Raw genomic sequence first — 58,272 nt, 5'->3', positions numbered from 1 at the left:
AGAATCTCATCTGCCATTATCAGGCTTCTGTATTGTGTTCGTCTGTGAGTCAGACTTTTACAGTTGTTTCAGTTTTAAATTTGGTGCTAGCCTACTGCTGTGCCAGAATGGTTTTTTCTTCATCCTGATTGGTTGGGAGTCTTGGTCTGTGTTTATTGGTCTTGGAGTTTGCTGTGTTCTGCTTGATTGGTGTTTCTAATATCTTCTGTCTGTTTTGTGGTTTTGTCTTGATTGGCTGGCAACATTGTGTTCCTGTATTGGAGGCTTTTAGTGCAGCTTGGCTCCGAGTAAATGGACGGCTATCCTTTATTAGGAAGCTAGGTTTCATCTGGGTGGCTGGTTGGGGTGTGTTTGAGCTGGAGGTATCAGGGGGGATGTTTGTGCCCAGGTGTTTGCCTGGCTTGTGGTGTGGAGAATTTTTTGTTTGTGAGAGCAGGCTTCCAAATGATTGACAGTCTGGTGGAATCATCTCTTCTATTGATGCTTTCAGGTCTTTTTTCAATCTTTTAGTTCTGCATTTAACAAAATTCTTCCACATAGACCTAGTGTCTAAACATATGGATCTTGGACTTTCTTATTCAATCTGCCTTTGGATTATGGATTTGCCTGAAGTTGTGCTTTGTCTCTGCATGCTTGATCAGCTGTACAAAATCCTGTAATTCATTCCTCCAGCTGCTGGCATTTGAAAACCCCCAGTAAATTATAGATTCATGAACTATGTAAAATCTGCCTCTTGTGTGCACATTTCAGCTATTGCACATTACTTCCTAAAATGATTACAACTCAATTAAGCTAGTATTTATACAATGGTAGGAAAGTTAATGTCAACTTTCTCTCCCTCCTTGCAGCTAGATTAAAAGCAGTTACTCCAAAGAAACAAGTCTAAAAACTCTTGATTAATATTTACTAAAAGATTCCAGTGAGTATTCTACTTTTAAATGGCTGTGGTTGTTTTGGGTTTTGGAAATAGTTTGAAATTTCATTTTCTCAGGACTAGTAAGTGGTGACTCTCAAGAAACCAACCTTCACATTAGATTCCCTTCAAATGTATTAGTGTTTTAAGGGATATATTTTGTCCTGGAAGAATGTTTTATTGTCCATTAATGATCATGTTCTGCTTTGATTTGCTTGATAGATGTGATATTTTTGCTGTCACATCCACTCTGAAGTTCCCAAGTGTATTATGTAAAGCACCCAATATCAGGTGAAGTGATTCTCACAGTGAACATAGCATTGATTATTCTCTGCAGTTCTTGAAAGGGAATCCACTTTCTCATCATAGTAACTTTTTGATTTGGAAGTAGTAATATTTCGAGTTGTCATCTATAAACATCAAAGAATCAATATACCAGGGAACTGATGAACCATGGTCTATACATTATGTCATTTTTCCTTCCATTCAATTGTATCAGATTCTTGAAGATTGCCTGGACAAGTTCCTGCAGTTTTTTCATCAAGATTTTTCAGGTTTGCCACTGCCTTTTTCCTAGGGCTCAAAGAATGACTAGTCCAGTCACCCAGTTGGCTTTGTACCTAAGGTAGGACTAGAACTCAAGAGTCTCTTCTCTCTAGCCCAATTGCTTAACCACTGCACTAACTCTTACCCTGGTCCTAAGCAAAAAATCACAAAGCACCTGCAATTTGTGCCAAAATTATGAAAGTTGTTCATTTATAGAGAGCTAGATTGAATCTTATCTCTACAGGTAAGCAATTTTCAAATTCTAACGCTAAGGTTTTTTTTCAATTTTCTAGGAGTTTTTATATTGTATAGATTTCTAGCACTGCATCTAAATATATGCATGCATGAGTCAAAGAAAGGTAGTTTTTCTTCCAATTGTGTAGAAAACCATATATATAAAGACAGAACAAGGAGTGTGATGTTTGCCATGGAAAAAAGTGGGTGGATAGAGAAGTAGATAATCAGAATTCTGATAAACATGAATGTCTTACAATGTGCTACATTCTTAATCCATTAGTTTTAAAAAAGCCCGGGAGCTAAGGATAGTCCAAGAAAACAAAGCAGTCAGATAAGGCACAAAAGAAATAGTTAAGAGAAACAAAATGTTATCTAGGATGAAAGAAAGGAAATTACTGGAAGGAATGAGGAACCAGATAGTTATATATTCTCTCCTTTTGGGGGCAAGAGAAGAAAAATCAACCCATTATGATGGGAATTATTCACATTTCTCAGTGGATACAGATCAAAGCCTGCAAAATTTCTATTGAAACGAATCATAGGTACCTTTAATAGTATAAAGCCATGATTGTCTTATATAGACAATGGGAAATCCTTCAAATATTTACACTACTGTTCCCACAATGTTTTACTACTGGCTATACTGGCTTGTGCTTACGGAGCTGAGTTGGGGGCTACTAATTGGGTCAATGGTAAAAGAGGATGGAGATGTGTGAATCAGACAGGGCTCTTTATAGAATAAATTCTCCTTTTTGGATCATGTTAACTTTTTGTTAATGAGATCAGTAAAACATTACACAAAACAATCTGTGACAGAACAGGTAGTTGTAATGCAAGCCCTTGCATGGCAATCCAAATTTATTGAACTACTGATGCTAAGTCATACAAAATTGCACCACTTTTAATTAAGGCTTTTAGTTTACATTTGGCCACCTCAAAGCAGTTGTAACATTAGGTTGTCAATTTAAATACTGTGGCTCCCTGTTGGATTTTACACGCAATCTTTACACCCAAACAATGCATACAAAGCAACAAGGCATTGTTAAATAAATCTGCAAAAAGGTAATTACTGCAACTTAGGCCTTGGGACCAATTACACATGATTAAAATTACTTCCCACATTCACATCCACAGTACTCGTCCACCATTTAACATCTCAACCAAAACGTTACACATGTAAAACAATCACTAACAGGCAAAAGTACTAAACCTGTATATTTGGTATTGCAAATACACTTATGCATGAGCAAGCAAGGGAATTCACAGTGAGAATCTACAGCTGCAGAAGCCCAAAAATGATTTACAAAAAATTGTTAAATCATTAAAAAATTGTTTTAAAATATACACTTCTTGTTGTAGACCCCCACTGTACACACAACTATAAACATTGTTCCCTATGTAAACAAGGAAAAGGAAACATACAATAAAAGGTTGAAAAATCTGGACATTTCCTTCCCAACAGATATTAAAGGCAATGTCTTTAGACAGACATTATACTGAAAGGACTTATTTTAAAGACACTAGTTCACTGTCTCCACAGGTTTTTTTTTATCCTAAAATTAAAAAACTATATAGCTGTTGTGTTAATCAAAGCGCTTTTGTACAATACAATGATGATCCTGGGTTTTTTTTAAAAAAGTTACAATAAGCTACAAATACCAATGAAGCAAAGTTATCTGGAGTAGTCTATATAGGAGCTCTTTGGACTTTCTTTAATTATGCTAAAATAGTGGTGCTTTTACGATTTACATTATTGTACTCTCCAATAGGAAGTATGGGTTTGTTGCAGTATACAGTACAGGTTTCATACATGTACAACATTGGTAGATGAACATTGTCTCTCACTGGTAATACTGGATGTAGGCTCTGGTTTTACCAGTTGCATACACTTAGATTATGTATATGTAAAAATCTCTTGTGACTCTGGAAAGTGATTAGAATGTGCAAACTGATGTCGCTGTCATCCATTTTATAAGGGTACCACCACAGGAAAGTCCATTTAAGATGTTGGTAGTTTTAATAAAGTTGGAATGCTGGCACTGTTGTAGTCGGCAACAGTTCTTCAGACCTGTGGCAAAGACAAACAGGGAATCAGCTGCTACATTTACCTCAATAGTTAAAGAGACCTCCTCTTAAATTTTCAAAAGCGTTAGTTTTATTTGTGTAACTTGGATTACATACTACTTTCAATTAAACTTAATTCAATCACTCAAGCATGTGATCCACAATAAACATGAATTTGAAGGAGCTCCTTGCAGGCAACAGATTTTATGAAAAAGTGCACTTAAATTTCTTTTTAATTTACATTATTCTTTTTATTTAAATTAAGCAGATGGATATTTTACCAGGTCAAAATTGAAGAACTACATCTAATATCACATTCAACCTTTATAGGATTCTCTTTAGTTCTTCCCCCCTTTTTTGGTAACCCCCAAATCTTCTAACATATATCTATATATTCAGGAAATGAGGATTCCATTCTTCCACTGGCTGGTGGACACCAACAAATAAAAGTTCAAACACCACATCAAATACCAACCTAGGCAAATGAACAGAAACGTAGTAATGAAGCTTATTTAACCAACAGAAAGAATAAACACGCACAGAACGTAAGCACTTCCAGGGTTAATAGACTTGGATAAAGAACTGAACACCAAATGAGAATATTGTTTTGGGTTGTGCTGTAACTATAAGAGCAAACAACTACTGGTTAAAATAGAACATATTATTCAAGGTAACATAGCAAGCACGGTACAATAATATTTATTCAATTGTGAAAACTTCAGGAGATAATTATAAAACCTAGGAATTGTGAGATGCTTTGAAATATTTAACTACTAGGTAAAATATGATTTAAAATAAAATGCTTCAATCAACAAAAATAATTTGCCAAATGAAGCAGGAGGGGGGTATTCTCCACATTACATTATTAAGATCTGTTCTAGAGTGTGGGGTTTTTTTTTGGGGGGGGGGGGCAGAAAGAAAGAGAGGAAAGTACAATTCCAGTGAAGTCCACTAGTCTGATACTAGATATTACCCAGGTGAGTGTTTTAAATCTTTTACAGCTGTTAAATCTTCCAGTAACAAGAAACTAATCTCATTTTCTAAGCAGTAGTCTCTGCTCATCTTACTGAAGCCTAATTTCAAAATGGGTATTACTCTCATACAAGCAGTCCTCACAAGGGTAAGCAAGTTATTTTAGTGAAAATGCTTATGCTTCATTGAGTATCAAATAGATGGATTTTTTTTTTAAAGGATGAACTAAAAGAAACAGGCCTAGGAAAAATTTCAGAATATTTCAATCCAAGTGGTTTTACCATTAGAGATGTGTATAAAATGCAAATAACGTCAACATGAGATTCAGTTCAAATTACACCTTTTAGTACTCTAGCAATATCAATAAATTATATGTTTCGGTTTTCGACAACTGTGATATCTGGTGTGCTGTGTTCCAAATGACGATCCATCTGAATTTGAAAGTTCCACAAGATCTTCACCTTCTCATTTTTGATAACTTTTCCCACTTTATGTTCCCATGACTTTTTAGATACGGGTAACTTGTATTTTTTACACAATGACCAGTGGATTAATTTAGGAACTTGATTGTGTCTAGCTTTGTAGGTAATTTGTGCAGTTTTGCTGTACTCACATATTAAATGTGAAACAGTTTCGACTTTGTCATTGCAAAGTCGGCAATTTGGATTGTTAGTGGATTTTTGTATCTTCGCTTTCATGGCATCAGTTTGTAGTGCTTGTTCTTGAGCAGCAAGTATTAAACCTTCAGTTTCTTACTTGATGGTTCCCATCTTAAGCCATGCCCATGTCAAGTTGTCATCATATTTTCCTTCTATGTTTTCCAAGTGCTGTCCATGCAAAGCTTTGGTTTTTCATCCATTTAATCAGTCATCCAACTGGTTTTCCTTATATTCTGCCTTTGTTTCTGTTGTTTTTATAATGTTCTCCATTCTCACAGCCTGCAGCAATTTTCTGTACTTTAGTTCACATAATTTAGTTTATTGTCATTGCATCTTGTACAATGAAATCAAACACCATCTTCAGTGCACATCATGACCATGACCATGAAAATAAACACAAACAAACATCTTCACACTCCACACATTGAATTGAAAACCATGACACCCCACCAACACTGCACTATACAGTAGAATTCAACAGAGCTACTGCCCTGGGATAGAAGCTGTTTTTCAGCCTGTCTGTCCTTGTTTTTATTATCCTGTACCGTCTGTCAAATGGTAACAGTTCAAAAAAAAAAAGGGTGCCCAGGATGAGATGGATCTTTGAGAATGTTTTGAATTTTCTTAAGGCAGCGGGAGCTATAAGGCTCTCTTCCAAAGAGGGAAGAGGGCAGGGGTGGGATTCAACTGGTGTTACTACCAGTTCGGTGGTTATGTTTTGTGTAATCGTTTTGAGGTTGAAAAAGCAGGAAATAAAGGACAGGTAAGAGCCCAGGCGGGTGGGAGGGCCAAACAGCAGCAGGCACAGAACCGGTTCGGTGTCTGCTGCTCTTCAGAGCTACCAGTTCTATAGGGCTGGGCAGAACCGGTAGCATCCCACCCCTGGAAGAGGGCAACCAATGATCTTCTGGGCAATGATGTTAACCCTCTGGAGTGCTGTCCTATCTGCCACTGTGCAATTGGCAAACCATACAGAGGTGCAGGAAGTTAAGATACTCTTTATGGTGCGGCGGTAGACGGTCATAGCAATTTTTCATTCAGTTGTTTTCTGAAAAGTCTCAGGTAGTATAATCTCTGCTGGGCCCTTTTGACCAGTGCTGCAATGTGTGTGCCACAGGTCAGGTCCTCTTTTATGGTAACACCCAGAAACTTAAAACTGGCCACTTGCTCCACTCGGTCTCCATTGATAAGCAAGGGCTGGATGTCTGATCTATTCCTTCTATAATCCCCTATAAGCTCCTTGGTCTTATTGGTGTTGAGGACCAATTTATTGTCAACACACCATGAAAGCAACCAGTACACCTCATCTTGGTAGGCAGACTCATCCCTCCCGGAGATGAGTCCCACCACTGTTGTATCATCTGCAAATTTAGTAATAGTATTACTAGCGTGAATGGGAATGCAGTAATGCACATAAAGAGTATAGAGTATGCAAACCTGTGGTGTACCACTGTTAAGAATAAGGGCTGAAGAAGTATAATTACCTAATCTGTGAGCGGCCAGATAGGAAATCCATAATTCAAAGGCAAATTGAATAAGAGGGTCCAAAGTCCAGAAGTTTAGACACTAGTCTATGTGGAAGAAACGCAGAACTAAAATCTACAAAAATCATCCTCACATAGCCCCCCCCTCCGCTGTTCTAGATGAGTCAGAGCAGTGTGAAGAGTGATGGCTATAGCATCCTCTGTAGATCTATTTCTTCTATATGCAAACTGGTGCTTATCAAACATATGTGGAAGACCAGAAATGATATGCCGGCAGACCAATTTCTCAAAGCACTTCATGATGATAGGAGTGAGTGCCACTGATCTTTAATCGTTGAGGTTATTGATAGGGAACTTCTTTGGCAGCGGAACAATGGTGGAAGCCTTCAAACAAGATGGAATGGTGGACTGAGATAAAGATCAATTGAAGATCCTGGTAAAGACTCTAGCTGACTGATCAGTGCAATCTTTAAGCACTCGGATATATGTTGGTGCTAAAAGCAGTGACATATGATCTGATTGCCCCAAATGTGGTAATTGTATAACCTTATAGCCATGTTTGATATTGGTATATACTTTGTCCAATATGTTTGCTCCTCTAGTAGCACACTTAACATGCTGATAGAATTTAGGGAGCACTTCTTTTAAATCAGCTTGATTAAAGTCCCCCGCTATGATATGCACAGCATCAGGATAAGTATTCTGCTGAATACTAACAATGTTATACAAGAATCCCAAAGCTATGGTTGGATTAGCATCAGGTGGGATATAGACTGCAGTAATCAAAACCACGCTGAATTCCCATGGGATATATACGGGTCAACATTTAAGAGTCATATACGCCAGATCCATGGAGCAGTGGCTGTCTACAGTCTTTGTATTGATACACCAGCTTTTGTTCACATAAAGGTTTCAACCTTCCCCTTTGCTCTTGCCAGAATCTCTATTCCTGTCCTGCTGGTGTAGCCTTCTAGCTCAACTGGAATGAGTGAATGAAGCCAAGTTTCTGTGATTAGCAAAACACAGCAGTTCTTGATGAATTTAGTCTTTGCAATCTGTAGCGTTAATTCATCCATCTTGTTAGTCAGAGATCTTGCATTAGTAAGAAATATACTTGGAATTGAAGGCTTGTGTGGAAATTTACTCAACCTAAAGAGAACCCCAGCACAGCATCCTCTCTTCCTCTTTCTCTGCCTCTTCCTCCTTCCTGCAGGGATAATGATCCATGGCTCCCCCAAGGTCCTAGCTGCTTCCTTCCTTCGTTATGTTATGATAATGTATAAAATCGTCCGTAATAGCCTTTTCACATTTCAGTCCAATTTGTAACAAGGTGTGCCAACTATAGATGCCCCTTGCCCCACAGGATTCAATCAAGGAAAGGATCCAAAACAAACACAGAATCATATACACCATACACTGAAAGGAGCAGCCAGCTGCAGCATCCATGTGCACAGCCATCTTGAAAAGCGTTTCATCTTGAATGAAAATAATCATTCAAACTTCATTTTTCTTCTTCTACAGTTTGATGGATTTACAATATCCCTCTGCCCCCTATTTTTCTTGGCAGGTACAACCTGTCGATGTCATTTTGTGGATGTAAAGCATAGTACACATTCAAAAGTTTGCACATTTTTCGGTCCAAGTTTTCCAGTTCAGCTAAAGTCCAGTTGATGATTCCAGCTGAGTAGCGTATCACTGGAACTGCCCATGTATTAATGGATTTAATTATGTTTCCAGCATTCAGCTTTGATTTTAATATTTTGCAGACCCTCCTGATGTACTCCTTTTGTGTTGACTCTTTGACTTTTCCATTCAAGATGTTATCTGCTTCCAATATGCCTAGGTATTTGTAACCGTCATCCTTTGCTAATGCCTTCACTATGCTTCCATTTCCCAGTTCTATTCCTTCCTTCTATTTTTTGCATTTTTCCTTGCTGCATGGATAATATAGCACATTTTTTCAAGTCCAAGTTCATTTTGATATCACTGCTGAACAGTTGAACTGGTGTGAGTATTGATTTAAGTCCAGTGGGGCTTTTCGCATACAGTTTTAAGTCAGCCATGTATAATAGATGGTTTATCTTGCCATGTTGGCTTGAGATTTAGTATTCCAGTTTTGTGTTTCGTAGGATTATTGTCAGTGGAATTAATGTGATGTTGAACAGTAGTGGTGAAAGTGAGTGCCCCTGGAAGACTTCTTGTCTGATGTTGACTTCACCAATGTTCTCCCTATTTGCTGTTAGAACTGTTTTCCATTTTTGCATATTTGTTTTCAAAAATGTACAAATAGTTTTGCTGATTCCAAAGTTTTCCAGACAGGTGTTAAGCCAGCTGTGGGGTAATGAGTCAAATGCCTCATTACCCCACAGTCAAATCAATCCATTCCATATTTATATTCATGTTTCTTCATTTTGCATTTTTAGTACCATTTTGTTCAATGAGCTGATCTTTTGATCCTCTTGATTTTTTTATAATTTCCTTTTTGTTCTACCAGATACAAACTGTTTTCCATCAGATGATTGAACACTGAATTTGCCAGTATTCTTGTAAAAGGTTTGAACGTTGTTGGCAGACAAGTAATTGGGCGATAGTTGCTTGGTTCTGTGCCCTTTTCTGGATCTTTCCATGCAGTTCGCCCAGGTCAGGTGCACTCCAGTTCTTGACCTTTTTGCTTGTTTTGCAACCATGTCAGTTGTTATTACAGTATTTTCCATTTTGTTTTGTGATGTTTGTCGTTGAATATCTTTGATCCAGGAGGCAGTTTTGTTTTATTCCACTAGGTTTTCCTAGTTTTTTTTCCAAAAGTTTAAAGTTTTTTTCTGTATATGGGTGTACATTAATTTGGACTCGATTTTCATTAAGGGACCAGTAGAAGAGGTGTTGGTTTCTTTTGAATTGGACATTTTAAGGATATTATTTTATTCGTCCTAATGGAACAGCATAGAACTCTACCAAGGTTCTATGGAAGGACATACTAATTAGAGCTTTTCTTTTGTATTTGAATGGCAGGGCATTTGGCTCCAAGATATTCTATAAACAGTGTACAATTTCCATTATATGTAAGGGATTCATATTATTATTTAAATGATCACAAATACTTCAATAAGGATTTAAAGAGATTAATAGAATACTTCATAATTTTCCACTAGAAGTAACTTTTATAGTAGGCTATGCTCCACTTGCAATCTTACCTGGCTCAGTGCTACAGTACATACATGTATTAAAGTAACTGACATGATGACTTTTTGCGTGCTTTTCCAGGCACAGGAGTTTTTCTGTTAATTTGTCGCACAAGGTCATAAAAGATCTGCAAAGAAAAAATTGTTTCATTTCATTTAATATAGAAGTTAAATCCTGATATACATATCTTGTAATGCAGGGGTCCCCAGTCTGTGGGCCGCAGTCCCCTACCGGGCTGTGACCTATTCACAACCAGGCCACATTAGTGGTAGGTCGATGTGTGCACACAGCCTGACTCATGAAAATAGTGGGCACCAGCCCTTGCAGCCCTACTTGCATGAGCAGCGGGTGCTGGTGCTCACAGCCTCAGTAAAGTAAAGAACTCCAAGACCAAATATGAATGCTCTCCAAGAAATATGATGGTAAAATAATACAAGTGATCATTTTTCTTAGAGAGTGTTTAAATTGAATCCCCAAACTGAAACAGCATTTTCCAAGTGTGTTTGTATGACTAACTACTAAGGAAAAAAATCATCATCATCATCAACAACAACAAGAATAACAATAACAATAATTCATGGTCAGATATTAGATTGTATGTGTCTCTTGACTGTTTTGGAAGATTACTGTTTTACTTATGAAATAAAACCACTAACTTCACTAAAAAAATATTATACTATAATCCTTCAAAGAAAAATAGTAGCTATTTTAACATTAGCAGAGATATTTCTAGAGTGAGAGAAATCAAACAGTGAATTTTACACAAGACTATCTCCTATGGAAACATGATATTGCTAGGCTTTCATAAATGCAATTTGCCTGAGAAAATCATCCCATTTTTTGTTGTACATTCTTGGACTAAAATTACAGAATACTCTGTAATTGCAGAAACTTATATAAATTGAATGATGACCTCTTCCTCAATTTCTGTTGGACTTTTGCTTCTCTAAGGCTAAAGTGCCTTTAATATTCCTCCCAGCCAAAACAGACTAGGCAAAAGTGACTTATCTCTCGTTCATTCATTTATAAACACAGATTAATTCATAATCCAAAATCCTAATTTAAAACTTCTAAAAAGGGCATGCACCAAAAGCATAGCATTAAATAATACATACTCCTTCGTGCTCCCAGCCTTTACTTAAGGACCAATACTACTAAAATTAATGATTACCATAGTTCACTGAATTAACCCTCATTTTGAAACAAAAATGTCTTACATTTTAAATCAGAAAGAAATATACGGCCATTAAAATTCCAAATACTGTTAATGATGAAGAGGTGGGCCTTGGACAAATAAAAACTTTATACTTTATTCTCTTTACCTCATTAACATTTATCTTTGATTTTGCAGAAGATTCTAAAAATGCACAATTATTCCATTGCCTTGCTAAATTTTGTCCTTGTTCCTTTCCCACAACTCGTTCATCTTCCAAGTCACACTTATTGCCAACCAGAATCATTGGAACCTAAAATGGCAAAACATTGTATATGCATTAAAATACTATATGATTTAGTGAATGGCTATTAGAAATTGGGCTTTATAAGAAAAGTAATTAAATGCATTTTAAATATAAATTATTTGAGAATTAAACAGTAAAAGATAGTAGATGTTAGGTTCTTGAACTGTCACAGTGATGCTCACTGTAAAAAAATGATAAAGATTATCTTATCTCTTATTTTTCTTTCAATGAAGTTGAAAAGTTTTCATAAGAAAATTGTGTTTTCAATTTTCTTGATTTAATGTATGTCATTGGACATATTTATTAACTGTAGCAATGGGAAGAATATGAATGAATATATCCTTTTGTGAGCTCAATTTGATAGTTGTTATTTAATACCTCCTGGCAAATTTGTGCCTTTAGTACAATAGGAATCTTTTGACATTTCAAGCAATTTAAGGCAGTTTGACATGTTTGGATCTTCACGGGGAAAGAAATTAAAGTTTGATTATCCAAATCATGAGAAGTTTGGAACAATTTCTTATTTAAAAATGGTGGGAAATCATGGTTTGAAAACAAGAGTCAAGAATCAATGAATCTGAGTTAATGGGGCCTGAACACAAAAATGAGCAACTAGTACAAAAGGAGGAGGTTGAATGGACCTATTCAGACAGAATGGGTAACAACCAAATCCCAAAACAAAAACAAAAAACATACGTTATGCAAGTTAGTTTATGTAAACCCAAATTTATCAGGCAACCATTTTGTGCATGCAATCAGAGATGCAGAAAAATAAGCATACATACAAGGTCTTGGAACTACTTGTACAACCCAGGATAATTATGAAGGGATTACAAGGAAAGAAATACCAAGAAACACGGATAGAGTGGATGAGATTCTCAAAATAGATTGAAGTATAAAGAACAAAAGAAAAAAAATATGAAGTGCTGGAAGCAAGGATAGAAAATAGTAATGAAATATTTGAGATATAAAATACAATATTTCCTTTTCTTACTTGATGCTTTTAATTTCTTGATATTTCTTACTTACTTTCTGTGCTTTGCATATGGATATATATTTATGCATGCATTTAAGGTACTCACTTCACCAAATTACAAGCCAAATATATTGTAGAACTTTCCATTGTGGTTTTCAAGTTTTAGATTTTGTGTTTTGTTCTTATGGTAATTAATGTTTCCAGATAAGCAGATCCATTTGTTCAATGAATGGTATTGCAGGAAAATGGAATTTGCTACAATTATTCCATTTTTATGCATATTCTAGGCTATAGACATTTTAAGATTCATTTGAACCTTCTGATGCAATGTAATTTAAAAAAACATTTGTAATTTCTTTCTGCAAAGAATGTTAATTGTTGTATGGAGAAAGTTTTAATAACCCAGCATATAATTTTTGGTAACCTGCTGACACAAGAGTTGAAGACTACCTGCAAACTAAAAGAGATAGTGAGCAGTTTTGAGTGTCCCACTGTTTATCTATGTTACACCATTTCTGGGCATGCTGTACTGATTTCTAGTTGCTTTCTGTGTACAATTCAAGGTGCATCTTTAAAGTATCGCATGGCACAAGATCACTTTATTTGAAGAACTGCCTCTTTCTGGGATGCCCACTCCAACAAGTTAGATAGGGTGAGAATGTTCAGGTCTTTTCCCTAATATGCTGCTCTTTGGTGGGATCTCTAGGTGTGTATTTCCTATAGCTGGCCCTACTTTCAAACAGCCTCCAAGAACTGGAGTGGGGTAGTACACTTTTAAATTTCTTGTATGCCTTGAAGACCTTGTTCTTCTCCAAGCATTAGGCTAGATGGGAATGAGCCAGTGAGTAGGAAGTCTGGGTTATCATGAAAAAGGAAAAAAAAATGTTACTTACATCATCAGTGTCTTTGACTCGAAGGATTTGTTCTCGTAGATCCTGCAAATCATTAAATGTGGATTGTGCTGTGATGGAATAAACTAAAGCAAATCCTTGACCATTTTTCATGTAGAGGTCTCTCATTGCTGTAAACTGTTCCTGTAATACAAAGAGAAATGGAGAATTCAAAGCTGGCCTCTTTAGAAAGTCAAACTGACTTCTTATGAGTATTTCCCTTTTATATCAATATTATAAACATAAGCAACTATTGTTCAAATACATATAACTATTTACAGGTAATCCTTGACATAACCTCATTTAGTGACTGTTCAAAGTTACAACTGAAAAGATAAACGTATAACCATTTTTCATACAAACATTGCACCCGCCCACGATAAAAAATGGTATGTTTGGCAACTGGTTCATATTTATGATGACTGCAGTGTCCCTGGGTCATGTGTCTCAACACTGCAACATAAAGCATAAACATTCCTAGGCTTGCAGGATGAAAAGCAGTCACTCCAGGAGCATGGTGGAAACCTGCAGTCACCTTAGGAAGCCCCAGCCCTGCAGGAGGAAGCATTTGTCACCCCAGGAGTGTGGTGCAAAACTGCAGCTGCCCTAGAAAGTCCCTGCCCAGGTCCTTAGAATGAAGTGCAGCTGTCCCAGGAAAATTTGGTATTGTTTCTACCTAGTTGGACAACTGGAGTTCATTTAATGTCATTTCATGATTTTATAATACATTTTTAAGAAATTACGTTTGAAGAAAAAGCACTAAAAGTTGAATGATTTGAAAGGAAGGCCATGTGCAGTTTAAACAAGGTGTAGGTGTAGCTGCAATTGCTTCCGGAATTCCCAGCCCAGCACTGTAGTGCAAAGTCGCAGGTATCCCAGACAGATGACCTTCACTTTTCTTCCTTCTCCTGCTGCTGACTATATGCGATCGGCCTGGCTCTTAGTGAGTTACCTGCTGGCTGCACCAGGCTTTCTTCCTGAGGATGCCACCTACTCCTCGTTCAAACTGCACATAGCTTTTCTTTCAAATCATTCAACTTTTAGTGCTTTTTCTTCAAAGGTAATTTCTTAAAATGTATTATAAAATGATGAAATGACATTAAATGAACTCCAGTTGCCCAACTAGGTAGGAACAATACCAAATTTTACATCATTGCTATAAAGTACAAAGATAACACTTATGTGTACCCAGGAATATAAGAATAATATATTAAGCTGTTACCAGTGCACCAAGTATTTCTCAATCCCTTGGACCGGTTCTGGGAAACTTGACTAATGGAAAGGGGGAAATGATACTAGTCAAAAGCTAACGTTCTATGTAATATCTGAACCCTTTTAATGGGTACCAAATATCAAAATACTAGTGCAACTGAAATTTTAAATGCCAATTCAATCACCTTCCTAAACTGAAAATGTAATTTGGTACAGGTTATACCTCTTATTTTCTCTTTCCTCTTGAAATTAGTCTTATTTTCCAGGAATGTTGTTTGATGCTTCTAATTAAATAACAGGGATAAAAAATAATTTGTGTTTTCTTAAGCTACATGTTATCTGAAATCAGAAATACTGGCAAAACCTTATTATGAAAGTCTCCCATTTTATTTCATAAAGTTGTACAGTAGCTTTATTTTACATACCGTTCCTGCTGTGTCTAGGATTTCAAGCATACATTGTTGTGCGTCTACTTCAACTTGCTGTCAAAAGAACAGAAGCAAATTTTTATTGAAGCATAAATAGTTGCTTGCCTTTGTTAAACATATCTACAATGCATGGAGGTTTACTCTTGTCATGTCCAAAGAAGTTGGCAAGCTATTAAAGTGTAAAGGTTTATGTAGTAAACCTTTACACTTTATATAATAAAGTGTACACTTTACACATATTATATTATATATAATAGCAAAATGATTGCTACTGTAATCACATGCATTCATCTTGTTGCAGGTTGTCTTATTCTTCTCTTTTCTTCTACTTTTTCCAGCATTATGAATTTCTAATGGCAATTTTGTATTTTTTCTTGAACTAAAAAGATACTCCTTTGGTCTTTTTAGCTGCCACTCATTTCTTTACACCCGATTCTTTCAATCAATAGCTTTGAACTCCACATGCCTTTTTATTACTGTATCATGCATTTAAGTGCTAAGACTATTTTTCTAAATATTAAGACTAAGTACATTTATAATTTAGAAACCGCACATACCTTTCTATAGGAATCTTCTATCGTTGGATCATATTTTTCAACAAATATTCCTTGAACGAACTGTACAGTCTACAATAAAAGGCAGTGTGTACAGAGATACACAGAGTTTATTTGAAATTTATTTAACAATACCTCGAAGACTGGAATGTTCATAAAAATTTCAGGACAAATAAAGCCCTAAGTTACTGTCAATTGTTTTAAGCAGTTGATTTAGAACACCGGGTCACTAATTTAAACTCATACTGAATTATAAACAATGTTTCAAAGGGCTCCTTAGCTTTAAATAATTTGTCCTGCTAAAATCACCTTTATTATAATCATATTTCTATTTAAAATTCAGGCAATGCCAAAGTTCACATACCTACAAATTATAAAATTAACATATTCAAAAAGATACTGAAACCGAAGCCATATTCTTTACACAAGCATTGTAAAAAAGGAAAGGAAGAAAATCTAAGCAAATGTTAATATTTAAGTGAGTGAATTCAGAATTTTAGTTATTCCATTTATGCTTTTACCCATACACATCTAAGTCAATGAATTTCCAGTGTTGCAGTTGTTTGTACATAGTTTTACCATTGTTCACTATGATTATAGTATTTTTGACATATGGTGGATATAAAAAGTCTACACCTCCTGTTAAAGCCAATACTGTCACAACTTCAGTCAATGAATGGTCATTAAGCAAGGAGTACCTATACAGTGGTCACAGAAGATCTATATATCCCTGTAAAAATGCCAGGATTTTAGATGTGAAAATAAATCAGACCAAGATAAATAACTTCAGATTTTTTTCCACCTTTAATATAACATATACAGTAGAACTTCTGGTCACGACCATAACTTTGTAGATTTCGTCTTCTAATGTTTCGTCTTCAGGAATTTCTGGATCGGGTCGTGACTGATCGCCACTCGATTATGTGTTCGTGACCAGATTCAAAAATTTTGTGAATTTTTTTGGTCGGAACTTGATGTGGTCATGGTCAGAAGCATTTGTGACCAGAGATTCTAATTGTATGCTGTACAATTCAATTGAAAAATAAACTGAATTCTTTTAGGGGTTAAAATAAGAATCAAAAACATACAATACTGTGGTTGCATAGGTGTGCACACCCTTGTGTAAAAATATGTTCAGAATTAACCAATCACATTCAAACTGATGTTAAATAGCAGTCAGTACACATTTGCCATCCTTTAAAGTGACTCTAATCAAGCCCATATAAAGCTCAGCTGTTGTAGTATAATTTTTCTAACAGTTACAGAAAAAGCCATGGTCTGCAAAGAACTTACAAAACATCAAAGGGACCTCATTGTTGGAAGGCATCAGTCAGAAGAAGAAAACAATTTTTTTCCCAAGGCATTAGATATATCATGGAACACAATGAAGACAGTCATCAACAAGTAGAAAAAATATGGCACACAATGACATTATCAAGAGCTGGATGTCCCTCTAAAAACAAGAAGAAAACTGGTCTGAGAAGTTGCCAAGAGGCATACATCAACATTAAAGGAGTTATAGGGATTTCTGGCAGGTACTGGTTATATACTGCACGTGACAACTATCTCCTGTATTCTTCATATGTCTGAGTTGTGGGATAGAGTGCAAGATGGATGCCCTTTTCTTACAAAGAAAAACATCCAAGCCTGGCTACATTTTACAAAGCCTACATCAAGTCTGACAAAACAATGTGAGGAAGTGTGTTATGTTTTGACGATACTAATGTTGAACTTTTTGGTCATTTAATGGCAAAAAATATGTTTGTTGCAAAAACAAGATTATATACATAACTAAAAGTATACGACAGGGAAGTATGGTAGTGGCAACATTATGCTCTGGGTCTTCTTTTCTTCTGCTGGAATTGAGGCTTTAGTCAAGGTGAAGGGAATTATGAACACTGTCAAATATCAGTAAATTTTGACATAAAACCTTCAGACTTCTGCTAAAATGCTGAATAAAATTTCACTTTTCAACACTTTTCATTAGTTTATGGATGGGCACTCTTGGACAACCACATTGTTTTTTTTATTATTTCCCCCCAAATTATGTTATATTAAAAATTGAAAAAAAAAATCTGAAGCAATTTAACTTGGTCTGACATTTTTTATATCTCACAAACCTGGCATTTTAAAAGAGACATATAGATGTTCTATAAACAGTGTATAGGTACTCTTTTCTTAATGACCATTCATTGATTGAAGTAACGACAGCATTGAACAAATGGTACTTATGACAAGTCCTCAAAGTCATGGCTACTGCAGTGCCCCCACTCATGATATCAAAATTTGGGCATTTGGTAGCCTGCCTTCATCTACAACTGCAGGAATATGCTTCAACTCCCCCACCCACCTGTCTCCTCCCATCTTTACTTTTTGTTCCCCCTGTCCACCTCCTCCTCTGCCACCTTGCCTTCCACCAGCTTTCACTATCGCCTTCTTCCCACTGCTGATAAAGCAAGCCTAGCTTGGTCTTTCATGAGGAAGCTGCTGGCCATACCAGGTCTTCTGCATAGGAAAGGAGAAGCACGAGGTCCTTGCCTAAAAATAATGTGGGTATAGTTCCACAATCAAGACTACCCAAGCTGCCATCACTAAGTGTGCTGTTATATTTTGCCTGTCAACTTATCAGTGGAAATTCTGATCCGAATTAGTGTCATTAAGGAAGGACTACCTGCAGGGGTGGGCTTCAAAAAATTTAGCAACTAGTACTCTGCCCAGTTGCTGGGTGGGCGTGGCCATGATGGGTATGATCTTGTCGGTCGGCCTGCACCATACTGGCCTAGGAGTGAAAACAGGCCGCGGGGGGGCATTTTCGCCCTCCCAGGGCTCTGGAGGCCCTCTGGAGGCAGGAAATAGGCCCATTTCTGGCCTTCCGGAACTTCCAGGAAGCCCATTTTTCACCCTCTCTGAGCCTCCGCACAGGCCCTGCATTTACCTACAATCCAAAGCAGGGTGCACAGGGACTCCTGGGAGGGGTGGGGTGGGCAGGACCAGCCAGGGGGGGATATGCTGGTTCACTGAACTGGTAATAAAATTAACAATTGGTTCACCCGAACCTGTGCAAACTGGTAGCAGCCCACCCCTGACTACCTGTATATCTCTTGCTGCATTCTAATAGACAATGTAACTCACATTTCTTTTGGTCTAGGACATTTTAAATTTCTGCATACAGACACTCCTCTACTTATGACCACAACAGAGCCCAAAAGTTACATTGCCAAGCAAGATAGTTTTTATTTTCTGCAATACCAAAATGGCATTATCACCAACAGTGTACATTGTAAAATATTAAAACCCCATTTTGTAACACCACTGAATTCCTCAGTACCTTGCAATCTAAGGTGACTTTCCAAACTAATTTTAAACAATGCAACAGGTGACTTTATACTCCTAAGAGAATCCATCATCAACAACCAAAGTTCTTTGTGTTGTTTGTTTGCTTTTTAAACAAAGTAATCTGTAACTTTACAAAGCTAATGTTGGTCTATGGTAAGTTCTTTCATCATCCTCAGACACTACGTTTTCTTTATGGAATATATTTTTAAAAAGTTCCCTGAATTAAATGCTATAATTTTATTCTTTGTGTGCATGCCTCCAAATTTTTTTTTGACTTAACTGCCTGGAGAGTCCTGTACTTTTCTTGGCATGATTTTGGAAGCGGTTTGTCACTGCCTGCTTCCTAGGGCTGAGTGTATGTTGGCTTTGTGCCTAATATGGGACTAAAATTCATGATCTCCCAGTTTCTTGACTGATGCATTAACTATTAACAAAACAGAGCCTCTATTCTGTCTTTAGATCAATCTAAATTCTTCCAAAGATCTGATTTTAGGAAGTATTATTACTAAATACTACATGCTTGCAGTAGCTCAGATGACTGGATTTTTAAAATGCAAAATAGTTATTTCCAATCAATATAGGGTTTTATAGACAAAGAATACGTGCACCAACAGGGGTCCCAGCATTCCTTTCACTTGATTCTGCTATGTGTACGCGCATAGGAATAAAGTACTTATAGCCATTTATTTATAGTATCATTCTAGGGTTGTCAAAGATCTAAATCATTTGAACAAAAACCCTTTTAATTGTTTGAGATCTAAACAAGAGGCAAGCTTCTGAAGCCTTCCAATTTTCCATTTGCTTGAAAGGAACTTAAGAATTCCTATACTCCCTTGCTGACAATACTTGAATTGTTTCAGCTCTAAATGTAAGAATAAAAGTGTTTTAGATCATTTTGCTATCAGACTTACAAGATAATCCAAACAAGAAGCGCACCCAAAAATACTAACTTTAACTTTACTGTAAGGCCACTTTAACAGAATCTTGCAAGTCTGAAAGTACATCTCTTCTTCCTGCCTCTACAGTCTAAAACACCCTTTTGAGACAACTTCCATGCCCCCACGGCTTCTCTGGATTAAGTTGCCTTTTAATTGTTATCCAGCTCTTTCTCCTGTCTGCCAAGGTCATTCCCACATATCTTTACATCATTTTGTTGTGTTATTTTTCTCCTAGAAATCAATTCAATTCTAGAAATTGAATTTCACAATAGAATACAATATTCTTCTGCACAAAAGTCATCTAAAGTGATGAGCCGTGGATGCAACTTATTAATTTCCTATCTTATAAATCAATAAAATGGTGGTGAATACTACTTACCAATGCAGACTTTCCAACACCTCCCGAACCAAGAACTACTAGTTTATATTCACGCATGATGTAAATCTTAAATCACTTTAAATCCTGCAATACAAAGAAATACGTTGCAAATATACATGTGTCAAGTCAAAGGCAAGTCAAATCTGGGAGGAAAACTATTTTACTGTACAAGTTGAACATTGGAGATAATTCTTAGGAACACAATTGGAAAATACATTGGCTGCACTCATGCAATATACTGTATTTTTAAGATTTGCTGTGAAGATGCATGATATACATGTATCATCTGCTAACTGCTACCCTCTCAGAGATAGCAGTTCTTGTGTGAGATACACTGAAGAGCAAGGAGATGCAAAATCAACCTCTAACAGAAATACTGGTCAAATACTAGTGTTTAGTAAACTATTAAACAGTTTTGTAATAATTAAAATGTATCTTAAACTACCACTTAAGCAATGCAAGGTATAAAAGATATACGTTCCCTTAGCCATATTAAAAAAGCTAAATATCTTAGTACTAGTGTATTTATATGTGCATTTACACACCACTGTAATGCTATGGGTTGTTTAAAATAATTCCTGAAAATAGACGAATTTTTCAAAATGTTAATACAGTAAATAAGAACTCTGAGCTCAAGTCACCTGTTATGTATTAAGGGAAGGAAGAATGAATTAGACTTTTCACATTTACACACACACACACACACACACACACACACACACACACACACACACACACACAATCCAGGAAAGTTTCTTGTTAATATTTTGTTTCAGCTTCATATAGTTACTAGCAACTGGATTCATAGTAATCATTTTATTCTCTTAGGATACTGAGCTGTCAACCGAAAAATCAGTTATGATGAAATGCTATGATGAAATATCTTTTTATTCCCTGCGCACTATATTAATGGGCAAAACCAATGACCATATATGGTAAGGTTTTTTTTAACCTCAGCTTGAATGACCTGAACAAAATTCAAGTACTCATATTGAAATTAATGTCTGCCTTTTAGCTTATTGTTTATTCAAACATTTGAAAAATATCACTATAATATTTCATAATTTGACTGACTTTTAAAGCTCAAATATCAAAAGCTTAAACTGCCATTCTAGTAGATGGCAGGAAAATTGTAACAACTGCTCAAGTGAGCAACAGAACAGCATTGTATAAAAAGCTTTGTGATAAGGAAAATAAAAGGTGACAAGTTGAAAGAGGACTCAGATAAACTTCACAAAAATCAACTAAATGCTCACTTGTGATTCCACTATACCTGTGAGGGTGAACCTATGGCACGCATGCCATAGGTGGCATGCAGAGCCATTTGTGCCGGCACGCGAGCTGCAGGCAAACTTAGCTCACTGAGCATGTGCGTGCCTCACAGCTGATTTTGGGCCAGTTTAAGGCCTTTTTCAGCCTCCCAAGGGCTTGAGGAAAGCTTCTTCAGGCTTCTACAAGCTTTACAGGCTGAAATCGAGCCCTGTTTTGTCACTTCTGGTATTTTTGGAAACACAGGAAGTGATGAAATGGGGCTAGATTTCGGCCTACAAAGCTTGTAGAAGCCTGAAGAAGCCTTCCTCAAGCCTTTGGGAGGCTAAAAAACCCTCAAACTGGCTGGAATTCAGCTGTGAGGCGTAGTGCAGGTAATGGGGTGGGATTACACATGCATGTGTAGGGGGCATGGGGGCGTGTTGCCTTCTGGGCGCTGGCATGCGAGCACGAGCATCCAAGCATGCACACGATTTTTGGCACAGGTGCCCAGAAAGGTTAGCCACCACTGCACTATACGTTTGCTTTACATAAATATTTTAAAAATATGTATATCATGAAGTATAGGTTATATGTTAATTACCTTGCTTATTTACATACACGGAAGTTTTACTGCTTCCAACCCAATAGAATATTGGAAAAAATATGTAAAGGAACTCTGGACTCTATTCATCCCACAGTAGCTCTCAAAAAATAATAGTTTGGTGGTAGTAGCGGGGAGCCAACAAAATGAAGAGATGAGTTAAAAATGAACTATCTCCAGTTGGGGGCTAGAGAATACAAATTCAAAAAGCTTCCCACCATCTTTTCACCAGAAAGAGTTGGCCAGTGGCTGAGAATGTTGCTACATTCATTCTAAGGTCCCTTTTGCCTCCTTCCAATCACATAAGCCTGAAAGAGTGGGAAGTGCTTATCACTCTTTATAATGCTATTTTTCTCCTGCAAATAACCATTGGAGAAAAAGTGCAACTAGATTTAGATATCTAGAATGCAAATTTCTTAGAAGCACAGTAGTGGCCAAAGTTGTGGAAACCTTTTGGGAAAACTGTCTTCTTACGTATTTTATGCCAGCACTACCAAATAGGATGATCTTGGTCTCATCACTCCAAATAACAATGTCCTATTGTTCCTCTGTCCAGGTAACATGGGTTTTAGCCCAGTTTCGTCTTTTCAACCTTTGTTGAGAGATAAAAGTGGCTTTTTTGGTGAAATTCTAGATTTTAGGCCAAATTCCTGCAGTGTGCGCCGAACGGTCTTTTCACTCAACTTCACATTGCATGGTGCCATTTCATCTTGTATACAGCCAGATGATTTTCTTCTGTCATGTAGGCACAGTCACTTAATTCTTCTATCATAACTTGCTGTTGTGCACCTTTTCCTGCCTTTACCAGTGTGGTTTTTTAGTGACTGAGTCTCCTTATACCTCTTCAGAAACTTAGAAATGCCACCTTTGGTTAAGTTTCCACCAATTTTTCTTCTAATTTCTTTATAACTGTAGCCTTGTTCACTTAATACTATTTTACATCACTTTCTGGGAGACCGGTTACTCTTTGCACCATTACTTTAACTTTATTATGTTTTACAAGCTCACTAAATGAAAGAACACAAAAAACCCCAACCAACTTGATAGCGATCACATAACACACTTGACAAATGTCCTCCTCTCAGCTGCAATACATGACATCAATAACTGAATCCTACTGTCATCTGACTGGCTCATTGCCAAAACAAGATGATACCTGATTGGCTCGCTAAACACTCATGATCATTGGCTACAATCAGATGAAGGAAAGCTACCTGATATCAACTTAAGCAAGTTGGGCTTCCTTTTTCTGGTTATTTGGGTATAACTTTTCATAGAATACAGATAATTGAACAAACTTTGTTGCATTAGGTTCTTGATTAAATTATCTTGCCATTGACATATAATTTTATGGTACTACTTCAAAAAAAATGGTGTTATTAGCCATCAAACCTCAAAAAAACACTTTTCCCAAAAGGTTTCCACAATTTTGGCCACTACTGTGGGGGTGTGCAGATTATCCCAAAGTTAAAATCTTCCACCTTTATTGCAGAGTAATAATACCAACTTATTCTATATTTTTAAAACATTTTGATATCCTGTAATCATATTTTAATTTTTTTATACCATGGAAACTTGGAAAGTGCTTTTTTTTAAAACAAAAACCTTGGGTAGATCCATCATACTTGTCTTTGGCTAGAGGTACTTAAAGACAGGCAGAAAATCAATAAAACACATGTTCAGAGATTAAGAAGCACTACTGGTTTCCAATGAGGATTCATGATGAACTAAACACCCTTGAAGCAAATTCTGGCTGGCAGTCTCTCTGAAAAAGCAGAGATAGTGTGTTGGTCTTATCGGACATGCTTCTTCTCCGTTGTGCTGATTGGATAATCCAATCCATGGGACCAGTGGTGGGATTCAATTATTTTTACTATCGGTTCTGTGGGTATGGCTTGGTGGGCATGGTGTGACTGGTAGGCATGGCTTGGTAGGCGTGACAGGAGAAGGATACTCTAAAATCTCCATTCCCTCTCCACTATTGGGGGAAGGTTACTGCAAAATCCCATTCTCTCCCCACCCCACTAACCTGCTTTCCAGCTCCATTCTCCTGTGCAGGGCAACAAAAGAAGACCCAGCTGATCAGCTGGAACTTGGGAGGCAGAGAATAGATGGGGGTGGGACCAGTCAGAGATGGTATTTGCCGGTTCTCCAAACTATTCAAAATTTCTGCTTACCGGTTCTCCAGAACTGATCAGAACCTGCTGAATACTTCTGCTGCATGGGACCTACAAAAGCTGACTGTACTAAGGGTGGGTAGTAGTCTGGTCTTGAGTCCCCACCTCAGTATCCACTCTTTGAAGTACTTATCTGCTGAAGGCTGTCTCCTCTGATGCAAAGATATCTAACTTGTAATGTCTGATGAACGGGGATGAAGACGACCACATCTCCGCCGTACAGATGTCCTCAATAAGGATCCATGTCTTCCATGCCTCCGTTATGGCTGTGCTTCTAGTTGAATGTGCTGTGACTTTCCCAGGCAGTGGTATTGTAAGACTTTGCGATGCATGCCTGAATCCACCGACCTATGGTCAGTGGTGAGATTTTGCAGCCCAACGAGTTAGGGCTCACTGACACAAACATTGATTCAGTTTTTCTAATAGAAGCTGTTCTCTTTAGATAAATACAAGTCTTCCTTCTAACATTCAAGGAGTGCCACTTTTTCTCTAACTCATGGACTGGTTGTGGGAAGAAGTCCAACAGCACTATTTCTTGTGTCCTATGGAAGGCGGATTTACCTTGGGAGGAAGGTTGGGTCTAGCCTTAGTACCACCCTATTTGGGTGAAGTATGCAAAGATAGAGAGGGCTGCCACTTCGGATATCTGTCTGGCTGAGGTAATAGCCACTAGGGACACCACCTTAAAGGTAAGGAAACGTAAACTGGTAGAGTACAGTGGCTCGAACAGTTCTGTCATGAGTGTCCTCAGGATTTTGGTTAAGTCCCAGGTGGGGTACCTGTGAATTGCTGGAGCTTTAGGTTAGTAGCTCCTCTGATGAATCTATGTACCAGTAGGTATAGGGCGAGGGATTTTGGGTTTCCACAACCCAAGATTGATGCAATTGCCACTAGTTGTCTACTTAATGTATTGGGGGACAGGCCTCTATCCAGTCCCTCCCGGAGGAATTCTAGAATTTGTGTTACTGATGTGGTTTGATCTGTTTTTCGGAAAACCAAGCACAGAAGGACCTCCACATGGCGTCATAGATTCTGTTGGTTAAAGGCCTCCTAGATGCCTGTACTGTCTGTATTACCTTGTTGGAGCATTTGAGCTGACCCAACATACTCCGCTCAATGCCAGACAGTTGGAGCCAGTGTAGCTCTGGATGCAGTAAGGTCCCTTAGTTGAGGGAGATCTTGGTGGCCGCATTGTCCATCAGGATGAGTATGTGTGACCCACTGTAATCATTTGGAATCTTCTTAGGGCCAGATGAGTTGCTCTGAGTTCCAGCCAATTGATGTTTTTGAATTCTGCTCGGGAGTATTGGTCTTGTGCGATCTGGGACTGGAAGTGGGAGCTCCACCCAATAGGCTGGCATCTGCTCCTACCTGATCTTTGATATGGAACCATTGCAATGTTCTTGAGTGAAGGCATGCACAAGGGACGAGAGATATGCAGGACACTATTTTGCCCAGGAGTTGCGTGAGCAGATCCAGGGTCACTGTTCTGGCTGTCAGAATCTGACCTGCCAGCACTCTTATGCTGGCCAGGCACTCCTGTGACAGGTACACCTCGCCTGAATTGGTATCTATGACTGCTCCCAAGTGCCGCAGCCGATTGGTCGGAGTCAGATGCCTCGTGTCCAAATTCACGGAAAAGCCGTGCTCCTGTAGCATTTGAATTGCTATCCCTAAGTCCTCCCTTGCCCTGACGAGGGAAGTTGACTGTATCAAGATGTTGTTCAGGTAGCAAAGAACCCGCACTGAGATTGTTCTGAGATATGCTGCTATCACTGACCAGTACTCTGGTGAATGTTCTGGGTGCTGAGAATAGTCCGAACGGCAGGGCCCTGTATTGGCAATGCTGGCCGGCATAGCAGAATCTCAGGAACCCTCTATGAATTTGAAGGCTGGGGATGTGTAAGTATGCCTCTGTGAGGTCTACTGATGTTAATATATTGCCTTCTCGGATGTTCCCCAGTAATGACTAGAGGGACTGCATTTTGAATCTTTTGTACATTATGTGTTTGTTTAACCTTTTGAAGTCCAGAATTGCTCTCCACCCTCTCGATGCCTTTGGAACTACGAACAAGATCAAGTAGAACCCGCATTTTTGTTCGTCCTGTGAAACTGGTTGGATAGCTTGGATGCCCAGGAGATGTTGAACTGCTGCCTCCATGATGCTTTTTGTTTTGTCCCTTGAAATCAGGCACCTCCTGAAGGAGTTTGGGGGTGTGGAGAGGAATTCTAGTGTGTTTGAATATTCCTTCTTAAGCACCTCTCTGTGCATTCTCCTTGCTCAAAGACTGAGTCAAAACTGGGCAAACAGAGGCAGGACTAAAGAAATGACTGACTCAGTCTCCAAGCAAGGAAGCAGAGCCAATCCCCTCATTGGATTCTCTGACCAGCACAACGGAGAATGTGAGATTAAGGACTATGTTGAACATAGGAAAATGAACTGATAATCCCAGAGGCTCATATACTTTTACCACAAACAATTATGCAATTTTGGATCATTTTCCTCAGTGAATAAATACAATGTTTTTGACTCATTTAACTGGGTTCTCTTTATCTAGTTTTAAAGGTTTATGTGGAGAACAGATGTTTTAGGCCATTTTTATGCACAAATATTGAAAATGCAGAAGAATTTATAAACTTTTAAACACCACTGTATATATTTTGTACACTGCATTGAAACATCTCCTTAAATTCCTATTGCTCTTTTGCTGGATTCAGAATTTTGTGGCGGGTTATACAAATAGTGAGGCATTTACTTCTTACATTGCTTTGTTTTCAATCATTTTAGTGGTCAATTTTATGTGTGCTGCGTTGTAGATAGCACTTATAGTGAAATACTATTTCTTTGACAAGAAATGAGGAAGCAAAGATCTCATGGTGGAACATTTTAGAAGTTTCAAGTTCCGTTTTAATACAAAACACCAATATTCCATTGGAATATCCCAGATATGGATCATTTTGTACTGAGTGCCAAAACAAGCCACATGTATTCTAGTAAAAAGCCATTAGATTCAGTAAGTAAAGTTTCTGTGAAAAGAATTCTGTTCAGTTACATTGTTAGATAGTTTAGGTGAATTTCAAAAAGACATAACCAGAAAAAAACCCCACCCACCCAATCAAAACTCTTCCAGGTATGTAGAAATAAACAAAAGATACCAACTGAGTATACATATCATAAAGGTGGAACAGGAATGACACAACCGAACTATGTCACTTTGATTATAGTAAGGGGGGAAATAATAACATATTTGTTTCTCATCAAGAACATATCCCAGGTGTCCACCTATATGCTCCAGTTGAAGCATGTTATATTTTATATATAGTATTGTTACTGCAGGACCCAGGCATTGGTGAATAACCTTATGCACCTTTATACAAAAGTGTGGACTAATTCACACACACACACACACACACACACATATATTTGTTTTCTGAGGTTTTTGTGGGTATTTGTATGTGGATCTTTGGTTATTCGGGTTTTCTCCCGTGTAAAATTGGAAGTATCTTGGTGACGTTTCGATGAAATCTCATTCGTCATCTTCAGGCTTGTGTCTTCGGCTTTGTTCTTCTTGGAGTAACTCAAGCCGAAGACACAAGCCTGAAGATGACGAATGAGATTTCGTCAAAATGTCACCAAGATACTTCCAATTTTATGCGGGAGGAAACCCAAATAACCAAAAATCCACATATATATACATATATATGTTTTCTTAAAATATGTGGGAAAATACCCGAATAAAGCTGAATACCATGTGTATATATACATACATACATACATATATAAAATCAACTCTGATCCTAAATCACTTTATGCAATTATCATCCATCTTTACATCTCTTCACAAATTAATTACATCATGCAGAACATATTAAAGCAGCAGTAAAAAACAGGAAACATCATTTTTTGTGGCTCCAAAAGGAGCAACCTACTCTGCTATCATTCTAGCCAGAGGTTTATTGCTCAAGGCAGAATTCATTTTAAGATGTGCCCTAGCACACGGAGGCAAACTCCAATAAGAGAGAATATTTGTAGCTTAGGGTTGAAATGAGAGAAATCCTTGATGCACTCTGAGCTTGGTTCTTTGCAGAGATGATGTTACCTAGATTGGGTAAAGAAATGTCTACGATAACCAAGCTCACAGATCACCAAGGACCTCTCATGAGGCAAGCTGCTATAAGCAGAGGCTTATAACTTATACGGGTAGTCCTTGACTTATTACCCCAATTGGGACTGGAATCTGTCATTCAGCAAAGTGCTTTTTAAGGAAGACGCCCACATGACTTCACTCAATGAGTGCAATCCCAGTTCTCCCTATTCTGGTTGTTACATAACCACATCTGTCATCAGGTGGAGCAAAAAAGCTGCCTGCCAAAGGAGGGTAGGCAGCTCCTCTATATGCATGGAACTCCTTTGGTGGAGTACTTGATGGAACTCTTGATCTTCAGGATCCCCACTTGAGTTTCTCCAGCCCAGTGCAAGGATTTCCCAAGCCTCTATATGCCCAGAAGGGAACTCCTGCACTGGCCAGCAAAAATGAAGCATGGATCCTGAAGATCCAAGTCTCATTTTGGCAGCCCAATGAAGGATTTCTGCCTCCCCATGCATGGAGAGGTGGGGAAATCCTTTGGTAGGCAGCAGCAGCAGCTTATAACCTTCCCTGCCAGCTTCCCCACTGATCTTCTGGAGAAGTCAGCAGAGAAGACTGCAAATGGCAATCTCATGATTGCAGGAGCTTGGCAACCAATCATAGGTGACAGCATATTGCCAAGTACCTAGACCACAATCACATTATTTCAGGGAAGCAATGTTTTATCATGGCCAGAAGTATTTTACATAGTGTAAAGGAGGGTAGGTACCATGCATGGAAGGGAACTCCTGAGTTGAGTGCAGAGTTGTAAAGAGCTGTTTCTGAGCTGTTGTAACTTCAAACTTCCTTAAAGGACCAGATATAAGATTACCTGTACATCTACTTAAAACTACTGGAAATGTTAATTCAGATCCCTGCTAATTTAGGATACAAAAATATGTGCCTCTTTAGAGAAATTTTAGCATATAACTAATTATATGTAATAATAATTACATATTCTGAACAAAAATACTTTTCCTGCTTTTAAGGAGAATAGTTTTCTACTGCCTCACCAAGATATTTCTGTTGTAATTACCTATAGTCATTCTCAGGAATAGTGATATTCATAACATGTTGCTGAAGCAACATAAGAGGGAAAGGGTACTATAGTAGATGCCTGTGAAATTTAAACACAATTTTATGCAGTCATATAAAATCTATACATGCATATATCAGGATAAAATTTTATGCATGTGAATTTTATTATAAATGAATAAATGCAACTTTACGTATGTGTAGAAAGTATATGGATAACTACTAGACTTATTGTATTTTGCATGTGTGCTTGGATGTAGGAATTCGAAGCTGCATAACTATGAGCTGCATAACTATAACTGCTTTGTTTATTTACATCCTTTATCTAGAGAAATCAGAACTCCGTCTATTTATTATTTCTTTACCAGTCATTTGCATAAGAACTTGTGATCATCTACCTATAATTTAAGTAATCATTTTGCCTTAGCATGCCCTGCTATGTTCAAATATAATATAGCTTTGCTGGATATAAATATATGCTTAAAATAAAGTATAACAGCTATTTTTTCAACAAAACAAATCTGAAGCTGTCCAAAGTCTGAAAGCAAAATATGTATTTTTAAAAACTGGCTTGGATGTTTTTGATGAACTATTATTTAACTCTAATGCCTTTATATATAAAACCCCACATTTGGAAATATAAATTATAGCCAACTGCCTTAAGTGAAGCTGAGCTATATAAAAAGATAGCAATAACTAGACCTTTTAATGCAAATTTCACAGAAGTTATGGAAAAAAAGCCACCGCATTTGCTAAATAGGCTCTAACAACATAATCAGTATGAAAGAAACACGTGATTTTTAAGAAAAGTGGATCAGTTTAGTCTTTTCCTAAAGAAAATGTGCATGCTTAGTATTGTCTGTTGAAACAAACAAGGTCTCTTCTCTAAATCAAGCATGCTGCTTCATTTAATTGCCTGTTCTAGCTTGTGATATTGATTCGCTGCTTTGGAAGAAAGCTTTGTGTTCAATTCCCTTGATGTGAATGGCCTTTATTGACATTAGATGATGCTCCATTCAGTTTAGGAATACTGATGGTATTTTATTTTGATTTTTAAACATTTCTTTATGCAAAGTAATCAGATGTCATTTACTGTCAAGCACTATTGTACTTCCCTACCCAACAATGACCCAGCAATCTGCCATCCCATGTATTTCCTCTTATTTCTAACTATATATCATAGTCTAATATTATAAATGACTCTGTCAGCTATAATTCTTAACAGTAAAACCTTGAATCAGTGTGTTATCTATAGAAAGGCCTCTGAAACAGAAAAGTCTGTGCCTTCAGCATTAAATATGGAAGAATACAATTCTTGAAACAGACTAATTGTGGGCCAATTACCGGTAGGTTTTTAAAAGTTAGACATTGTGGTTGAACTGAATCTACAGGCAAACTGATACCCCAAAGTTAATGTCATCCAATCTGCAAAGTTCAGGAAAAAACAATCAAGCTGTTTCATATTGAAAAAACTTGCCTTTTCCCCCAAGTCTTCCAATTAGCTCCAGGGTGCTTTATTGTAACTATTTTATTAAAGTAAATTAAAACAAAAATACTTTATCCTCAAAAATAAATGTAACACATTTTATATAAGAAAACGCACAATGAAGCAAGTACAAATGCCCGCCTACTGCAAGCTTTAGTTGTTCCCAGTATCTCCAAATTGTAAAGATCACAAAGTGATAAAAACATTTTTATATAGAAGCATTTAAATAGTATTACTAAACCAGCAATTAGAAGAGACAGTACTATTGCCCTGATTTCATAATTGAGTAACAGAATTGACAATATCTATTATTTTATTACTTGGTTCCACAATGTATAAGCTACTTATACATTATTTGATATAATCAAGTTATTCACTGACTCTGGGCTACAAATGCTACACTGGATTTCTTATAGTTTATAACCAATATCATTTGTCCCTAAAAGTTACATGACTTGTTAATTTTATACATTTAAACTTAGGCTTAAAACTGTCAGGATTTGCCTTATGTAAAAGTAAAATATATAAGACTGAAGAACAATATGCTAGACTAATTTTTGGATTAGAAACTATGGGTATATAACAATATGTATCAAGAAATCTAGAAATCTTTTGAAGAGCTAGAAATTATTGTAAGAAGCCCCTTGATTTTAAAAGATACTTGTCTTTGGGAATGAGTCAAAGATAAATTGCTTGTTTTTATAACTGCAGAAAACATAGTATGTTGCAGAAAAGTTTGACAAGCATTTTTCAAAATATTCAATGTGACTAGTAAGCCAATAAATAGCCTAGCCCTAGCTAAACAGAGTGGCACTATGAATTTTTAAATATTCATTACAAGATCACAGAATGGTGCAATCAACAATGTCAGGCACAAATCAAAATCATATTTACTGGGAATGGAATATAATAATTGTATTATTTACTGTTCAATAGTCTAACCTAAACAGCATTCCAGACAGTTAACAAATAGACATTATTCTAAAATGCAAGAATATAAAACAACTACAAAAACTGTGACAATGGGAATAAAAAACATTAATACTAAAGGTAGCACTCGTTAAAAACATCAAAAAATATATTCTGAAAAATATGGGAAAAGGATCTATTGCAGCCTGACTTTTCATGGTACTTATGAAAATAATAAAAATGTACAGTATTAATAAACAAGTCCTTATTTTAGTAATATGATTACAATAGCATACTGAATATTTGACCCAAGAAAATAAAACCAATGTGATTAGATATTAAGAGAAAAAGTTTGATGGCATTAAATGAAAACCTGACAGCACTTTACATTTTTATTCCTTTGGCAATCATTTACAGTAACACAATTTTGCATATTCAGGAACCTTACCTACTGAGTCAGCTTTTTTTTTTTAAAAAAAAAACAACCCTCTCATGCACTACAGCAATTTTTTCTGAGTGAAATAAAATGCATTCCTCTAAAAATATTACATTCCACTACAAAATTCCAAGACAGAAGCTCCCCAACTTGCATACATTAAGATAATAAAGCCATGCTTACAAAAGAAACCATTCTCTATTCTGAATAGCATATAAGCAAATCAAATTTACTGAAGTATTTTCCCAAGGAACTGAACCCAATGGTTTTCAAATCTGTCCATTCTACAATTGTCACAGAACTTATGCATCATTCAACTGCTCATTCCATTCTAGTAGTTTCACTCTTTCTTTCCCATCACTGTACATTCTTCACAAAGGTCCATCACTTGTAGCAGTCTTTTCTTTAATTTTAATGTCCTCCCACCTCTAAATCATTACTTCCATATCGTGTTTTTTCTTCAAGTACCTTTCTGCACCTATTTTCCAGGTTTTGCTTGACCCTCTTCTCCCAGTTACAGGCAAGAAAACAATGTTAAGCACTTCAAAAAGACTAATCTATTTCAAGGATTTTTTCCTAATATAAAAGTGATTGAAGGCAAGACTGTGCTTCTATTAACCATGTTAAAAAATAAAAATGAAAAGAATATTAATTACTTTGTAAAAAGTTTGCAGAAGAAGAATATTTGAATTACAAATCAATATTCCAGAGGTCTTTTTTCATAGGCCAGTTTATTTAGATAGTTAAAAACTACAGAACAGATAAGGATAGAGGTAGTTAATATTTTCTAATTGTATAATGAACATTTTAACCAGATGCACTTAACTGAATAGAGATTAACAAAAAAAGCTTTTCCACTTAATTAGAAAAGAAGTAGGTTTTAAAAGGTTAGTTTTATTTAGTTCAGTATGTGTCCTCCAATCCATTCATCTCTTGTTTGATTAAATATTTACACTCGTTTTAAATTTTATTTAAGAAACTCTGTGTTAGGGAGTATTATGAGTTTGTGAATTTATAACCTGCAAAGTATAAAATAATTCCCTAATTATGGTAACAACAGTATATTATTGCTATCATTAGTAATTGTGTTGCTTCCTCTTCCCAATTACCTTTAATGCAGTATTTTAAATAAATATATCCAGTTGTATTTCATTATTTTATGTTTATGGCATTTATTAAATAGCAAATGCATTATAACATTATTGCCACTAATTATACCTAAAAGTTTTTTGTTTCAAACGTATTTCATTTAAGAGTTCATTGTATGAACCCTTCAGTTTCTAATATTAATAAGCTGCCTTCACTGCAAGAATTGGCTAGCTGAAATATAAAAATCTCAAAACCATGAAAGCATAATAACTCTAAATGATTATGTACAAAATAGTCAACTCTAAACTTAAAATATAATCACTAGAGATAGCATGCAGCAATCACAGTTCCTATCAATCTGTTCTCCAAAAACTGGAAGAAAGAGGATGGTTTTGACTTATTTGCTTATTTGGAATCAAAAATAAACAATAGCTATTATATAAAATAGTCATATCTTGATTACAGGTGGTTGGATAATCCATACAAATTATATCATTTTTAGATATACAAATATTTCATTTTTCTATATTTTAAAAACTTAACTAACACATTTAAATTTGGAAATATTCCAAGCTATTGTAGGACAAAAAAATGTATGAATACATACATAAAAATTGACAACTGTTTGGAAAATACTTTTCTATTCTGCAACAATGTGCTGAAGCAAAAATTCTTGTGTAGATATTCAATGAATCAATTCATTAGGGTACCATCCAAATCATCAAAAACAAAACAGATCCATTGTTGTTAGTTTTTTCCCCTTTAAACATAAGATGACCAGCCTTTCTTTTGCTTTCCATTATTTCATCTCCAAATCTGTCCTAGCATCAGAATTGGTTTGAATAAAATATGATGAAGAATGAAAAGTCAAGGGGGATTCACACATCTATGCAACAATTCATTTTCACTGACTGCCAATACAGGTAGTCCTTGACTTACAACTACAACCAAGCCCCAAATTTCCATTGATAAGCAAGACAGTTAATGAGTTGGGCTCATTTTACAATCTTTTTGCCAGTTAAGTAAATCGTGCAGTTATTAAGGGAATCTGGTTTCTCCCATTGACTTTACTTGTTGGAAGCCAGTTGAGAAGTTTACAAAAACTGATCACATGGCCCTGGGACACTGAAACTGTCATAAATACATGCCAGTTGCCAAAAGTCCAAAATTTGATCATGTGACTATGGGAATGTGGCAACAGTTGTAAGTGTGAAAACTGGCCAGTAGTCTTTTTTCAATGCTGTTGTAACTATGGTCACTAAATGAATTGTTGTAAGTCAAGGACTACCTGTATATATAAACAGATCAGACGTAGATAGGAAATTTTTTTATGATATATATAAAATGAATTTATGTCAACCTATGCCAATAAAAACATTACTTCAGAAGCTTACAAACTATATTTGATAATCAAAGGAGTATACAAAGTACCTTTTCTAGGGAAAAACAAGGACATTTAAATATTATATTTCCATAATTAAAATTAGCAATGTTAATAATAAACTATATTTTGTAATTAATTTCATTCCCTGCTCAATTCTCTTGCCTCAAGATAGTTCATATTCACAGTATAAGAAAAAAAAGTTACTTTAGTGACTTAGTTACATTACAGCATTTTTAATGTCTAATTCATTTTAATCTTTTTGGAGTTTACACTTTTCAAAGTCTGTTCCCATAATACTTTTAACATTACAGTACTTAAAAATTGGTTAAGAAAAGTTGGTGTTAATTCGTAACTATTTTGTTTTTAATCCCTTAATAACCAAGCAAGACCAACCTAGGAGGTACATCCAGAAAGATAAATAAAGCCTATCTGCTAAACAACCCCCAACCAAATGTGTTGCATATGTGCAAAGACTTCCAACAAGCTGGCAGGAAATGAGAGTTGTAATTCAACTCATCTGTAGGATGCTACATTGAAGATGACTGATGACATCTTTAGTTATATTTGTATTGGAAAAAAAGTTTTCTAATGCCTTTACATTTTACACCAGCTGATTTTACATAAAGAACAGCAAATAAACATCAAAACTATTAATTTTAACACAAGAATGAATGGCATTTCCACTACAACCAACTTCTAGACTTTGACAGATGTTAGGTTCAAGAGTATCTCAAGGCCACAATATTATTCAGAAAATCATTCTGACCGACATTAAGCAATCATTACTTCAGCCATATCTAGAATTAGTTCAAGACCATGAATTACTTAAATAATGAATTGGTTCATGCCGATTAGAAAGTATCATTCAATTAAATAAGAAACATGGAGAACTGAAAGTTTTACCATACTATTTCTAAAACAGAATTTAAAAATAATGATTTAGAAAAATGTAGTATATTGAGACATTTTTAAAACCCAAAACTAAATACACCATTCACCTTGTCTACATTCTTAAATATAAGTGAAATGAATGTCAACTGATTTAATGTTTCTAGAAAGCACTCTAGAACTAAGGCCTGAACTAACTAATCAATATTAGGAATATCACAGGTTGCTGTCATCTGTCTATCCAAATGTCTCTTACTCCAGTCGATTTTGTAATGGCGAAAATAGCACTAATAGAACTAGGGCCCAAGCAGTATCCCCTAATTATCTTCCTTCGTGCGGGAGCTGTTTCTCCCTATCTTTATAAGAATCTGAATTCAACGCAGCTCTTAAAGAACAAGGAAGGGTCCGAAAACAGCTCTTCTTTAAACTGAGGATCTGGTTGACTATGATCTCCACTGCTGCAATCCACCCTTTAAAAGCTGAAAACGGATTCTGGCAAGAGAATGGGAAGCGGAAGAAGCTTATCGCAGCCCGAGGAGCGGCCGCCCAGCTTCCCGCTGGGGTAGAGAATGGAAACAGTGAGCTGCTTCAGTTCAGCCGGACTAGGCGGGGCTGCGGCTCCCAGCTGAGGCCGCTGCCTCCGTCGCCATCCAAGTCCGGCCGGCAAGAACTTTTTTCCCCCCCGCAGCGACAAGTAAGGCGCGAGTTACTTCCTCCTCCGTGCCCACGTCGCCTTTTTCGCCCAACAGTCTGAAGTAGGGGCGGCCTCGGCTCTAACTTTCCCCTTCCGCTCGAACTTATCTTGGCCGAGGCAGCCATAACCGGGAGAAAGAAGAGAGCGAGGACCGGAGCAGCGTTTGTCCTGCTTCTCCTCCCTGCAGGGAGCGGCGGGGTCGGTTCCGCCTCCGCCATGTTCTCTCGAGAGAGCCTTGTCCCGCCCGCAAAGCGCCGCCGCCGCTGCCGCCACCGCCCCCTTCCAAGGCAGCCCTCAGCCGCTTCGCAAGCAGCCGTTGCCGGCCCACTTGTATCAGAGCCGCGCCGCGCATACCCCGTTCACACACACACACACATACCCCGTACTTCCCCCGCGCGTCTTTCCTCCTGCTTCCCTCCCATAACGGCCTCTACCTACCGGACGGCGTTTCAGTTCCCCGCGTCCGCCACCGCCGCCGCTGCCTCCCTGACCAAACCCTCTCCGGCTGCGCGCGCCCTCCCTCCTCTCTGTCTCTGGCTGGGCGAGGCTTCCAGCCGTCGCCGTGACGCTGCACGCCCAGCTTCTCTCTGATTTCCCTGGCCCAGTCCAGTGATGCTTAAGAGGGGGGGGGGGAAAGCGGCAGGGGGGCCGGGCGGGCGAGAATGACCTCTCGGCTCTAGTGGGAACGCGCAGGCGCATAGCTCAGCCTGGAAACACCGCAACCCTCCCCCGTCCTTCCTTTCTCTCCTCCCTCTTCCCCATAACCTTACGCAGGGCCCCATCCTGTCGCAGCTTCTGAGGTGGAGAAGTCATTCGAAGCGCGCGTGTCCTATAGACGCGGAGCTGTTAGGAGAGAGAGAGAGAAGAGAGAGAACTTCCTTCTCCCCCCCCCCCGCCTACATAACTCCCCTCACTACAAAGCTTCTAAGGTGTGGGAGGAAGTGATGTGCAAGGAACAAACGCAGCCACCGTGGGCGAGGCGAGGGCAGGTTCGGTTGGGCAGCTTTCTTGGGCAAGGGAAGAGCTAGAAAAACTCTAATACTAAGTACGTCTAACTTGGCAGAGGAAACTTCCGAGAAATCGTGTACCAAACGGTCAGTTTTTAATCATGGCCGCTTAAATAATCGCAATTAATATAAAGACCGTTCCTGATAGCCATGCTGTTCTTGAATCCCCGCCCAGTTTGGTAACCATGTCAGTTTCCGTTTTGCGGCTGAAATTACTTTGATAAGCTTCAGCCTGCAATTCGGGCTGCTGTCCCAAAGTGGGACAGCAGCCCGATTGCAGGCAAAAATAATTGGTGAGGTCTTAAAGTGGATGAAAAAATCTGCGTCTGCATGGTAGTTAAAGAACGATGTGCTGCTTGGTTCTTCAGAATCGAGTGAACCGATATCTGATACTGATGGGGATGGCTATTAAAAACTACTTCCTCTTCAAGAAGTCACTCTTTTCTCTCCTCTCTTAACGCAACTAAAAATTAACTGAATAATACCACTGACTTACGCATGTTACTGAAAAGTTATTCTGCTATAAGACTTACTGTCAGGTAAAATATACATATAGTGGTGCTAGTTGGAATTAATTATATACAATTTAACTGGGCATTTCTGGGTAGCAATGTATATGAGAAGACTGTTAAGATAGTCACAACTAATTTATTGTTCTTAATAGAACTGAATCATGGGAAACCCAGTAGATTAGATCTTATATCAAATTTACTGGAAGTTGCAGTATTGTAATAACCTTTCCAGAAAATGGAACATGGTGGAAAAAATTGCTAGCGTAGGAGAAGGCAGATTGTATTTATCTTTAGAATATATTCCTATTTTTAATACTTTATATATGTTTTAACTAGCCCTAATCAAGTATATTCTGAAAGATGCTAGAGTTGGCAAAGGAATTTACTGATCTTTGATTAGGACTGTTGATCATTAAAGCCATTTTACATTTATTGATTTATATTTGTTAACAATTCTGTGCAAAAGGATACACATAATTGTATAATTTGGACTGTTCTACAATAATGACAGCTGGTTAAAAATAAGATAGGTAATATCTTTTCAAACTCACAAGCATTATTGTAAGGCTTAAAACTTCATAGTTTTTAGTAAATTGACATGGCTCTCCTACAGTGATTTCAAAATTCTACTAACCAGTTGGTTGAAGTCCTAACCCTTTTTACACATGTTCAGTTGAATGTGTTTAGATTATGCTCTTAATACATGCAAACATCTTCTGGGTAAATAAGAAAGTTGGAAGCCTCTTGAGCAGGGGTCTTCAAACTGGACAGCTTTAAGACTTGTGGACTTCAACTCCCAGAATCCCTCCTCCAGTCATGTTAGCTCGGGAATTCTGGGAGTTGAAGTCCACAAGTCTTAAACTTGCCAAGTTTGAAGACCCTTGCTCTTGAGTAAGGCTTATATTTAGGATTCCATATCTTTCTATGAGCAGTTGCAAAAATCTGTTTAAAGACTATTGTACAGAGAAATAGTGACAATAATCCTGTATTTACAGTACTGTGATAAGATACATTAATACTGCATACAATGTGTGGAAATGATGAATAATTCCATGAACAAGAACAAGAAAATCAGAACAAAACAAAAATTTAAAACCTGTAGAAACAAAAAATATGGGGAACATTTTGGAAAATCCCTTAGTGCTTATCAACCAACCTGTACAGACAGCAAATACCCTCCTGCTGTTCCCATGCAAGTGAGGCAGTGTACTCTTCTTTGATGATAGGAACATGGCCTCAATTCATCCTATTTCATTATAAAACGGAAGATGTTGCCACAGTCTTTGAGTCCCAATGTCACAGCTGACAACTCCATTACAATTCCTATTCAGCATTTCATGCAAGTTTTTTACTACCTTTTTCTTCAGAAGAGGTTCCTTGCAGAACCCCTGAGGAGATTGTACAAGACTGTCATAAGAAAATGGTTCCAAAGTCAGTCAGCCTAGGAAACGAAAAAATTAAAGCAAGGGAGAATCCCAGCCAAGCAGTGAAGTTACCTCTGTTATGATCTCCCATCAGCAGCTTAGAAAAGCTCATTGCAAAAGTTAGGAAGCAGGAGATAAAAGTCCCATTTGGGAAAGGTTTTTTTTTTACCCGCTCCAAGCAAACCCCTTTGTTTTATATGCCTGACTGAAAAATGTCAGATTGAACAAGTAGCTTTAAGAACTTGGATCCATCTTGCACTTTGGTAGAGCTGTTAGCTGGCGAGCATTTCCCAGATTCCCAGGTTTGAGGCAGGGAACTTGTTGCTTCTTCTCCACTTAGGTACCTTACTCTGAAGTCTTTCATCAGAGCAAAACTTTGCAAGGGCTGAAGCTGGAAGAATGACTCTGAGGCCAGTCAGAACCATTATGTAAATACTGAGCAGATGTGGGAGGAAAAATTGTAATATTTAAACCCGAAACAGATTATGTAGATAACTGATTTCCATATTCTGCAGTTGGCAGATCTTATGCATGTGTGTAAGTTATTTTCTTCCCAAAAGTGTAACTTATTCAGTTATGTCCTGATTGTGACTGTTCTGCTAAAGGTAAATTTCGTTATAAATAAAGTGTCTGGAGGATTGAGATGTACTGCAGTGCCTGGTGTGAAGCCTGACACCATACATGCTGCCATAACACCTATAGTGCCTCATTTCGAAGCTAATCTCTGGTGTAGCTCCAGAAGTATTGGCAGATGATACGGCTTTTGGCTGAACTGATTCACCCTTAGACTTTCTCAAATGATAAGTCAGGTTAGCCATGCTGGAAGTGCCTGCATCTGGCATTATAGGACTTCAATCTACTTTGAACTACAATAACACTCCCTGGTGTTCAGCCCATCAAAATAATACAATAAGCTGAGCAGGCCTTCTGGAGAAAGACATGTAGACAAATGAACCAACTTCCACTTCTCTGAATCTGTTACCTTATTTTACTTTGCCTCATATTAAAATCAGTCCAGTACTCATGTAGTTGCAAAAAAAAGCACAAACACAAGGCTCTGATTTTCTTCTAAATGTCGCTCCAATCCTCATTCTGGGAATAAGGGAATAAGAGAACTAAAAAAAAAACAGTACAGTAATGGATTTTTAAAAAATGCTTATTTTTAATACATAATACAGTATAACATTATTTATGTAACAGATGGTGTGATGGGGGAAACTGCATGTGTTGAGAATATGCACAGCCTAGCTTGCTTTAGATAGTTATTAGAAATTATTTAGTCTTGTGAAATTTTAAATTTTTTGTTGTATTTGCTGCAAGAGACTAATATGATTATTAGTTTTCCCTTTTCTTTGGAATTAAAAGGCTCTTCAGAAATATTATACAAGGTTATACAATATAAATATACAAAATTGGTTTCATCCAGATTGAATTAATTTGTGTGTATACTCTAATAGTTAGAACATGTCCATTGTTTGCCTCAGATATTTGGTTTTTCTGAATGATAAAAAGACCATTAATGTAGTAAATGAGATTTAATAGGGCTGGGCAATGATCTGGAGTCAAAAGATTGGATTGTGATAAGGAGAAAACTTGTCATGGATACATCACCTGTTGGAACCATGTTAAAGCAGCTCCAGCTTTTCAGAGGATTGTAGCTGCTTTCTGCAGCTGGCATGCAATTCTGGAAGAAGACACCATAGGTTTAACATATTCTTAACAGATGTTTCATATGTATCCACATGTGCTCCAAATCACATTTTGCCTTTGAATCTGGATCAGGCTGCAGTTTTAATGTTTACCATTTCTTATTGCTGACAATGACTATCAGTTGTTCGTTTCAAGTATTTGCCTAGTTTTATGAGATCAGAATATGTAAATATCAACATATGCCTTAGATTTTATGGACAAAAGATATTTATTCATTATTGCTCTAACCATGGACTTACATGCTACTTTATTTCTTAGTCTCTGTCATATCTCCCTGAAGTACTAGTAATGAGAATACAAGTCTAAAGGAAAGGTATACCTATAAATCAAATATGAGAAGAATTTTCTTTTAAATGCTTTAGGTTATTCTTGGATTCAACGAAGAAAGGAGTTTTCATTTGAAGTCATAATACATTTTTCAAGTAGTGAGGAAGAATTGAAATAAGGAAGAGGTAAAACTTTGAATTTTTATATTAGTTTTGAATAATATTGAAATTGCATGAAATTAAGCCCTGGACTAATCTCACACAGCCTTATCGGTGCAAGAATATATTCTGGGTCCAATATTAAACAGACCCAAATAATTTACAGTTAAGTATTAATTATGGCCTTAGAAAATTGCAGAAATAGAAAACTGGCAGTAAACGTTTTTCCTACAAAGAATCTTCTTAATTCAATTATAAACTGATATTTTATGTATTCGAATTTATCCTATACATTTGAAAGATTGAAATACATTGTTGGTGAATAGTGTTCTCACAAAATACATTTTGAAAGGACATTTCCTGAATATTTCTGTTTTAAAATAAAGTTCTGCTTTTTTTAAAAAAAAAAAAATCTCAGCTCAATGTTTTCATACTCTGCTATGATATGTCAGGCCATGCTATTTAGAGTCCCCTAACTCACAAGAAAGGGAGGGAAGTATTGGTTTGGAACTGCAGAGTGGAGGAGGGGTGGGAATCCAGTACTGCACACAAGCAGTCGTCTTCTTGCATCAGCCTGGATATGAGCCAAGGACATTCAAGTCTTTGGTTCTCAAATATAGAAAAAAAAACCATTTAAAGATACACTTCTCTGTTTTGTATCCTTTTTTGGATATCATTACAGTTCATTTGTTTTCACTGTTGAGTAGGAAATAAATAGTGCCAGTATGTGTAATATGTAGCTTTTCAAGACAGATTTCAAGAGAATCTGGACAGATCCAGTTTTCTTACACCTGAAATTGTGAATGAAAATGATGTGATGGTTTAGAAAGGTGTGCAGAATTTTTTTGGATAGAGTAAGATTTCAGTTGGCCTTGAACTAATATATTGATGGTTACAATTCAAAAAATTGAGAAGACAGGATAAAGGTTTATTTAAATTCATGGTGTTAACTTTAATAGTAAATATAGTTAATATATTTTTCTGCTAGTTTTGTACTTATTCTTTTTTAATGTCATGTTACCATTATGCATTAATTCATGGAGATCTTCTATAACTATAAAAGTCTTGCAGAAGTGAGTAACTACGCGAGGTTCTGGGCCTCAGATTTTTATGTAGTCCTGATTTAGAATGGAAAATCTTTCCCAGATGAATCTTGCAGTAGGTGCCCTCCAGAAGTTTGGGAGTACTGTCAGTTTTCATAATTTCTACCTGTTCATCTTGCTATCTGGAGCTGATTTAAAATCCATAAAGGATAAAAGGTTGCCTGCTCTTGCTAGAGAACAATGTTGTAATTTCATTCCTACAGAAATTGTGATTGTTTAATACAATTTAGCACCTAGTCTTCTATTACAATCAAACACTCTTTGTGTTGTACTTATGCCTGATCATAAGTCTTGTAAATAATTTTGGGAAACAAAAGGATTTTAAATGAATTTAAAATAACACCCCTCCAAGAAAGAGAATGTGTGTGTGTGTGTGAGAGAGAGAGAGAATATATAGTGTAATGACTGAAAATGAAATTTAATTTGATTTATTAAATTAATTGATCCCTCGTCTGCATGTAACAATTCTCCTATTAAAAGTACTTATACCCAAACACTGTACCCATATTTACATTCCTCTTTCCAGTCAACACAGTTAAAGAGAAGCTGGAAGAAAATGGGAGATATGACAAAGAGGTGCTACACTGGAAAAGGAAGAGAAACAAAGAGACAAAACTGGGTGGGAATGAAGCAAGGAGAAGAAGGACAAAGATAAAGACAGGAATCTGGTAGCTTTTTTTTCAATCTAGTTGAAGTTGTTCCCACAACTTCAATCCTCTCTATTATTTCATCTGTTATTAAAAATTAAATCTATTATAGCTGACCCTATAGTACCCTACTCTAAAAGTTGTCAGCTAGGCCCGTTGGGAACCTGTTTGATCCCCCACTTGCTACAGAGTTTGCTTCCCAGTTGATGTTGAGGTAATTAAAGTCCTCCATTACTGTTGTGATGTGTTTCCTGCACACCTTAGCTAACTGATTAACAAAAAATTGCATCTATTTCTTCTGCATAGTTAGATGGCCTATACACCTATGACAATGTCACTCTTTTTTCTTTTTATAGTAACCCATATGCACTCAAGGCTTTCATTCTTGGTTTTATGCGTTTCTGTAGGGGTGCAGTGATTTCTTACATATAATGCAACTTCATCTTCTTTTTGTTAGGCTTGTTTATAGCCTATAAACAATAGCCTTCCAGCAATACATTCCAGTCATGAATTTCATTCTGCTAAGTTTTGGTAATGGCAACAATATTGTACCTACTCTTGTGTAGTAGGAATTCAAATTCGCCCTGTTTGTTCCTCACACTATGAGCATTAGCGTAGAGGCATCAGAGTTCTTTACGGCTGACCCTGCTTTTGCTTCCTATGTCTCCAGTTTTATATCTGAGTTCTCCTTCCTTCTCACCACTCCCTACCTCATTGGTTGGTTGGTTGTCTTGGGGCTGATGCTTAGGATTAGGTCGTAGATCCTAAAGATTGGTCACCACCACCCCCTCTTCCAGTTTTAATTTGAAGCCCTTTGGATAAGACAAGTCAGTCATTTTCTAAACACATTCTTCCCAGTTCATGTGAGCTGAAGCCATCACCTGGCTCTTCATAAAGGTAATGTAGACCATGGTCTAGGAATCCAAAGTTTTTTCAACCTCACCATCCTTTTAAGCCAGTGATTTACTTCTAAACTTCCCCGTTCCCTCATTAGTTCTTGACCAGTTTGAAATACAGATGAAAATACCACCTGTGCTCTTAAATCTTTGCTTTCATTCTGAGCTGCTCATAGGCTCTTGATATTGTTTTTAGGCTCTTTGTTGCATTATTTGTGTGGGCTTGATTATTTTAATAAGGCTCTCAGTCACATCTTTGGTTTTTGCTCCTGAGAGACTAGATATTCCACGAATTAATTGTCCACTTTGCAAACTGCTGGTTCCATTCACCTGTGAAGTAAGTCTCCGATTGCCACCATTTTTTTTATTAGGGAAGCCTAGGCTATTTTTCTTCCTGTCAGTGATGTCCCTTCTCCAGATGTCTGCATGCTTTCTTCCAGGGAGTGGATATGAAATCAATCACTCAGCTCCAATGTACTTTACTGTACATTTTACCCAGGCATATTTGCTTAGTTTTACTAATGAGTACATTATATAATGATATATAATTCACATTTGTGAATACTGCCACTGATGCAGATAAGGAACCTTATGAACCCTGTTTCAGATCAAGAAATGGTGATAAAGATGAAACATGGTTAATGAAAGTGATTTCGCTAAAATTATAAATTGAGAACAAGATGAGCTAAATTATAGAAAGAGAACTAAAAGATTCTTCCTAAGGCTGAGGTTTTATTATATATTTACTAAGATGGCTCTAATATGCTTTGAAGATGAAATGTGAAATCTTAGATTTTGTTAAATGGTTGGTAGGTATTTTAATTTTGTTCCAGCTTTACAATTATTTGTTTTAAAAACATGACCAGATAAATGTCACACAGTAAAATAGACAAGGAAATGAGAAAAATTAAAATGTGATCTAATTATTTAGTATCTATGTGCTGGGCCAATGTTATTATGTAGTATACATAGGAAATTGCTTTGCCTCCCCCCCCCCCCCAGTTTTATTTGTGGGATTCACTCTGGGTGTTGGCCATGGTCTCCTGTCCATAATTCTTTGCTTTCTCATTGTTGTCCCAATTCATTCTTTGCTTCACTTTTGCTGTTAATAAAGTCTAAAGTAAAACGATTTGTGATAATCTTATGAGCAGCCTTTAAGTGACTTGGAATGATCACAACCTCAGTTGCTATCTTGGGGAACAAATAGAATGGTTTTTTTTTCTCACGTAATGAGATTGAAACTGTTGGGAGGGAATGGAGTTATCTGATCATATTCTTGATAGTTCCAGGTGGTAGTGGTTCTTCCTCCTCCTTCCTCTTCCTGGGGGGAAAGTGTAATCCTGAGGCTGTAGCTGTGGTCGGGGTTTTGGGAGAGTACCGGCTATAAAATGAAGGTTGGCTAATGGCCTTACCCTGCCATTCACTAATCACTTACAATCTAGGGAAGAGCTTTGTAAAACAGACCAGAGATTGTGAATGGCTATGGCAGTAGTTTTTGCAAAGTGCACTATAGTTAAGTCCAGAAGGATCCCAAAAGGCATCTAGAAATTGATAGGGCTTGTAGATTTTCCATTCTCAGAAATAGAGTTGTTAGGAAAATATAGTCTCAATAGAATGTGAAACCCAGGTGTGAATGTCTGCTGAATTTTTCTAAGAACTGTCCACCATTGAGCAAATGTAATAACAATCATAATACAATCAAGGTTCTTTAAAAGTGTTATACGGGTAGTCTTCAACTTAGGACCACAGTTGATCTCAAAATTTATGTTGCTAAGTGAGATATTTGTTAAGTGAATTTTGCCTTGTTTTATGACATTTCTTGTCATATTTGATAAGTGAATCACTACAGTTGTTAAATTAGTAGCATGGTTGTTAAATTAATCTGGTTTCCCCATTGACTGTCAGCAGTTCGCAAAAGGTGATTGATTACATGACCCCAGGACACTGCAACCATCATAAATATGAGTCAGTTGTCAAGCATCCAAATGTAAATCATGTGACCATGGGGATGCTGCAATGGTTGTAAGTGTGAAAAGTAGTCCTAACTCTCTTTTCTTAGTACTGTTGTAACTTCGAACGGTCACTAAGTGAACTGTTGTAAGTTGATGTCTACCTGTACTATACTACTTTTTCAGCACCCCAGGCTCAGTCCACTTATGACAATAATCAATATAAAAAAAAATCTAACATTCACATCAAAAATCTCTTTAGTAAGTTTAAATGTTATTTAAAATGCCTATCAGGTTGCTTTGTATCATAGGGTAAGCAAAGTATAGCAAAATACTATAGTAAGCTTTATTGCATTGAAGAGCAGCCCTGTTATTGTCAGCTTATGCAGATGAATTTCTGACACAGGCTGATGTGCCAACTTAGCTGAATGAGAACAAAACAATTCCTTTTATTTAATAGTACAAAAGAATCTTGGATAAGGTTTCGTGTGCATTTATACTTTGAGGAAAAATATTGAACTGTCTGTTCATTGCAAGGAGTATTGATACATTTCAAGACCCAAAGCATAAACCTTCTTCATTAAATGATACATCATTGATCAGAATTACCATTTTTTAGCTAACGGTCAAGCACCAATTGAAGAATGATCTCAACTTGGCAAATACATTGAATCTATTTGTTCCTCGGTTTTTTTTTGAATTGTTATACAGATATTTATTTATTTATTTATGAATTAAAACAAATGATATTTATGAATTGTTACACAGAGATTTACAGATCCCTCACATCCTGGACATAAACTCTTTCAACTCCTACCCTCAAAATGACGCTATAGAGCTTTGCACACTAGAACAACCAGAAACAAGAACATTTTTTTCCTGAAAGCTATCACTCTGCCAAACAAATAATTTCCTCAACACCGTCAAACTATGTACTAAGTCTGCATTACTATTGCTATTAATCTTCTTATCCTTCCTTTCATCCATCTCCTCCCACTCCCTACCAAGATGACTGTATGAATGTAACTTTGTTGCTTATATCCTTTATGATTTTATTACTATTTTATTGACTGTTTACTAGTATGATTTGATAGTATGTTTTATATGTTTTATGTTATATAATATATATATATATGTATGTATGTATGGCATTCAGCTTTGTTCGGTATTTTCCCACATCATTGTAGTTGTGCTTTTAAAGTTGAAGCACGTTTCAGCAGAATCTCATCTGCCATCATCAGGCTTCTGTAGCCTGATTCATCAGAAGCCTGATGATGGCAGATGAGATTCTGCTGAAATGTCGCTACAACTTTAAAAGCACAACTACATGACGTGGGAAAATACCCAAACAAAGCTGAATGCCATACATGAAGTACCGCTGAAAACTTAAGAAAATATATATATATATATATATATTTATTTGTAGATTTTCACGGGTACAGGTATGCAGGTCTTGGTGTGTTCGGGTCTTTTCCCATGTAAGATTGAGAGTATCTTGGCGACGTTTTGACAAGGTCCTACTCGCCATCTTCGGGCTGGTGCTTTTGGCTTCGTGCTTTGCTTAAGCACGAAACCGAAAGCACCAGCCTGAAGATGGCGAGTGGGACCTCGTTTTTGAGTTCCAGGTAAAAGAAGAAACAGATATCCTGTGATCTCTGGAACTTAAAGTTGATGAGGAGGATCTAAAAATGATTCAACAAAGAGACTCTGCCATGGCACGGTTCTGAGACAAGGCAGAAGTATCCCTGTGCCCCATTGTTTCCCTTTGTGGCACTCCCACATTTGGTTTAGCCAAATGCTTATATGGGCAATTACAACATCTAATCAAAGATGCCTCTACCAGTGTGAGATCCTCTACCAACTTTTTACAATGGTTGGAGGGAATGGAAGTTGGGGAGGATGAGACAATGGTGTCATTTGATGTCGTGTCACTGTTTATGTCCATCCTCCAGGAGCTGGTGGCCCTGACTATAAAGGAACTATTACTAGAAAAGGAGCCGCAAAACCCCAAATTCCCTAACACAGATGACTTCCTCCTCCTGTTGAATTTCTACCTTAGGACCTATTTTGCATTCAGCAGCCATCGATATGAACAGATAAAGGGGACGCCTATGGGATCTCTAGTCTCGGGAGTGATAGCAGAAGCGGTCCTCCAAAAATTGTAATATGTGGCAATGAAAATTTACGAGCCCAAGTTTTGGGCACGTTATGTTGATAACATGTCATTGTTAAACAAGATAAGATCAGATTCATGAGCATCCTCAATTCCATATATCCAGACATCCAATTTACGATGGAGGAAGAGACCAATAACATGCTGGCCTTCCTGGATGTGCTAGTCAGTCGCAACCTGGATGGGAGCCTTGACACAAGTGTGTACCAAAAAAGCACGAGCACGAAAAAGCACGAGCACGAACTGTATTCTACACAATGAGAGCAATCACCCCGTTACACATAAAGTCAGTTGTATTCAGGCACTGTTTAGTAGGGTAGACACTCATTGTAACACACTGACAGCCAAAGCCAAGGAGCGGGCATATCTTTATCAGCTCTGTAAGCTCAATGGTTATTCCATGGACTTTATCCGAAGGTGTACTACACCCAGGGCCCGGCAACCCATTGAAGGTGCCAGTGGAACAACCATGTGGAGGGTGCTCCCATATATACGGGGAGTATCTGAAACTGCTACACACATTCTCCTGAGGCATGGAGTCAAGGTGGTGCACAAACCAGACCAAACTCTAAGAGAATGATGCATCCAAAGGAAGCACTACCCAAGAAGGAGACATCTTTGGTGGTTTACCGCATCAACTGTAGTGATTGTGCAAGCAATTACATAGGGGAAATGACCAAGTGGCTACAGACCAGGGTACGCAAACACAAACTGGCTGTCCAGCACAAAGAACAGCACTCTCAGATCTGGGCACATATGCAGGAGCATAATCACACATTCAGCTTTCAAAAAGCTTGCCCATGATATAACTAAAGGAGGATGCCTTTTAAAAGAAGCCTAGTTTTCCAACAATAATTCTATTGATAGGCATATCGAACTATCACCGGTCTACCAAGCACTGAGATACCAAGAAAGACCCTGCAGGAGGAGCAGAGACCACTTCCCATTGGGGAGTAGGGACCGGTGGCGCACCCCCCCCCCCCCAATCCCTGGGCATGTGGACTCGTACTATGAAGGCACAGCAAGGCCTGTCCAAATACAGAGAAGCTCGGCAAAGCTGCCTCTAGTTATAGCACACAGGAAGAATGAAGAACGAGCTGGGCCAACTACAAGGTCACGAGCAAAGCAACAAATGCAATCGCTGGCATGTTAACATCACCTCCTAGAGATAAGCATTCCAGCCTGGGTCGGGCACGGGAGAAAGCCACAACAAGAGCTAAGTCTCCTTTAACCAACATGATGGAAGCAAAAACACCAGAGCTAATTACGGATGGGAGGCAATTGAGAGGGCCTATTAGGCATGCAAGGGCAAAATTGATTAATGATATATAAGACATAAGACATAAGAATTTTATTTGTCATTACACTCGCAAGCGGATGCAACGAAATGAGGTGCTCTTCCCCAAGTAAAACTGGACAACACTATATCTATATGATATGAAGGCAAAGATCTCTGTAATGGTAGCTTAATACTCTGATGATGTCAGCAGAGGCTGATGAAAGCTTAGTAAGCACATTAAATGTAATTTTAAGTTCCGGAGATCGCAGGATGTCTGTTTCTTCTTTTACACACACACACACACACACACACACACACACACACGTACGTACATTTCCTAGTATGATTTCTAGTACCCTATGATTACTTCTAAGTGTTATACCTATGATTCTTGACCTATGTATCTTGAGAGCATATGCACCAAAACAAATTCCTTGTGTGTCCAATCACACTTGGCCAATAAATAATTCTATTCTATGTCCTTCCATTTATGACATAAGCTAGTGTTACTGGATAAGGTACACTTCATTGTTCATAACTATGTCAGCAAAACAGAATTCCATGCTCTATCTTCCATCTTCTTGGGTGATAGAAATTTCAAGATAGGTCTAGTTGGGAAAAACAGGGAATACTTGAATATTCAACTGTCAAAATTCCTTTTTTTACTGAATGAATGATACCGATGCTCATCAAAATCAGTATGAGGTATTTCACCGAAACCACAGAGACTGCCTCTCATTACACAAATTGATGAGACAAATTGATACACTCTCCAAATATTTCTTATATCCCAATTCCTTACTCAGATTAGGTCATAGCACATTAGGAGCCAAATTGTATGTGCAAGTCATTCTTCCATTTACAAATTGTCTTTGCTAAATTTTGCTCCCCCAACCATCAGTGGCAGAAATGAAAGCACTCCAGGTGTTCTGACCTAGGCTTCCCCAAAAGGCACTAAGCAGACTTTTTGTCTCAGCAAAACCCATTTTATTAAACAAAGGTGCATTTCTTGCGTTCACCTTCAGCCAAAGGCCTGGCAAACAGTCTTTCAAGGGTCTAACAGACCTTATCTAGCCTGGAGAGCTGCCAAGTAAAACTTTTCAAACGGAGTGCTGACAAGGAAAGGCTTGGCACAGAGTCTCTGAGATGCATGGACTGATCTTCACACTGCTGCAACGAACAAATTGTTTCCTGCAAAAGCCCCCTCCCCCTTTGCTCCTCTTTTAACCCTTATGGGAGGGGCTATTCACCGTTCAACTGTGGCCTTACTCCCATGTCAACCCTTAGTTCGTAATTGTTCTTTTGGCAGCTCTGCGCATGCACAGGCTAGGAACCGGCTCCAGCTGCTCCCCTGCCTCACCGCTGTCTGACTCGGAAGGCAGCTGGTAACTGCCAGTCTGCCCTAGCCCCATCTCTGCCTCTGACGCAGAGTCCTCATCCGAGCCTTCCTCAGCCTCCAGGACTGGCCCATGTTCCTTCCCAACCTCCTCGCTGTCCAACTCTGCTGCCAGGTCCGCTAGGTGCCGGCGGGTCAACTCCAGGGGGGAAAAATGGCAGTTTGTTAAATGTTAGGTTTCTGCCTGAACTAAAGCCACAACTATCCAGGGAGAAGGTGGATTCAATGTGATTTGCCTTGACATGGATTTCAGTTCTAAATTGATGCTTTATTAGTACAGATCGTCCTCAACGTATGACCACAACTGAACCCAAAATATGTTACTAAGTGACAAATTGAGTCATTTTTATGAATTTTTTTTGCCCCATTTTATGACTTTTCTTGCCACATTTCTTAAGTGAATCACTACAGTTGTTAAATTAACAAAATGGTTGTAAGTGAAACTGGCTTCCCCATTGACTTTGCTTGTCAGGTGGTTGCAAAGGTGTTCACATGACCCCAGGATACTCAACCGCCATATATGTGAGTCACTTGTCAAACATCCAAATGCAAATCGCATGACCATGGGGATGCTGCAGTGGTCATAAGTGTAAAAAAACGGTCATGAGTAGCTTTTTTCAGTGTCATTGTAATTTCAAATGGCCACTAAGCAAACTCTTGTAAGTTGAGGACTGCCTGTATCCCGTGATGGAGTTTTAGCAACTTGCATCTGTTCTGACTTTAATTTTATGTGCCTTAATATAGTTTTTCCCAGCTGGTGCCCTCTAGACATGTTGAACTATATCTCCCATGATCCCCAATAAATATATCCAGTGAAATCCAATGTATGGGGAGGACATCAAAATAGGGATAGTTCTGTTAGCTTTCATTTATAGCCTTATTTATCGAATGCAGTAATTCTCAGGTGGTACCCACCTATGAGAGATTAACAAATGTGAGAGGATACATTCTGAAGTATTGGGGCATTGGAATGTTATTTATTTATTACGAAAAATATATATGATCTTCAAGCTCGCTCATGGTATCTCTGGATGGCTTATGTAAATAAATACAAACTCAGTGCAAATACAAACCCCTTAAACCCCACCCTGCTGGCAACAACAATCAAACCACCACTTGATGGCCTCCATATCACTTTAGGGTCCCCAGGCCCATTGACAAAACAGTGACTTCAAGGCCTTTTGAAAGACTGTCAAAATGGGCCCAGTATTATTTCTGCAGGGATAATGTTCCACAGGGAGAGAGCCTTCTTGGTCCCACCTGATAGACCTCCTTAAGACAGAGGACCCAAAACCTATTCTGCCTCCTCCCTCTGGTGGATTCCCTAACTAGGAATGTTACATGCTCTCTTCTCACTTCTAATTCAGAGGTGGTATTCAGGTTCTGACCAGTTCTGGAGAACCGATAGTGGAAATTTTGAATAGTTCGGAGAACCAGAAAATACCACCTCTGACTGGAGAGTTTACAGTATCCTTCCCCTGCCACGCCCACCAAGCCATGCCCACAGAACCGGTAGTAAAACAATTTGAATCCCACCACTGTTCTGATTGTTGACAGCTAACATATATAAGACCTGTTTAATGTTTCTCACTCTATCCTCAGATCTTACACTGTTTTTCTCCCCCGAGTAAAACAGTGGTTCCTTTTAAAAAGTAAAAAAAGTAAAAACAGCTTATTTGAAAATGATGACCTCACTAAAATGTTACCTGAAATATACAGTACATATCAAAGTCAAGCTCAACTTTATGGACTGTTTGCTTGTTAGATTTATATGGCTACCCCAATTTATTTTGAGTCAAGCTCAACTTTATGGACTGTTTGCTTGTTAGATTTATATGGCTACCCCAATTTATTTTTTAAGACTATAAAAACAAGGAACTAAAAATGAAACATACAATAAATGCCCTGAAGCTAAAAGAGAGCAACTGAGTAACAGCATAATAATAGAATTAGCAGGGCCAATCAATGTATTTTAGATACTTCATTCTAGATGGCTCACCCCTCATTCTTCCTCTGAAGAAGAGCCTGGTTGTGGGTGCCTTACAGAGGAACAAAGAATTGGGGCCGTTAAAATATCAGAAGGAATATTGTTCCATTGGGCATATGCTGCAACAATGAAGGCACACATTCATGGTTTTTTTTCTTAGCAATAATACAGAAATGGTTCTGAGTAGTCTTTTGACGTTCCCATCTAACCTGATGTTCCCTGCAGGTCTCCTATTCAACTACCAATCAGGCCTGACCTTTACTTCTAAATGCAAGTAGGGCCAGACAGTTTTACATATTTTAACATGTTATATATTAGAAGCATATATCTATATGTAAAAATATAGGTTTGAGAGAATGGGGTTTTTTGGTCTCATTTTTTCATTTTCATTTAATGAGGATGTTTCTGTGGAGTCCTTGGTGTTCTCTGAGTTTGGTTGTTTTCCTGCAGACATGTCATTACCAAAGTAGGCACTGTAATATCATCAGTGCTAAAAAAGGGGTGGGATTTGCTCTATTTTTATATACTAGTGGCTTGCCCTGTCATTGTTGGTGGGAGTGTTCTTAGTGGTTCCTTGAATAGGCTGTAAGACATTTCATTTATTCAGGATGTGTAGGGCATTTTATAGCAACATTTTATATGTGTTGATTGGTACTAAATTAGAAGAATCATTGTTTTAATATAAAACTACCAGTATAAAAGTCACAATTAGTTTTATTTGTAACTGCTACTATAACTTTCAAAAAAGTGTATGATTTTTAAGTAGCCCATCACATTGAAGAGATTCTTTGCCTCTACTAAAATTTCAGGGAAGAGCTTTTGTGACCCTCCTCAGACTGGGAGACCAGAAATAGACACCTTTCAAACCTGTGTTTTATATCAATGAACATAAGTGGCTTTGCTTTATTTATTAATAAATTAATAAAATGTATATATAACCCAGTCATACAGACTCCAGGCATTTTTTATATAAAGTACAAATGGCATCATAAACCAGCTATAACTCCCACCCCTTAGTTAAAATAATAACAAAACCAAATTCTAAATTGCTACCTGGACATTATCAGATTAGCAATCAAAAGCATACTCAGTAGCTTTTGAAATGGCAGAAGTGAGAGAGGGCAGATGCATCTCTGATTTGACTTAGATTTAGAATAATTTTATTGCCGCTTTAAATGTACACTAATCGGCATACATTAAAATGAAATTTTGTTGCATACATCTCTCAAAGGGTCATCACCTTCAATATACACTACATAAACATGACAAAAAAGTATGCATATACCCACATATATTATATAACACAGCGAAACAACACAGTCTGGTTCAGAGGTATACATATACATGGCGGGAAAAACGAATCTTGCGAGTTACCAGATGGATGGCATAGGGAACAAAGCTGTTACTGAATCTGGTAGTCCTGCTAGAAATACTTTGAAACCTCCTCCCAAAGGGGAACAACAGAAACAGACTGTAAAGTGGGTGTATGGGGTGTCTAACAATGCTTTGAGCTCTAAGCACATAGCAGTTATAAGGAGTATCCTGAATGACAAGAAGCGAGCTTCCTATAATCTTCTCGGTTGTCCTTACCAATCTCAGTATGGACTTTCTATCTGAGGCACTGCTACTACCAAACAAAACAGTGATGGTTTGTTAAAATCCTCTCAATTGTGCCTCTGTAAAAATTGGCCAGGACAGAAAGAGAAAGATATGCTCTCCTCATCCGATGCAGGAAATGCAGACACTGGTTTGCATGCTTCACTAAGGATGATGTGTGGACAAACCAGTTCAGATTGTTAGTTATCTGCACACCCAGATACTTAATACTGTTGACCACCTCTAAGCTGCATCCTTGATACTGAATGGAGTATGACTATGCTGGCTCTTTTTAAAATCTACAGTGATCTCCTTTGTTTTATTAACATTTAGAACCAGGTTATTTTTAATGCACCAGCCCACCAGAGCCTTCAACTCTTCCCTATAAGCATTTTCATTGTCATCCCAGATAAGACCCACCACTGGCATGTCAACCGCATACTTCACAATATGATTCGTAGCAGATTTAGGATGCATCCATTGTGAAAAAAAGGCTGCTTTGATCCAGGCGGGATAGGAGCTAAGCTGGCTGTCTCTGGTGACTTCATAGATAGAATAATTTTCAAGAAGGTGGCTCCTAATATAGCATGAGCAGAGGTGTGTGGTGCGTGTGCAGGTCACATGCGCATGTGTAGTGGCGGGGGGGGTTGCATGCACATTGCATCATGGGTGCAGGCATGTGAGCATGTGCATGCATGCACACTTTTGGCATCAACATGGAAAAGATTAGATGTATAAATAATAACCAGCACTTTGCATTTGATCCAGAAACTTACTGGCAGCAATATAGGATAGGTGTTATATTGAAGTAAAGGATTCCACCCACTAGCAGTCTGGTTGCTGAGCCTTAGACAAGGTGTGATTTCAGAACTCTATTCAAAAGCAGTCCCACATAGAGTGAATTGTGGTAATCAAGATGCGTGGTGATAAGGATATGAATCATCATCAACGAAGTTTTCCAGATAGGTTTGTAACTGGCATACCATCAGAAGCTGAGTAGCAGATTCCCTGATCATGGCCTCCACTTGCTGTTGAAACAAGAGATATAAGTCCAGGAAAACCCACAAGTCCCAGCCAAGATGTTTATTTATGAATAATCCATCAAGTCCTGCACAATCTGCCATTAGTTCAAAATCTCCAAAGTATCTTCATATTCTGTAGGATTAACATTATGTAAATGAACAACGTGATACATCACTCCAAACCAATGGAGGAAACACTTCCAGGAGTTTCATACAGATGTTGAATAACGGAGGGTTGAGCCTTGTTTTACTTCAAATTCAGCAACCATGATTACCAACTAGAAATGCACACTCAGGTAACAGCATCTATATTCTATACTGTCTGTATACAAGAATCTGTTCTACTAATGGAAAATGCAAATTGGTACTAGATAAGAATCAAAGACTTCAAGGGTGGCTGGACTTAGGTCTCTTTGGAGGTATAGGTGTTGCAGACTGATGATGCATTTAACTCCACCCTAGGGCTCAGTCTGGTCATCTCCTAAATAAGAGGCTTAAGGACTGATCTTTTTGGATGAATGGTAGACATTGGCTTGAGATGAACTCTCCCAACTGACTTACCTTCTAACGCAGTGGTGGCTAACCTTTTTGGCACAGAGTGCCGAAACGGGAGCTTCCGTGTGTGTGCACCGGAAACCAGAAGAGCAGCTCCCTGACGCCTGCGTGTAGGAGCACTGACCATCTGGTCTTCCAGTTTCTAATGCACATGAACGCACAAAGACCAGCTGGCCAGTGTGTGCATGTGCTCTGGGGAGCTGCTCTTCCAGTTTCTGGTGCTTCCACAAACAAAGACCAGCTGGCCGGCGTGCATGCGTGCACCGGAACCTGGAAGAGCAACAAGCAACAGCTGGTGTGCCCGGGGAGATGGCTCTGTATGCCACTTCTGGCATGCGTGGCATAGGTTCGCCATCATGGCTCTAACCCAGGGGTCTCCAACCTTGGCCACTTTAAGCCTGGAGGATTTCAACTCCCAGAATTCCCCAGCCAGCTTTGCTTTGCTGGCTGGGGAATTCTGGGAGTTGAAGTCCTCCAGGCTTAAAGTGGCCAAGGTTGGAGACCCCTGCTCTAACCCATCCAACTTGCTGCAGATAAGGCTTTCTTTTCCTGGCAGTTTGATTGTATCTTGTCTGCTCACACTTTCCTTTGGATTATAGGCATATTGCTAGGCAAGCAGTTAGTTGACTCACATTATGTTTACAAAAGTTTATATTACATTATATTTACAGATAAGATTAAATTTTGTGAATATGATGACATCAGAGAAAGTTACCTAAACTCCTGAGGTAGTGATAGCGCCCACCCATCCGTGGACAGGGAGGCAAGGCGCCGCGTCCTCCTCCGAGCTGAGCCCCGCCGAGTGAGCACCTCTGCCCGATGCCTGTGCCGCTGCAGCGTTTGGAGCTGCCGGCGCATTTGGAGATGCGTGGGGATGGGGACGAGCTGGGCGAGGGGTGGAAAAGACAGGCGGCTTCAGGCTCTCTCCGCTGGACCTGCCGGCCATGGAAGCAGTGCAGGCAGCACCATATCCGGATATGCAACAAAAGTACTTCCTAACGGCAAGCCCCCCCGCCATTTCCCCCCATTTCACATGTTTAATATAGGCCTTAATTTGGGGGGAGGGACTTAATTTGATTTTATGCCTATAAAACAAGCTGGGACTTCCTATTGGGGGAGGCTGTATTGTTGGAGTAACACAGTACTTTATATGCTTTCCAAGCTTATATTTATGTTTTAATTATTTTTGTGATTATTATAATAAATTCAATAATAACCCCAAGCTATACTTTCCTATACTTTCCTGATTGTCAGGATTAATTAAGAAAAGTGCTTTAGGAAATTTTCTTTAGAAATCCTTAGGGATGATACAATCTCTGCAAATTTTAAAAAGAAATATTTGATGTTGGGCCCTTCATAGCAGGGTATTTATTTCTGCTATAAATTGGTATTCATACTGTTTTACTCTAGGTTTCCAGAATTATTAAGATTTAAGAATGTATTAATTCTTAATATAATAATCTACTCATCCTTTTTTCACTGTGAGAAATAATGTAAGAGTTTACACCTGTGAACAACATTCAGCCACCTACTTTTAAGCAACTCAAAATGCTATTATAGAGCAGATAGAATTTCAAGGGCCAACTGCAAAACAGTAATACAAGCAACTCTTTCCAAGTAAACCAGTTTATACTGGTGACTTCAGCCACAAATACATTTGGCAAACTGCTTTACTCCCCTTCTTAGCTTTAATCTAGTCAAAATGTGAGATATTAATATTGTCCTACAGTGATGTACTGCTTTTAAAGATGCCTATTGTGATGTACAAAATAGCAATGCAAATAATTGTCTGTAAAACAATAACATTAAAAATAGAAAATACTACCAATGATTTTGACCAATATTGTCTAATAAAAATGTTGAAAATGTTAAAAAAATGTTAAAAAATGTTAAAAAATGTTAAAAAAATGTTAAAAAAATGTTTAAAAAAACCTACAGAAAGACAGTATGATCTTGCATTAGTTATTTTTCTACAAATGCTTGGATCAATTTCAATCTTCAATTGACTAGCGGTATTTCCTCTAGGAGACAATTCCGTAACTGAATGTTTCATTGATAAGCTCGTACTCCTATTCGACACCTTGTGGGCTGAGCCAACTAGCTGGTAATGAGCTATGCTTTCCATTCCCCCCAAAAGATTAGTGCATGTTGCAAAATCTTGAGGCGAATAGTGTTATGTACTTGGATTATAAAACATGTAAAGTACTATGGTTTAATGCCCAATTCTTAAATTACTCCTACCTAGTACCTCACAGAAATCCATCTTAGCACTTTTAAAACCAAGTA

The 58,272-nt window shown here is 37.8% G+C and overlaps 1 protein-coding gene and 1 long non-coding RNA gene across 3 annotated transcripts; one reads left to right on the top strand and one right to left on the bottom strand.

Annotated features, from left to right (window-relative positions):
* Positions 1-2,521: 2,521 nt before the first annotated feature.
* On the bottom strand, positions 2,522-37,217 carry RAP1B (RAP1B, member of RAS oncogene family). 2 transcript variants are annotated; one of them, XM_087935584.1, is made up of 8 exons: positions 37,076-37,217; positions 20,229-20,312; positions 15,579-15,647; positions 15,019-15,075; positions 13,385-13,525; positions 11,378-11,521; positions 10,067-10,182; positions 2,522-3,764 (listed from the first exon to the last, which is right to left on the bottom strand). In XM_087935584.1, exons 2-7 carry the CDS (start codon positions 20,283-20,285, stop codon positions 10,096-10,098), a joined length of 555 nt encoding a protein of 184 aa, XP_087791710.1. In that variant the 5' UTR covers positions 20,286-20,312; positions 37,076-37,217; the 3' UTR covers positions 2,522-3,764; positions 10,067-10,095. The 2 variants fall into 2 exon arrangements, with proteins under 2 accessions (XP_087791710.1, XP_026555682.1); XM_026699897.2 differs by lacking the exon at positions 37,076-37,217 and adding an exon at positions 36,744-36,840.
* LOC148125586 (uncharacterized) lies at positions 37,186-43,166 on the top strand. The gene is made up of 3 exons (XR_015743973.1): positions 37,186-37,399; positions 41,321-41,410; positions 43,013-43,166. It is a non-coding gene; the product is annotated as an uncharacterized LOC148125586 (long non-coding RNA).
* Positions 43,167-58,272: the final 15,106 nt, after the last annotated feature.

Source organism: Pseudonaja textilis, chromosome 5 (assembly GCF_049901715.1).
Source record: "Pseudonaja textilis isolate UNSWEBS1 chromosome 5, rPseTex1.2, whole genome shotgun sequence".
NCBI classification, from domain to species: Eukaryota; Metazoa; Chordata; class Lepidosauria; order Squamata; family Elapidae; genus Pseudonaja; species Pseudonaja textilis.
Note: the sequence above shows the minus strand (reverse complement) of the source record. Positions and strands in the feature narration are given on the sequence as shown.

Excerpts from the sequence above, each read along its gene's own strand:
- RAP1B (XM_087935584.1), bottom strand. The coding sequence starts at position 20,285 with ATGCGTGAATATAAACTAGTAGTTCTTGGTTCGGGAGGTGTTGGAAAG. Across the intron at positions 15,648-20,228 it reads GTGTTGGAAAGTCTGCATTG|ACTGTACAGTTCGTTCAAGG; the intron begins GTAAGTAGTATT and ends CTTTTATTGTAG. Across the intron at positions 13,526-15,018 it reads TCCTAGACACAGCAGGAACG|GAACAGTTTACAGCAATGAG; the intron begins GTATGTAAAATA and ends TTTGTATTACAG.